Source organism: Quercus robur, chromosome 11, assembly GCF_932294415.1.
Source record: "Quercus robur chromosome 11, dhQueRobu3.1, whole genome shotgun sequence".
Lineage (NCBI taxonomy): Eukaryota > Viridiplantae > Streptophyta > Magnoliopsida > Fagales > Fagaceae > Quercus > Quercus robur.
This window is the reverse complement of record NC_065544.1, coordinates 31648473-31720561: the sequence shown is the minus strand read 5'-3', so window position 1 is coordinate 31720561 and position 72089 is coordinate 31648473. Positions and strand designations below refer to the sequence as shown.

General features: G+C 37.8%; 2 protein-coding genes across 2 annotated transcripts; both read left to right on the top strand.

Annotated features, from left to right (window-relative positions):
- The first annotated feature begins 19261 nt into the window (after window positions 1-19261).
- Window positions 19262-23691, top strand: LOC126706494 (adenylyl-sulfate kinase 3). The gene is made up of 7 exons (XM_050405992.1): window positions 19262-19547; window positions 20253-20393; window positions 21028-21177; window positions 21248-21366; window positions 21522-21606; window positions 22795-22841; window positions 23309-23691. Exons 1-7 carry the CDS (start codon window positions 19301-19303, stop codon window positions 23405-23407), a joined length of 888 nt encoding a protein of 295 aa, XP_050261949.1. The 5' UTR covers window positions 19262-19300; the 3' UTR covers window positions 23408-23691.
- Window positions 23692-45548: 21857 nt separating this feature from the next.
- LOC126706857 (endo-1,4-beta-xylanase 5-like) lies at window positions 45549-49147 on the top strand. The gene is made up of 7 exons (XM_050406428.1): window positions 45549-45807; window positions 46027-46073; window positions 46451-46673; window positions 47043-47206; window positions 47327-47425; window positions 47681-48475; window positions 48665-49147. The coding sequence occupies exons 1-7, from the start codon at window positions 45750-45752 to the stop codon at window positions 49013-49015; spliced, it is 1737 nt and encodes a 578-aa protein (XP_050262385.1). The 5' UTR covers window positions 45549-45749; the 3' UTR covers window positions 49016-49147.
- Window positions 49148-72089: the final 22942 nt, after the last annotated feature.

Below are 72089 nucleotides of genomic sequence, written 5' to 3'. Positions count from 1 at the left end.
TTAATACCATAGAGGACAACCGCGACCCTTTATCAACGCCGTCTAAGTACATAGCGAAGTTGAAACAGATTCAAAGCTTTCCCAGAAACAACAATCTGAAACAAGAAATTGGGCTTGAGTCTCATTTCCGCAATGCTCCAGATCTTGCTTACGTGAGATCTTCTATTGATACTCTTGCTTCCACAGGATTTCCCATATGGATTACAGAACTTGATATTGCAAGTACCCTTGGTCAACAGGTAATTAAGAAGTTCAAGAGGCAAAAGTATACATTAAAATTTTTTTTTTTTTTTTTTTTTTTCAAAATATCATTTGATGTATAATTAAGACCAAAGATATTTGTCTTTTTTTTTTAAAAGGAAATCAGAATTTCATTAATGAATATGAGCAAAATCAAAATACAAAGCTTCCAAAGCAAGGGTGGAGAATCCTCAATCCAAAAAACACCCTCCTAAATATGTCGCGCATAGCGAGCTAAAGAATGGACCACAGAATTAGTGTCTCGTTTTACACTACTAATAGAAAACCATGATAACTCCACCAACAAAGCTTGAATATCAGTAAAAATATGCCCCAGCCGAGCCCCACTGAGATCCTTCTTGGCAATGGACCCCATGATCATAGCATTGTCTATTACAACATCAGTAATACCCACCTCAAGAGCAAACTGTATAGCCCTCCGATATGCGAGTACCTCAGCTTCACTGCTATCAACAGCCTTTGAACCACGGACAGAAAAAGCGGCCATCACTTCAGCATTCTCATTACGAATAACAGCCCCATAACCAGTGAAACTTCACCCAAAATTTTTGAAGCCTTGCAATTTTTCAAGTTATCATACTTTTTAATTGAGTTTAAATTCTAGTAAAGATTTCTTATAAAATTTCATATATTTACATTCTCCATTAGAATTTTAATTACCATGTCATATTTTGGAAAGATAATGTCATATAAATATAATCATAATAAATATTCATTAATAACTAGCATAGTAATCAAATTGTATATTTAGAAGGGTAAAAAAAACATGGATAAAATGTCATATATATATATATATATATATTGTGATAAGAAACGATATATATCATATTTTGTTCAACTTTATGGTGCATTACATGGGATATATATTGACTAGTTACTATAGGAATTATAGAAGCCCATGTCCTTCTTTTCCAGGGTTTTTTTTTTTTTTTTTTGGTAATTCTTCCTCTATGGATGTCTTCATCCAAGGTTTGCTATGAACTATTCTACTATGTGTGCAGGCACAGGCACAGCACTTAAAGCAAGTCCTAAGGGAATTACATGCCCACCCTAGGATCAAAGGAATCATAATGTGATCTACATGGAAACCAGGGGGATGTTACCAAATGTGTTTGATCGATAATAGCTTCAATAACTTGCCAACTGGGAACGTCGTAGACAAGTTGTTGGGAGAGTGGGGTTCTAGCTTGAAAGGCACAGCAGATGGTGAAGGATTATTCTTTGAGGCTTCATTATCTCATAGAGATTACGAAGTGAAAATCAGTCACCCTAATGTTACAAGTTCCTCCTTGGCTCAGAGTTAAGAGGTTTGAGGTTTCATCAGCAGATACCTCCAAATATTGGAGTGAACAACATTGAATCTCCAAATTTCAGCATAAGTTGTTTTCTGTTTTAATAAATTGATAGTTATAATAAGAGTAGGTAATTTGAATCCTAAATATCTTCCTTGAAACAACAAAAGATTTCAATTGAGTTATAAGGCACTTTGTAGCATGAGTGGTTCTCTCTTGTTTCTTTATTGGAAGAATATCTGTTGTAGCACATTGGAAGAAAAAAAAAATCATTAAAAGAATAAAAAGTAATAGTCTCCCATAAAAGCTATCTGTCTTTCGATAAATTATATACAAATAATTAGGCAATATATAGGAATGTTTGTATTGAAACTGTGGCTTTCAAGGCTTTCAATGTGACAGCACAAATTATTACTCTATATTTCTATATTTCAAATGGACCCATACTTGTGAAGAAAATGATATTCTCGTATTCATAATTTTTTTGATAATGACGTGACAAATGTGAAAGGCTGAAAATGAATTGTATAAACATACTATGGGTTTGTTTGGGATTCATTTATTTTGTTAAAGCTAAAATTTTTTTGCTGAAAGTACTGTAGATAAAAATAAATATTAGTTGAAATAGTATAGTGGGATCCATGAATAGTATCAAAAAGTGCAGTAGGATCCATGAATAGTACAAAAAATAAGTTGAATAATAAAATAAGTTGGCAAAAAATAAGCTAGCTAAATAGACACTACATATACCGATTATATGCATCTCACATTAAACATTGAATAATAATGATAAATTCCATGCTAAACTTTTCTTGATTGATATTTTACTTTGTGGTTCCTGTGCGTTTTCCTATCAATTACCTTTAGGCTACTTGCAGTAGCCTAAAACTGGTGTGCTTTTACATGAAATAACTACTCTCAAAGGTATTAATATTTTTGGTTAGCCTTAAAAAGGGTATTTGCACGTTTGAGAAAGATTTTTGTTGTCTATAGAATGTCATATACATGTGTCGCTAAACTTGTGGACAACAACTAGTCTGGGTGAGCTCATGAGTAAAGGCCCAAATCTAATACTCCTACATAATGGGCCTTTGTTCATTTTCTGTTACTAATGGTCCACACACAAATCTGTAAGCCCAACGCCCAACGAGCCCCCTTATAAGGAAAGAAAAGATAGCCCATCGTTATAAAAGGAAGAAAACAAGGAGCTTTCATGTTTCCTGGTTGCTAGGTGCTTTGACCTCATATCAACTCCCGCAGACTTGGTAAATAATGAATGGTTAGACCGGTGTGTTTGGATATCGGTTATTTTGTTAAAATTGAAAAATTATTGTTGAAAGTACTGTAAATAAAGATAAAAGTTAGTTGAAATAGTACAGTGGAGCTCATAAATAGTGTCAAAAAGTACAGTGAATCTCATGAATAATAGCAAAAATAAGCTAAATAATGAAATAATTTTAATTTATAATTCCTTCCCAAATGCACGCCTAATGGTAGATATAGTTTTCTTCAAATTTGACGAGAGAGGGAACTTCGTACTATGATTGTCATGGAATTGTGAGACTCGTGATTTTGTGTGCTCTTAGAATTTTGGCCAAAGTAGTTCTTGTGCTCTTTTGATGGAGGATGTGTTGCTGATAAATTTGTGAGATTAGCATCGAGCTAAGCCTCTTGTCTCTTGGAACCGAGTTGGGTTTCCTTTTAAAACAGAGGTAGGGGCTCTTTTCTCTCTTGTCCAGGTTGAATTCAAAACCTTTAGGACAATGAGTCTTCGATTTGTCCTTATAGGTATAAGCTTTATTATCGAGATTGATAATCAATGAAGGAAAGTGGCTCGATTTATTAATTGTAAAGGGAAAAATGAGTTGTGGCATATTACAGAGGCCAATTGACTTTAGTAAAGACATGGGGGTAGTTAAAGGGTAATAAATGTTGATAAAGGCCAATTTATTTAGTTGACAAACTTGTGAATTTGTAAAAAGACTTGACAGTTGACATGCAATTGTAGTTTACTTGTCCATATCTCTTATGATATATGTGTTTTCCAACAAACACATCCCCTAAGGGGGTTGCTAGACAACCACTAATTCAAATTTCTCTCCCCTTCCAATTAAACCTCATCTCTTTGGACTTGACAATAACAAGTAAGGCTCTTTATAGACTTTGAGCAGCTAACTAGATCACGCAATTGGGCTCCTGGTGGTTGGGGATCCACAAAAATGCATTGCAGCAAACTCCCTCTTTTATGTCTTCATATCTATGGCCTAGATTAGGGCTTTGTAGCCCAAAATCTTAATGGACCCATGATTTTGGGTCTCCCTTTGGTTTTGGGCCTATTGTGGTCCATGGAAAAGAATGAGGCAGGAACACCGAGTATATTGCTCTTATATAAATCTTCTCTATCATAAGATTCTTATGGTGATATGAATAATCAAATAATATTGACGAAGACACTAAATTATCTGGTATATGATGAATCTATTGATATTTTTGAAAAGATAGCAGAAGACTAGAAGGATTTTCAATTAACTAAAACGAATCTATCAAACTTGTCTATCAATCATTTTCTTTTTGGTCTCTCTGTCGCTAGGAAAGTGAGCTTTTCTCTTCTCTTAGGCAGTAGAAGTGTTCTTGTCCCTTCCTACAAAGGAGAGTTTTGTCCTCTAAGGCAACAAAATTGCCATTAGAGCTTGTGAGGTTTTGTTTCTTTGGGGTTTAGGGAAACACAATTTAGGCTTTCTTCTTTTTACAGTAAGGATTATGGAGGACTTGGCAGCCAAATGGAGTACTTTTTCTTTGTCAAGACTACAAGTTTTGTTCTTCAACGAGACCAACAATCCGGGGAATTCCTTTTAGTGTCACAATTCTTAACTCCCCGTTTCCTGAATATGGAAGCCATGGCGAGAACCTTCAAACAACTATGGAGGTCCACCAATGGCTTCAAGATACGTAATCATAAGGATCAGCGAGTATTGTTTGTCTTTGACAACCTAGGTGATGTGGACCGGATCTTGCAAAACCAATTGTGGAGTTTCGATAAACATCTAGTCATGCTGCAAAGATACAACTCTGATATTCTGATGCGTGAACTGGTTTTTAAAACAACTTTGTTATGGGTTCAAGTTCATGATATTCCAGTACGATGATGGTTGTCTTTTCATACGAGCCCGAGTCCTTATTGATATCTCTCTCCCACTTTGCCGAGGAAGGTTGATTACAATGGAGAACGGAGATAAAGTTTGGGTTAGGTTCAAGTATGAGCGGTTGCCTAACATCTGTTTTTGGTGTGGACGTCTGAATCACAGTGATAAGAATTGCGAATTGTGGATTGAGAGCAAAGGCACACTCACACCAAAATAGCAACAGTTTGATTCAACCTTGAAGGCAGCCTCGTATACATCAGCAGGCAAGGATGTGATTTATGCCCTTGGTTATTACGAGCGAACGAAACCCAGATCTCAAGCTTTGGTTCAGGTTGCCAACTCACAACTAGGTTCATCGGAGGGGGAAGCTACGAATGGTGGTCCAGTGGAGGTGCCCCCAACAGCCATGGTAACTAAAACTAGCATTGATTGCATTATTGAATGTGAGACGCAAGACACTGAAAACATGGAAGATGCGTTACACGTTGACTTGGAGACATATAAATACAGATTCTATTTCAACCGTATCTATTCTTATTATTGCTCCTAATTTGGTGGAGGAAGTTATTTGCGTTGAGAATTTAACTCCAAAACTGGTTTCAACATCAGAATTATTCAAATTAAGGAGATTGATGAGGAATTAATGGGGTATGAGGATAATTCTAAGTTAAGGCAAAAATATTGGCAGTAATTAATGGGGAGATATGTTTCCAAACTGAGCAAGCCGCCGCAGCTGAGAACCAAGGGTCACGACAATCTAGGACTAGGGCAACATGACAAAAAATATTCTCATCCAATTCCAAAATAACAACAGCAACAAGCCGAGAAACAGAGGGAGACCAATGGTAAGGGATTGCTCAAAGTTAGTGGGCAAGTTGGAAACGGGGAAAAAAATTTATGGGAAGCGGAGTGGGGATGTTCATCTGGAGTTACCAAGCAAGCACAGGTGGGTTTCAAAAGATGAGAGTGACAACCTTTATTCAATGGTGGAGGTTGACGATCAGCCTTGCCAATCACAATGAGTTGCTTAGTTTGGAACTGTCGTGTGCTTGGGAACCCATGTACAGTGAACGAGCTTGCTAATATGATGCGGGCAAAAGATCCCTCTATTGTGTTTTTAGCCGAGACATGAGTAGACGAATCAAGGCTAAAAGATGTGAAAGGAAGATAAAATTTGAAACATGTTTGTTTCGCCAAGAACGACTAGGGGAGGCAGGTTAGTTCTTTTTTGGAGATCATTAATTGACATTTTAGTTGAGGGCTTTGACAAGAATCATATTGATACAATCATTAATAAGAACAAAGAAATGAATGAAACTAGATACCCAAAAGTGGATTGAGTCATGGAATCTACTTAGAAATTTACAACGAAAATTCCAAAGTCCATGGCTTTGTGTGGGGGATTTTATCAAGTTGGTTAGAGGTGAAGAAAAAATGGGGGTAATAAAAGAAGTCACAACCAGATGCAACTATTCTGTAATGCAATCGATGCTTGTGATTTTGTGGATCTTGGGTACTTGGGTTCAAGATTCACTTGGAGTAAACACTATACAACTAGCCAATCAATTTGGGAGAGACTAGATAGAGCTTTGTGCACGACAGATTAGCTCAACCATTTTCTAGTACCAAGGTCATACATCTTACATGTACCACTTTGGATCACTTCCCTTTATGGATTGTTCCAAGTGGTATAGATCCCCCACCAAGTTCAAGGCCTTTCCGATTTGAAGAAATGTGGATTTCAGACAAGGGGTGTGGATGGGTAGTTGAAGTAGTGTGGAGCAGCACAATCCCTTGTGAGGCCGAAAGCCAGGTGATCAAAAAAATTGAGAAGTGTGGAAATGAGCTAACACATTGGAGTCGAAAGAATTTTGGCCATGTTAAAAGACAACTTGCCGAAAAGAGGAAGTGGTTGGTTAAGGCTAAATAGGAAGCAATGCAAAGTGGGAGTAATTCTCGAGTGAGGGGTTTGAAAATGGAGATTAATGAACTATTGGTGAAAGAAAATAAAATGTGGAGGCAGCGAGCTAAGGCGTTTTGGTTGTGGGTGATAAAAACTCAAGGTATTTTTATAGTAGGGCTACTCAAAGGCATCAACAAAATAGAATATTGGGAATACAAGATTCTTCGAGTGAATGGGTTAATCAATCCGATGGCATTGCTGAAGTTTTCACAAAATTCTATCAGCATCTCTTTGAGTCATCCAATCCATGTATAGGTTTGAATTCAATGATGAAGGTGGTTACTGATGACATAAATGCACACTTGTCATAAGAATTCATAGAATGGGAGGTAGAAGTAGCATAAGAAAAAATGGCTTCGTTAAAAGCTCCTGGCCCTGACAGTATGCCCCTTATCTTCTATCAAAATTATTGGGGTCTTGTAGGTGATGATGTCACAAAAACCATCTTGTCATATTTAAATTCTATCACCCTACCTCATCCCCTAAACCATACATTCATAACTTTAGTCCCAAAAATTAAAAATCCCATTGCTGTCTTTGATTACCGTCCTATTAGCCTTTGTAATGTCCTTTATAAAATTTTTTCAAAGGTCCTTGCAAATAGGTTAAAAAAAAATCCTACCCTTAATCATAATTGAACACCAAAGTGCCTTCACAAAAAACCGCTTGATTTCAGATAATATCCTTGTTGCTTTTGAAACACTACATAGTATGAATATTCACAAATCTAAGAAATCAGGTTATATGGCGATAAAATTAGACATGACTAAGGCGTATTATAGAGTGGAGTGGTGTTTTTTGGAGGAAGTAGTGAGAAAATTGGGGTTTAATGAAAGATGGATTGCCCTCATAATGGTTTGTGTCAAAACAGTTTCATACTCAGTGTTGGTGAATGGTGAACCAAAGGGTTTGATTAATCCTACAAGGGGAATTTGCCAAGGCGATCCCCTATCTCCCTTTCTATTTCTGCTATGCATGAAAGGCCTTAACAATCTTATTTTGAAGGCAGCAAGTGAGGGCTCTATACACGGCTTTGCTTTAAGTAGAAGAAGCCCAAAACTAATCCATTTGCTCTTTGCAGATGATAGCTTATTGTTTTGCAGGTCCAACAGAAATGAATGCCAAAAGGTGCTGGATTTCCTATCCTCCTATGAAAGTATGTCGGGGCAGCAAATAAATCGAGGCAAAACATCCATCTTTTTTAGTAAATCCACCACTACTACCATGAGGATAGAAATCAAGGAAGCTTTAGGGGTTCCCAAAATCTTGCACTATGATAAATATTTGGGCTTGCCATCACTTGTAGGAATACACAAAAAGGCGAGTTTTGATTACATCAAAGAAAGGGTTTGGAGGAAGCTTCAGGGTTGGGAAGAAAGTCTACTATCACAAGCAGGGAGAGAAGTGTTGATTAAGACAGTGGTCCAAGCTATTCCAACATATACAATGTGTTGCTTCAAGCTCCCACTTGGCCTTTGTCATGAAATTGAAAAGCTTATTCGTGGTTTTTGGTGGGGACAAAGAGGAGATCATAGGAAAATTCATTGGATCAAGTGGGAGGATATGTGTGAACCGAAATCCGAAGGTGGCATGGGTTTCAAGGAGTTACCATTGTTCAATGATGCTCTCTTAGCCAAACAAACGTGGAGGTAGTTGCACAATAAGAACTCTTTGTTTTACAAAGTGTTTAAATCTAAATTCTTTCCCAATTGTTCTATTATGTAAGCTAAGTAAGGACATGGAGGTTCGTATGCTTGGAAGAGTATTTTGAAGGGTAGGGAGGTCATATGGCGAGGATCAAAATGGAGAGTGGGAAATGGAGAATCAATTCAACTTTAGGGCGATAATTGGTTGCCTTCGTTACATAATCCAGGACTCCAAAGCCCCCTCACGGCTGAGCTACAAAATGCCACTGTAAGTTCTCTCATTAATCCTACAACTCGACAATAGGACCTAACCTTGCTTCCAAATGTGTTTGGTCATGCGGAAGCAAAATTGATTAAACAAATCCCACTAAGCAGAACCAATACAGAGGATGCTCTCTTCTAGCCATATGTCCAATTCGGTCAGTAGACCACCAAGTCAGGTTATTTCTTCCTCAAAATTAGAGCTAGAATGACAAATCCACAAAACCATACCCAAGCCGAGTTGCTGAAACCACTATGGAAAAAAATTTGGAAGCTCTCAATGCCGTGCAAAATCAGGAATTTTCTTTGGAAAGCTTGCAAAAATGCCATCCCAACGATGACCAACTTGCTGCGCCATAATGTGGTGAATGACCCTAGTTGCTCTCTCTATGCACAGCATAATGAAGATGTTCTTCATTCACTTTGGTCATGTCCGAACCTTGCACAAGTATGGAATGAAGACCCTCAATGGAGTTTCAGAGAACAAACCACCTTCCAGGACTTCCTTCAACTGCTCCTCCATGGCTTTAAGTCAGGTTGCAGCGTTGAGCTGTTTGCTATGCGAATTTGGACAATCTGGTACCAAAGAAACAAAGCACAAACAGCCCCACCTGGTTTTCCCTTAAAATTTATAGCACAACGAGCTTTTGAAGCTCTGATGGAGTATCGGTCTTTACAGCCAAAGAAAATAGTAGCAACACCTTCAGTCAGACCATGTGTAAGGTGGTCACCACCATCGCTGGGTACAAAGCTAATTTCGACGCGACAGTTTTTCAGGATGATGGTAGAGCAGGCATAGGTGTGATAATCTGTGACAACCGAGGTTCAGTTATGGTCTCTTTATCATAGAATGTTCAGTTTTCTAGTTCAATTGTGGAGATGGAAGCTTTGGCAGCTACTCGAGTTATTGAACTTGCTCTAGAACTGGGTTTTGATAGGATTATCTTCAAAGGCGACTCCAACATTGTTATGAGAGCCCTATCGGACTAGTCACCTCCCTTTGCTCCCTTTGGCTTGTTGATTAGGGAGACCGAAGCTTTTGATGATTAGATTAATAGGGTCAAGTTTCAACATATGGGTAGAGATGGTAACAACGTAGCTCATAACCTTGCTAGGTATGCACGTCATGTCACAGGTTTTTCTGTTTGGATAGAGGATGTTCCATTCCATTGTTTTGATGTTTATTAGGCAGACTTGCCTGTTTCTTAATAATAATCAAAGTCTTGTTTCTCACACACACACACACACACACAAATCTAATCAAATTCAAATACAGTAAATTTTAGTACCACTTGGCTGGTTAGTTACTTAACTTCAATTTAATTTGATTGCATTTACTTGGGCCGTTGGAATAAATGTTTATGATATACTATAATCTATAAAGGAGATCTTCATAAAACTCTTACTTCAATCATGAAATTTTAAAAATTCTAATCATTTATGGTTAAAATGAATGGCTAAGATATTTTTCCTCTTATTATTCAATGATTTGCCGTTTTTATATAACCAAACAATATGTTTTTACACACTCAATAATGTACACTCCATATGCATTACATCCATAATTTCACAAGTGACATCCAAAACTTTTAATGATGTTCACATTTAAAACATGAAAATGGTGGTGTGTACATATGATATTGATATAGAATTTAAAATAATCATTACCCATAATCAACACATTGCTATGAAAAAATAACTTTCTATTTTTCTTTGATAGGTAAAAGTAAAACTTCCTATGATAATACAAAGCAAGATGCGAATAGAATTGCGCGCGCCGTGAAATATTGATGTTAGCATTTAATTCAATAAATCTTAAGAATCTTGCAACATGATATTTCTTTTTGAGGTTTTGATTCTCTTACATACACAATTCTACATCCATTTTTATGTGTTAAAATGTGAATATTCTTGTATCAATTGTGAATATGTTTGTGATATAATGAATGTAAATGAGTGTGAAAGAAATTTTTTTTTTTTTCATCTTTTCTTCTTTCTATAAGTCGTCTATTTGATAAGTCATGAAAGGTGAGGGAAACAAATATAGGGTTAGCACTTAGCAGTGAACTCATATGAAAAATATTTACCATTTGCTGCATCAACAAGTTATGAAAATAAACTAGTCAATTGTCCTTTTTATTTTTATTTTTTTTTATTTTATTTTTTTTTTTTTGCTGAATAAGCCAATTGTCCTTTATTCTTCCTATTTTGTTCTCATGATTTTATGTTTTCTTGGGGTCCTCCACGTTAGGAAGCAACATCCAAGTCCAATAGATGTCGGTATCATGCATGGATATTCGAGAAAACAAAAACTGCAATATAAAGCACGAGGAAATGACACCATTTGGTTGGCTTTTTTTTTTTTTTTTTTTAAATGGGTTTGGTTGGCTTTTTAAAAATGCAAACACGTCGTTTTTCATTTTTTTTCTCATTGTTAAATCCATCCTTTTTTTTTTTTTAATGAACGAAAAGGGGGGCGGGGCAACTATTGTGACTCACCTCTTGAGTGTGATAATAAGGGTACTCCCGCTAGAAAATGTTGAATTGAGTCATAACTACTGTGATCTGAGGTGACCATAAATCTCACTCTAGCATCTCGAGAGAGCTAGTAATCAGGGGTTCTTCACTAAGGATATCCAAATTCCTCCCAAGGTACTCTCCAGGCTCGAACTAGGGACCACAAATCTGATTCACAGATTGCAACCATCAGGCCACCCCTCTTGGGGCGTTAAATCCATCCAATACCACATCGTATTTGTGAGTGTTATACTTTTTCTGGCTAATTATTAATTACGTAACTGAATTTGCATTCCAAGCGCAGAAGAAGAATCCAGTTAAGGGTCATCAAATAGCCCATGACCCATGGGCTGGCCCAGTAGCCCGCTAGCCCACCAGGCTAATGGGCAGCCCAGCCCGGTAATATTGAAGCCCGTGGGCAGCCCAGTAACCCAATGGGACAAGCTATGGGTTGGTTTCTTTACCCATGAGCACTCAGTGGGCCGGCCCGTTAGCCCAGCCCAGTAGCCCAACCCGTTAGCCTGACTCATTGTCCAAAATTTATAACAAAATAATTTGGGGGTTGGGTGGGTGAGAGATTGAACTTTAGACATTATAAAAACTTTAAGACCACACACCTAACCACTAATTACTTGGAATGATTGTGATACAATATGCATAATAAATATATATTTTGGTATTAGTCTAGTAGCTTTGTTTTTTAAAACAAAGTTACTAAGATGACTGTTACCCTACCTTTGTGCCTCTGGAAAGAAAGTCATTCTTTCCTTTGATAAATTTCAATTCTTTCCTTACAAGTTACAATTATAGAAGAAATTCCTTAAAAAAAAAAAAAAAAAAAAAAAAAAAAAAAAAGCTTACCGTTGGTTGAAAGAAATTCTTTCCTTAATGTTACTAAGATGACTGTTACCCTACCTTTGTGCCTCTGGAAAGAAAGTCATTCTTTCCTTTGATAAATTCCAATTCTTTCCTTACAAGTTACAATTATAGAAGAAATTCCTTAAAAAAAAAAAAAAAAAAAAAAAAAAGCTTACCGTTGGTTGAAAGAAATTCTTTTCTTAATGAATTGATATTTGATTCTTCATATATTTCCTTTAAGAGTTGATATTTAATTCAATGTACTTATTTATTCTTATCAATAAAAGTTAATTAATCTTATTTTAATACCTTTTTTTTTTTTTTTTTTTTTTTTTTTTTTTTTTTATAGAATCTTTTTAGTAGATTTAATTGTTCAATTTGATAGTTTGTAATAATATATAATTATAATTTTTTTGGTTAAATTTTTATAACCCCATTGAAGACTTGTTAAAAATGCCCATGGGTAGTCCATTAAACCCACCTCACTAGCCCAGCCCGCTAAAGCCCAAATGGGCATTGCTCATGGGTAGGGCCATGGGCTAGGGTTTTTCCATCCAGCCCGGCCTGACCTAGCCCATTGACTAGCCAACAGCCCATTAGACCCATGGGCTAAGTAAAAACGGGTCGGCCCGGCCCGGCCCATTGACGAGGCCTAAATCCAGTGATGTAAACGACAAGATGTCCTTTTCTCGAGAAAAAGTTGTTCCAAGAAATTGCAATCCTTAAACACATATAAAAAAGGATTGTACAGGGACTAAGAGCCAGCACATCCAATATTTTATACATACCATAATTCATAAACCTGAATAAGTGCTGACCACATTGTTATATTCAAAAATATTTTTTTTGATTGCATATTTCAAAAAAAGGTTAATTAAGTTTGTTAATAAATATTGTGGGGCACAATAGTTTGTGGGCTCGGCCCGCTCGCTTATGGGGAGTCCACAGGTCCCAAACTGAAGGAGGCCAGGGCCCAAGCTCAAAAATAGTAAGCCCAAAGTGGCTCGAAGATACAGCCGAGGACAGCTTAGTCCTCGGCAGACCCAAAGTCTCATTGATGAAAGCGGTATACAAGCAAACTTAAAAGATCAGAAAATATCTCGGGGAAATTGTCCTTAATGCCCTTCATTGATATGACATTGCACCTAACAGAACCTGATTTTTAGGCTTTATAACAATCCCCAACAATTCTGGGATTAGATTGACGGGACAAATATCAGTCCTGGAAAAATTGACCCTACACGTGGACGAGGGACAACAAACGTAGGATAGTATAAAAGGAAAGGTAAACTAATTGGGAGTGGATCCCATCTCACTTCCTGGAAAAAAAACTCCAGGAATGAGAAGGCCCGGACAATATATGTACACCACCACGGAAAACCCATCGCCGGGTAACCGAAGAAAGGCATTAGTGCTCCTCGGACATAATTCGAGGAGTACAATCCCTCAAGTTACAAAGCTGTAGGGCTTGGATATCCTGATCGTAGTCCTTTCTTACCTGAGTTCCCTAAAATCCAGTTTGGACCAACGCCCTGTGACCAAACGCTAGCCTTTCAAGCCCACTCTCTACAAATTTTATTGTGAGGGATCCTTCACTTGCGAGCCCAACGTAATCGTTGGGCCGTTTGAAAATCGTGTCCCTACAATTGGCGCCGTCTGTAGGGAGGCTTGCGCGTTGGCACGGGTGACGCATGAGTCAACTCACTAGCAAGTAGAGATTCGCGAGTTTTTCCCATCTCCGGCGACGTGCAGTTGTTGCTCTGACATAAGTTTCTGCTAGGGGCTACGCCTTGCACCGCTAACGGCGCAGGCGGCTCTAGGGGCTTCCGGCCTCAAGCCAACTCTCCCCTCCCTGGCCTAGGGGTTAACCTTCGGAAAATAAATGAGTATAAAAAAATTACTTAAAAAGAAATCTTACAAGTTTTGGACAGAACCAAGGCCTTGCATGGTCCTCGGACCCAAGCCTATGGGGAAACCAAGTACAAACAAGAAATCTTACAAGTTTTGGACAGAACCAAGGCCTTGCATGGTCCACGGACCCAAGCCTATGGGGAAACCAAGTACAAACAAGAAATCTTACAAGTTTTGGACAGAACCAAGGCCTTGCATGGTCCTCGGACCCAAGCCTATGGGGAAACCAAGTACACAAAAGCACAATCGGAAGTTCCCTGCTTCCCAGTCGACTGCTCGGATGGATTATTTAGAGATCATCAGCCTTGGACGATATTCACGCGCTTATAACAGAATATTCAACTGTTATCCCGGTTAATTTCCTAAGTTTGATTTACTATGAATTATCGATATAATGCCTTGTAGTATTGGTAAATTGGAGTTAGTTAGATTATGTTTCAAGCTATTTTGCTCTAAATATTCTTGAAAAAACACACACATAGGGCACACCCATTCACGAAGTAGTGTTGTCAAAGAAACAGTATTCAAAACAAGTAAAGAAATTTCCATTCTTACTAAAACAAAGAAATAGTACAGCGTACAATGAAAAGCTGGAATCAGTTTGTGTCAAAGCTCACTACATAACCAAAAAGAAAAGAAGATACAAGAAAATAAAATAAAGCTGAGGAAGTAGATCAGAGGAGAGGTTGGCTACAGCTCCAATACCTTGTTCTTCCTTAATGCTTTCACATGCCCATAACTCAAACAGCAAAAGAGACCCAACTTGAACCTGACACCGCTGAAGGAAAGGTGCAGGGAGTTGGAAGTTGAGGGGCTTTCTCTAAATATTTGCCTGCCACAAGGCAAAGGCGCTGATGGCGGAGAATCTTTTTTCTGACACACCAAAATTCTGGCATGAACGGAACCTGCTTCAGATTTTGACTAAAAGAGGGAGAGACACCCTTTCCCCTCGGTTGAAATGGAGTATTCCCCTGAATTTATGCTTCCTGTGCCCATACCTTACTATTTTGAGTCTCATGAGGACACGGCGCTTCTGTGGCGGAGAGAGTTTTTCCTTCCCAACCCTCGCCTCAAACATGTTATGTTAAGGGAGGACAGCACTGAATATAGGAATTGTGATTTGGGAGGAAACTGAAGGAGCTGTGTGTATATAAAGCAACTCTTTCTCCCTCCTATTTATTTGAAAAGACAAGGTAGTGGCAGTCAACTCACGCAGCGTCCCAAGGAACGCTACAGACAAAATGGCTATGGCCCAACTTCCAACGTCAACTGCAACCACAAGATTAAAGGAGCCTCGTAAAGGCGCACCTCGAGCACTGGGACATCAGAAAGTGCCGCGTGGCCAGAGATTGCATAAATACCTCTTAATTCGTGGGACTAGCAAATTCGCGGCCCAGGCCCGTTCTGCATAAGGGCCCAGGGACTATGGCCCACGCCGAAGAATAGCCGCTGCCAAGGGCAACCTCCTGCTCAGCGCCTCGTGATATACCTGAAGAAAGGGAGAAATTGAACTCAAAAAGTTTTGGACAGAACCAAGGCATTGCATGGTCCTCGGACTCACGCCTATGGGGAAACCAAGTACTATAAGAAGTTTTGGACAGAACCAAGGCATTGCATGGTCCTCGGACTCAAGCCTATGGGGAAACCAAGTACTCTAAGAAGTTTTGGACAGAACCAAGGCATTGCATGGTCCTCGGACTCAAGCCTATGGGGAAACCAAGTACTCTAAAAAAAAAAAAAAAAAAAGAAGGGAGAAGTTTTGGACAGAACCAAGGCATTGCATGGTCCTCGGACTCAAGCCTATGGGGAAACCAAGTACTCTAAAAAGTTTTGGACAGAGCCAAGGCATTGCATGGTCCTCGGACTCAAGCCTATGGGGAAACCAAGTACTCGGACGGGAAAGCTCTCGGCTCAAATACCGTAAAATGTTAAGGCCAGTATGTTAAGATGGCAAAATGACCCCCTATTCAATAGCCTAAGGAAACTGTTCGTTTTGCGGATGACATGTCCTCGGATAATTATTCCTTACACCGTATCGAATACTCAGTCCTCATCTTGGCTAATTTTAAGGTAAGTCTCGTTCCTCACCGGTCGGATCGTTATGTCGAATAATAATTTTGTTAAAGTTATTGTGGCGTCTTTTTATTAGCGAGTATTTTGGCCTTAGTTGTCATTGATTCAAATGCTATACTGTTGTACTGAGCAGTGCTTGCAAATTTATTAAAACATATAAACAGAACATACGAAATAGAATAACAATAACTTTTATTAATACGAAAAATTATTACAATGTACAAGGGAGGGCTTAAACAAGCCTATACAAAAAATGAACTGCCGAAGCAGTAATAACATCCGTAATACAGATAAGTAAACAGTCAGGTGTCCTTTAAACTCGCCTTCAAAGTCTCTCTAAAATCTCTGCCTCAGTACTGCTCATATCAGGAGAAGAACCTTATATAGAAAAGATGAAGGAGAAGGAAGAAGAATTGGAACACATGGAAGCACTTCAGCAAGCTCTTGTCGCTGAGGAGTGCAAAGGAAAAAGAAGATGCAGGACATGAGCAGAAGATGGAGGAGATGAATGAAGAAGATGGAGGACATGAGTAAGAAGGAGGAGAAGAAGAGGGAAGAAATGAAAAGAAAAAGAAAGGAGCAAAAGAGGGAAAAGGGGAATCAAAGGATGGCGCCAGTGAACAAAGAGAGGAAGAAGCAAGGGCATTTAGTCCCTGCCTCAATCCTAACTCTTAGCACACTAGAGCCATATTAGGTATGCTCATGAGAGAGCGGGTGGAGATGATAATGGAGGTTTTCGACTCAGTCACACCGGAAGTGGGATGTGACGAGTCCCTGCTTCGGATTTTGGCTAAAAGAATGGGGAGGCAAATCTTGAGTCTCCGCCCCCCTTGCCCCGACCGAGCCATCTCAAGTTTTGTTAGGACATGGCGTTTCTGGGAGAGGAAGGGTTTATTCATGGCTGACTACTATGGTGGATGTATTATTGGATGGGGAATAACCAGATGGAAGAAGTGAACTTTGAGAAGGGCCTGAGGGATTCAGATATGAGAAAATCGCCTTTTGTTTTCTCTCTTTATATAGGGAACGAAGAAAAGGGTATATAACACGTTCAGATCCCCAGGGAAATCTATAAAGAAGAACGCGCCGTTTCGTTCTCCCACGCCATCAGTAACCGTTAGATCTGGGAGGTCTCGTAAATGGGAAGATATTAAAGGCATGCTTCAGATAACCAAACGGCATAATGGCAACGTGCGCAAATTGAGGGAAACGTCTTGTAGACCGGCGCATTCCTCGGGGAGGTGAAGAGTCGCCAACGTGGATCAAGGGCGGAATTGAATGAACCGCAATAAAGGCTTGATGTAACCAAAACCCACATTTCTAACCAAGACGTTGGACAGCAGCGTTTTGAGGGGCTAATGTGGGGCACAATAGTTTGTGGGCTCGGCCCGCTCGCTTATGGGGAGTCCACAGGTCCCAAACTGAAGGAGGCCAGGGCCCAAGCTCAAAAATAGTAAGCCCAAAGTGGCCCGAAGATACAGCCGAGGACAGCTTAGTCCTCGGCAGACCCAAAGTCTCATTGATGAAAACGGCATACAAGCAAACTTAAAAGATCAGAAAATATCTCGGGGAAATTGTCCTTAATACCCTTCATTGATATGACATTGCACCTAACAGAACCTGATTTTTAGGCTTTATTAACAATCCCCAACAATTCTGGGATTAGATTGACGGGACAAATATCAGTCCTGGAAAAATTGACCCTACACGTGGACGAGGGACAACAAACGTAGGCTAGTATAAAAGGAAAGGTAAACTAATTGGGAGTGGATCCCATCTCACTTCCTGGAAAAAAAACTCCAGGGATGAGAAGGCCCGGACAATATATGTACACCACCACGGAAAACCCATCGCCGGGTAACCGGAGAAAGGCATTAGTGCTCCTCGGACATAATCCGAGGAGTACAATCCCTCAAGTTACAAAGCTGTAGGGCTTGGATATCCTGATCGTAGTCCTTTCTTACCTGAGTTCCCTAAAATCCAGTTTGGACCAACGCCCTGTGACCAAACGCTAGCCTTTCAAGCCCACTCTCTACAAATTTTATTGTGAGGGATCCTTCACTTGCGAGCCCAACGTAATCGTTGGGCCGTTTGAGAATCGTGTCCCTACAAATATTTTGCTTCATGTGAAGAATAATAGTACTTAAAAAAAAAGATAAAAGTTTAAAAATTACTTATCAAGGGTCCAATAACCTTTTTCCTTTTTTTTTTTTTTTTTTTTTTTGTGTGGAAAAATGCTTGTTTATTATTATTTTTCCCACAAATCAGTGAAATAATTTTAAAATCTTGGTTTTATTTTAGTATCTTGAGAACCATGTATAATATTTTAAATCTAATAGAGTTTAGTCAACCAGTGGTCCATCCATTGCATTACCACGGATGATTCAAGTTACTATTCCAGTATTCTTGAACAGGGCGTCTATCGTCAGAATTTCCTTCTTTTCTCACAAATGAGAAGTCAAGAGATGGAGGAGGAAAAAAAAAAAAAAAAAATTAGTGGAGGCTTTATGGTTTTATTACCGTACAAGGACAGAAGGTTTTTTTTTTAAATTTATTTTGTGTAAAATATAAGACTATCAATTTAAATGCACATGAAAAAAAAAATTACAAAATGATAAACACAAAAGTATCGTTATCTTTTGGGTTTTTTGCTAAGTAAGCGCTGAATGCGATTCTATAAATAGGTCCAAGATAAAACGAAATCAAAGTGTGTAACTGTTCATGGGAAGTTTTTTGACCTTTTTTTCCCCCCTTTTCTTGGGTATCATAGTGGTTTTCTTCTAAAGGACTGCCTTTCATTTTGTTTTTCTTCCGTGTCAAGAGGGTCAAAGCATTTCTTACTTATTTTTCCTGCTAAATAGGGTTATTACAAAATGATATACACAAAAGTTAACGAATGTCTTATAAGCATTAGTTTATAAAATAATTTTAGAAATTCTTTTTTAGGAAAAATTATTTTTTGACTGCTGTTTATATTTCTTACAAAATTTGTATTAACTAAAATTGTCTATTAACAAATGTTGTATCTGCACATAATATAATTAGACAAAACACATCAAAGGGGGCGGTGAGAGCAACTTAGACTTTGGTATAAAATAGTAAATTAATTTCATGCACATTTCAAAAACCAACGGTCACATTTATTACCACCGTTTAGCTTTCTAGTACCGACCAACCTCGCCAAATTCCAAAAACTCAGTTCTCTCTCTTAACCCCAAAATTTCCCAAACTATTTTTAATTCTCACAGTTTTTTTTCACACATAAATAGTACTACTTGTTATTAAATGAACTTTTTACCGTAAAAACAAAAATTTTATATATATATATATATATATATATTTATTTTATTTTATTTTGTTATAACTGTATGAGACATGATTGCTGCTGCTATTGGAGGGAAACCAACAACGCCTACGCCAGGGCTTGTTGCGTCGACGGGGTCTGAATTCTTGTCGTCGCTGCCAAAGCTAGGGATCGTGTCTGTGCCCAATGGCGCTTCCGTAATTTACTTGAAATCGAGGGGCAATTTGCGAATTCAGGCCGTCGAGGGGTCGAGAAAAACCGTCAATGTGAACGAAAAAGTCGACGATTTCGACGGCAAGTTCGACAATGGCCACGCTGGTAATTCTGCAATTTTCCCATTTCTCTGTTGGCTTTTTTTGGGTGGCTTCCTGTTTGGTTGATGAGAAAGTTTGGGTTTTCATATTTTTTTTTTTAAATTGAAATTAACATAATTTTGAACCGTTACTTATTTTTTTTTTATCAAATTTTCATAGCGAAAAGCTTGAAAAATTGAAACTTGTTTTCTGGGTGTGTGATGATTTTGATTGATTTTAATTTGGCTGTGAGTTTGCTTTTGTGGAATGTTTGGTTGTTGAGAAAGTAAGGGAGATTTTTTTTTTTTTTTTTTTTTTTTTTTTTTTTTTCAATACTGTGAATTAAGCTCTAATGTGGCCTTGTGTGTGTAGCAAGTAGTTTTGGATTGAAATGGTCAATGTTTTCAATTTTTTTTTTCTCATTTTTATTTTTATTTTTGTTTTTGTAGTTGAAATTAACATAATTTTGAACCATTACTTATTTTTATTATCAAATCTTCATAGCGAAAATCATGAAAAATTGAAACTTGTTTTCTGGGTGTGATGATTTTGATTGATTTTAATTTGGCTATGAGTTTGCTTTTGTGGAATGTTTGGTTGTTGAGAAAGTAAGGGAGAAAGATTTTGTTTTATTTATTTTTGCTGTGAATTATGCTCTAATGTGGGCACATGTGTAGCAAGTAGTTTTGGATTGAAATGGTCAATGTTTTTGATGTGTTTTTCTTATTAGGGCAAAACCGAAGCCAGTTATCTACGGTTGGAAAATCGACCAACATTAAGTGGCAGGATTGTTCGGTTGGAAAAATTGATAGACAAAGATTACTCAAACAGAAAGGTTGCGTTATATGGATCACGGGTCTCAGCGGTTCAGGTTTGATGTTATCATTTTTGTGTTGACAAATGTTGTTTATTTTGGCTATGATAAAAGTGCTTTGTGTGCATCTTAGGTTTTTTTATGAATTCATATGATGTTGTGTTGGTTTACTTGCCAAATTATAATGAAGGATAATGTCCTTGTAAGTGATGATGTATGATAATTTTTAACAATGTAATTGAACTTAGAAGAATATCTCTATGGTTTATTTGATCCATCGCGGAATGACTCTCGCTTCTCTTATTATGCGAAGTGGCTTAGTGTATAGTCAGCCTGGTAGAATAGGTGATTAAATGTAATTTAAGTTGTTGTGTTCTAACCTTGTAAATGTTAACATCTTCATCATTTTTTACCCCCCTTAACTTTACATGTTCTGACGATAAGATTAGTTTGTTGGTGAGCATTATACTTGGTCTTGGGATTTTCTTTTCTTAAATTTTAAATCTTCAACTTTTCATTTTTGACTTTTTAGAGCTCTCACTGAGTTTAGTTCTGAGTCAGGCTATTATAAGACATTTGGATTCTTATTGCCACTTTACCATGTTGTGTTGAAGCTTGAAAGTATTTATTGTATGAGATTTATATATTTAGCTTTGTTCTTCCCTATTATCTTTTGGTATGTATCTTGTAGGGAAGAGCACTGTGTCGTGTGCTTTGAGTCAGTTCTTGCATCATAGGGGTAAGATGTGTTATATTCTTGATGGGGACAATGTGAGGCATGGCCTGAATCGTGACCTTGGTTTTAAAGCAGAAGATCGTGCAGAGAACATACGGAGGATTGGTAACTCTTGCTCTAGTGGCTATTTCTTTCTTCTAGTTGTTGGATAATGAATTTTATATATTAATTTCAGGGGAGGTAGCAAAGCTGTTTGCAGATGCTGGAGTTATTTGCATTGCCAGTTTGATTTCTCCCTACAGAAGGGATCGGGATGCATGCCGTGCGCTATTACCTGATGGGGATTTTATTGAGGTTGGTGCCTCTCAAGTTTATGACTGCTCTTGAACTTCGAGCCAGAAGTTTTATTCCAGTTATTTTCTGTAAATGAACTCTAGTAAAATTACAAAATCAAAATGAAAACTACATTCTTATTTTTTACTCAAACTTGAAAATGCTTAATATAACAGGTTTTCATGGATGTGCCCCTCCAAGTTTGTGAGGCAAGAGACTCAAAGGGCCTCTATAAGCTTGCACGTGCAGGAAAGATCAAAGGTAACTGTAAAAATCCTTTCTAATTTTGATTGATTAATGGCTTTTGAATTTTGACTGCCTGCATAATACTGCTTTTTCATTTTTAAATTTTAATTTTAATCCTCTTGAGATTGAGCAACTTGTGCCTAATTATATCCTAAAGAAATTATTCTGATGTAATTATGGACTAGCTAAACATCTGTGATAAGGTAGTTGAGCAAAGAGAGGAGAAAATTAGGAAGCAAAGAGAGAGAAAAGAGATAGACTCATGTGACAAAAGCCTGCAAAGACTGTAGGGCCTCACAATGACAAAATCCTCACAATTATGTTTATTTAAAAAAAAAAAATTTGAACTTAAATCCTGAGAAAACTAAGGAGGTTTAGTTTTGGTGTCTGGAAGAGATGAAGGGAGACCAATCGAAAAGTCAAGATGTTTCTATATATATTGGTATAGACATTGTGCATTGTATATTGATACGAGATATCTGCATAATTGTTTATGAATCCCGATATTATTCTTATTCTTGTTATTTTTAGCCGTCTTTGTCATTCACTTGACAATAATATACTTGAACCCTGGAAAGTTTATGTAGTGAAGAGTTTTGGAATTTTTTATGTTATCAGGCCCCAGCCATCTGGTGCTTTACAACCAATGAGGGAAAGTGAAATATCTTTGCCTCTCACTTGGACTTGTTGCTATGGATCTTCTCACTCGAATGGTATATGCATGTGGATGGATCTTCTCACTCGAATGGTATATGCATGTGGGTAACAGAAAAGCTGTTCGGTTAGTGGGATGAGTCCCCAAAGAATAAAACACATTGTCAGTCATTTAGATCTAAGAGGAACTATAGTTAAGTGCATTCGATTTTATGAAAACTGTACTAAATCACCCTTTGAAGTTTTACAGTAATTTAATAGCTAATGAGCAGCTTTGACCGGGCCAAGTGGATTAAATAATGATTGTCTTAACTTATATTTTAGAGGGGCTATAGTGTGAAAATAATTTACTTGGGTAACTATGCATTTGCTATTAGAACCCACAAGAAGTAGGGGACTGTTTCATTCTTCATTTTTACAAGCATCTGTGGTCACTTATCAAAAAACATATAAAGAAATGTGGTCAATAACCGTAGCATGCAGGCCATTTTTAGGCTTTTAGTCTGTTATTAATTGTTAAAATCTGATATTAGTTTAAAAAAATTGCAGGCTTTACTGGGATTGATGACCCATATGAGCAGCCATTAAACTGCGAGGTATGTATACTTTCTTGAGAAAGCAGAACACGTTTGATACGCTTCAACATGAAGAGATGTAAATACATACACATACGCTTGAATGTGTCTCTAACAAGAGTTCTTACGGTGTACTCTCTTCTGATTTTTAAGGAAACTTAGAGGAAGAATGATTCTTGATGCTGTTTTTAAACTCAAATAAAATTTGTGTGCTATCAGGTCCTAGGAATTACTTTAGACTTTCTAAATGTAAACAATGAAACTGTAAAAATATTCATGCTGTGTTAGTTTTATTCAGTTGTATGTGCAACTGCAGGCGATGCTTGTTTAACTATAATTATAAAAAGAAGATAATAACTTCAATAATAACAAGTATTTATAATACTTTGCGAAAGAAGTTTTGCTATTTCTTATGTTTTTTGAGTCTTTTATCTATCAATTTTTGTTGTTTTAAAGGAAATTTTAAATGGGAATGTTTTCTTCCACAGATAGTATTAGAACATAAAGGAGGAGATGGTGCTTCCCCATGTGTAATGGCTGAAAAAGTGGTTTCTTACCTGGAAGAGAAGGGGTACCTAGAGGCATAACAAGATGGTGGCTCTCCCCTCCTGGCTTTCTAAGTTTTTTTTTTTTACCATACAACTGCAACAGAGGTTTGTTTGTAATAGTGTCTGTTGCATTATTTTATTGATAAATTAATTAATGCTAAGTTGCCAACCTCATTCTTATTCTTCCTTTTCTTCTTTTTTCCTTTATTGAATCAATCTGGAAGTTTGTTTTCTTTTTTTGTACATGAGTTTAAGCAATATGATGTAATTGCTTGTCCGAAACTTGTTGTCGTCAATTATTTAAGTAATAGCTTTTCCACATACATCCATATTTGCGAAATTTACCATGCACCAATACCATACATCAGTCTAAAAGCATGGAAGTTAATGTTCTGGCTTCTGTCATGTTGACTCAGAAGGGAGATTTTAGTGTTAATCATACATGCAGAAGGATACTTTGATCTTTTTTACACAAGCTCGAGCAATATCACTATGCATGGAAGTGTTAACTCATAAACTGGCTTATGATTTTCGTTCTATGGTAATGGTGTTGTTATTATGTTGTGTTCAGGGTTTAACTTATGCCATTTTTAACTCTCTATCTTGTATACCAGAGAAGATTTGGTTTTTTTTTTTTTTTTTTTTTTTTTTTTTTTTTTTTTTTTTTTTTATTGTTAACATCATGTACTCTCATAAGAACCTCTAGACACTGTTGGCTCAAGGGCTATGATATATGTGTTAATTTATCGAGCCGAATTTGTCAAACCGTACCCTTGAAGTTGAAGAAAAGGGCAAATCTGACTCTCACAACCTTCAAGTTTGCAAAACTGATTTTTTTTTTTTTTTTGATAGGTAAGCAGAAAACTTTTATAAATGATAGAAAAAAGAGAAATACAAGAAGTTCATGATGATGAACAACAAGAAAAAAAAGGAGCAAATAGAACAATAAACAGAGGATAATCAAGAAACTAAGCTAAGGGAGGACAGAAACTCAAAGAGAGAAGAACAATCAGTAAAACCCCAACAACGAGACCACTCCAAAAGACTATGTTGGCATAAAAGCTTTAACTCATCCAACGTCTTCTCTTTGTCCTTAAAGGATTGACGATTTCGTTCCAACCACACAATCCACATTAAGCACCCTAGTACCAAGTTCCAAATGTCCGAGTTATGCTTCCCATGCCACTGATACTAGCAAGATAGCAAACCCACCACCAATCCTAGCATAACCCAAAGAATACCAAAGGCTTGAAGCATAAAAGACCATAGGGAATGGGTCATAGGACAATGAAGAAGAAGGTGGTTTACTGACTCCCCATCACAACAACACATACAAAACCTATTAGCCAAAGGGCGACCCTTCAACATTAGATTATCCAAAGTGAGGATCCGACCATGTGTAGTAGTCCACAAAAAGAATGCTATGCGCTTAGGAATCTTTGGTTTCGAAACCCCCTTCCAGGGAAGCAAAGAATTCAAAACACCTCGGATCGCAAGGAAGTAAGATCGAGTGTCAAACTTACCATCGCCTTTAAGTCACCAGTAAAGGGTATCTCTCCCAGTACCCTGAGGAATACGAGTTTGGATAAGCTGAAGAAGAGAATACGATGTAGCCAACTCCCAATCTTCAAAAGCTCTATAAAACGTTAAATTCCACACTCTAACTGTAGCCCCTTCTGGAATCCACAAAATCTCAGAGATACAAGCATCCTTGACCGCTGAACACCCATAGAGCTCAGGATAGAGATCTTTTAGAGTAGTGTCACCAATCCACCTATCATGCCAAAAGCGGATACGAGTGCCTTCACCCACTACAAATGCTTAGAAAAGCTCTCCCATCCATCGTTAATGCTTCTCAATAGGCCACACCCACGAGACCTCGTGCAAACATTAGTACTCCACCCCTCTTGACCCTCGCCATATTTTGAGGAGATAACATGCCGCCAAAGATGGGTAACTTCATGACCATATCTCCATAGCCATTTCCCTAATAGAGCTTGATTAAACGGCATCACATTTCTTATCCCCAAACCACCCATCTCAACGGGTAAACACACCTTATCCCAAGCCACCAAAGGATATTTGAAGCACCCCTCAAAAGACCCCAAAGGAAATTCCTCTGAATACCCAGGTCTGTATTTTCACGTCCATTTAGTGATTTGAGGTAGATATGGAGGGACCATCATTAGGGGCAAAGCTAGAATTTTTTATTTGGGGGGGCCAAATTTTGGTATTAATATATTAATTTCGAATCAAGATAAATCATCGTACACATGAGTAAACGTACATACACAAATATAAACATTAATATTTTGATACTAGAGTAGGTCATAATTTATAAATATATTTGTAGGGGCTAGGGCCCAAAATAATGTATTGGGCCTTGGGCCTTGTCCGAGGACACTAACAAGTCCGAGGAGGAAAACACAACTTAGATGATCCATATTGCAAGTCTCATTAGTGGGAGATAAAGGGAAGAAGGTCTGAGGAGGAACTCCTCCTTGAACACGGCAAACGCAGACCAGGTGTGCACTCTAGCAATTGAGATGCGCTCTCTAAACACGTGAGAGAGAAGAAAACTCAAAATATCTAAGGAAAAGTTGCCACCACCACATTAAATGCACTGCAGTTACTTTTCTGGCCGCATTAATGTGGAGAAGACCCCTGAACAGTGCTGCCTTGGCTATCACAACTCACAGAGGGCTGAAAGGGGTGTCTGATGGGATGGGTACTCAAGTGGAGATCCAAATGATCAACAAGTGTAAGGTCCAGATGATTAGAAAAGAGCTATATAATACGAAAGAACTCCCATGATGAAGGGGGCAGAGAGAGTGAGAGAGAATACTGTAGTATGTTAAACAATCTTTATATTGTGATTTATATACGTCAAATTCTGTTCTCTTCGGACCGAAGGTCCTTTGACAATAATAGCTTTTATTTGTGTTTGATTGATTTTTAACTCCATGATAGTAGTTGCTTAACTCATCTAGACCTAGTTCTTCGACCCATACTCTACAAAATTCATTGTATTGGACTTATTGGACCAAGATTCCATATATTTGGGCTTGGGCTCCAAATCTTGTCCCTACAATTGGTGCCGTCTATGGGAAAGAACTTGTGTATTAGTGAGTGCGACGGTTAAACATGGTAGGATCAGGTCCACACTAAGAAAATCCACGCCAAACAGATCCCCAACGGACAGAACCCATAGGGCCTCAACAGCAGAGTAATCTTCCTGACCCTGAGCAAAATCGGGGCAATGAAAGGAATCGAGAAGGGAGTGTGCATACCACCCAGACGAGCCAAAGCCATTCCCAAGTGGGCAGTCGCGTATCCCAGAGACAAAACAATAGTCAAGCCATGTAACGAGAGATAGACGACTTGAAAAGGAGACTGTGCCATGCACAGTGAAGGCGGTCCCCTTCCAGCTCCGACATATCCTCTAATGATGAAGAGGACGTCAGTTACAAGCAGAGATCAAGAACTCTCCCAAGCGAAACCTTCTCTTATGAAGACGAGCACCATCATAGACGGAGACACAAGAACCCATCTGGTAAGGGCCTGGGTAATGATGCCATAAATAAAGCTCTGGATCAAATCTCTAAGTCACCCTTCACGCATAGGATAGAAGGGCCTAGACTATCTCGGCGTTTCCACCAACCTACATTCGCCATTTATAATGGCCGAACAGACCCTGTGGAGTATGTGAGCCAGTTTAACCAAAGAATGACCATCCATTCTCAAAATGAGGCTTTGATGTGCAAGGTTTTCCCTTCCAGCCTAGGACCAGTGGCGATGATGTGGTTCAACAGCTTGAAAACGGACTCCATAGATTCCTTCAAGCAGCTCACTCAAGCCTTTGGCTCTTATTTCATTACGAACAACAGGGTTCCTTTGCCTCTGAGTTCATTGTTGTCATTGTCCATACGCGAAGGAGAAACTTTAAAAGCATACTCGGACAGATATTGAGAAATGTACAACGAGATGGATGGCAACTATGACGACATCGCCATCAGCACATTTAAAAGTGGTCTCCCCACCGAGCATGGTTTGAGGAAATCCTTGACTGGTAAGCCTGTTACCAGCATTCGTCAACTTATGGACCGGATTGACAAATACAAAAGGTTGGAAGAGGACCAACTGCAAGGGAAAGGAAAGGAGAAGACCATCCCTCATAAGAGGAATGATTTCAGGTCGGAACGATACAACAATAACCATCCAAGGAGAGATTTTGCAGGGCAATTTGGATCAGCCAACACGCAGACGGTTAACGCCGTATTCAGAGAATCGATACACTAGGTTTTAGAGAAAGTCAAGAATGAGCCATTCTTCAAGTGGCTGAATAAGATGGCTGGAGACTCCTCAAAGCGCAACTCGAGTCTGTATTGTTAGTACCACCAAGACCACGTACATACTACCGAAGACTACAGGAACCTATGGAACCACTTGGATCAGTTGGTCCGAAAAGGGAAATTGAGGCACCTTTTACATCCTTCCAGTGGTCATCCGGATCAGACAAACCAATAACCCCGGAGAGACATATCTTTAAGACCTCCTATGGGCACGATAAATGTCATCCTTACCGCTCCGGGAAGAACTAGCTCTTTTCCCTCCAGAGTGATGTTTGTGGCTCGACTCTTCACCGAGGACAACGATCGAGAGTCCAAAAGGTTTAAGAAGGGAGCCTCACCTGTGCTGGGATTCTCGGACGAGGATAAGATTGGAACCATTTAACCCCACGACAATGCTCTGGTAGTTACACTCAGGATTGGGGGATTTGATGTGAAGAGAGTATTGGTAGATTAGGGCAGTGTTGTGGAAGTAATGTACTCTGACATGTACAGGGAGCTGAACCTAAAGCCTGAAGACTTAACGGCGTATGATTCCCTTTGAGTGAGTTTCGAAGGGAAAACCGTTACATTAAGGGGACAGATTAGACTACCCATACAGACCGGTTCGGACATGGTGGAGGTGGATTTCATTGTGGTCAACGCCTATTCGCCCTACACAGTTATAATGGCCAGACCTTGGCTCTACGCCTGGGAGCCGTTTCTTCTACACTTCACCAGAAGGTGAAATACTCGTCGAAAGGCCGAGTCAAGGAGATTGTGGAAAATCAGGCCATGGCTAGATAGTGCATGGTGTCTGCCATCTCACGCCAGTCCAATGCAGAGTCCTCGGCCTCTATTAGAAAGGACTTATAGCAATCAACCACCTCGGCAATACCCGTTGACGAGCCAGCCGAGGAGGTGAAATGCAAAAGTCTAGAAAGGGTTATTATTGACGCTGATCCAGAGAAATTGGCTCAGAACTACCCCTCCGAGAAAAAAAGGAATTGATTGGGTTTCTTAGAAAAAATGTTGACGTGTTTGTATGGGACACCTACGAGGCCCTAGGGATTGATCCGAGCTTCATTTGCCACCACCTAGACGTTAACCCATTCACCGTTCCCAAAAAGCAACCACCCCAACACTTGTCAAAAGAGCATGCCAATGCTGTTAGGGACGAAGTAACAAAGCTAAAAAAGGCAGGGACTATCAAAGAAGTCTTCTACCCCGAGTGGTTGGCCAATACAGTAGTGGTAAAAAAGAAGAGTGGGAAGTGGCAAGTTTGCATAGATTTCACAGACTTGAACAGGGCGTGCCCAAAAGACCCGTTCCCAATGCCACGGATAGACCAATTGGTGGATGCAATTGTAGGCCATTCTCGAATGAGTTTCTTGGATGCCTTTCAGGGTTATCATCAAATACCACTAGCCTTGGGTGATCAAGAAAAACGGCATTTATGACTCTATTGGAAACTACCACTACAAAGTGATGCCCGGTTTGAAGAATGCAGGGTCTACCTACCAAAGGATGATGACTAGAATGTTTGAGCCACAACTGGGCAAGAGTATTAAAGTCTACATAGACGACATGGTAGTAAAGAGCAAAGTGGTGTCTGAGCATGTGGGAGATCTCGGAGTTATTTTTGGCATCTTAAGAAATCACAAACTACGTCTCAATACCTCTAAGTGCTCATTCGGTGTCAGGTCTGGAAAATTTTTGGGCTATATGGTAACTCACAGGGGAATTGAGGTGAGCCCAGATTAGATCAAAGCGATTCACAATTTACAAGCTCTTCGGAACCTAAAAGAAATCCATAAACTCACTAGAATGATCGCGGCTTTGAATCAGTTTATTTCCTAATCTGCGGACCGATGCCGACCCTTCTAGCTCCTGATGAACAAATGGAAAGGATTTGAGTGGTCCGAGGACTGTGCCTTAGCCTTCCAGCAACTTAAAGAATACCTGTCGCGGCCACCCATCATGTCTAGCCCTAAGGCCGACGAGGTTTTGTTCGCCTACATCGCGGTGGCCCCTTATGCTGTGAGCTTGGTGTTAATATGGATTGACGATGACATACAACGGCCAGTTTACTATGTGAATAAATCGTTACATGAGGCCAAAGTGAGTTACTTGTCATTGGAGAAAGCGATTTTGGCAGTAGTGCATGCTATGCGAAAACTCCCTCACTACTTTTAGGCACATACGGTTGTTGTTCTAACTCAGCTTCCCCTCAGGTCGGTACTCCGGAGTGCTGATTACACAGGAAGAATCGCCATGTAGAGCAGGCTTCTAGGGGCTTTCGATATTAAATACATGCCTCGGACCTCCGTCAAGGGCCAAGTTCTCACTGATTTAATAGCCGAATTTGTCGAACCCCTAATAGAAACAATAGTAAAGGAGGAAAACATTGATGGAAAATCGGTTGGCACAATCTCTGCATAAAGAGCCTCACGCTAGAAAGTGTATGTTGATGGCGTGGAAAACCAAAGGGGATCCGGGGTAGAGCTAATTCTAATATCCCCTGAGAAGATTACCATAGAAAAGTCATTGAGACTAGGATTCTCGTCTACAAACAATGAAACCGAGTATGAAGCTTTATTGCAAGGAATGGCCATGGTGCAGATTGGTTGTAGGGCAAGTGAAGGGTGAGCTGGAAGCTAGAGATGTGAGAATGCAGGAGTACCTTAGTAAGGTTAGACGCTTGCAATCGGACTTTGAATTTTTCAACTTGACGCATGTCTCTAGAAGTGGGAACATGCATGCGGATTCCTTGGCCACTCTTGCCACATCCTTGGAGTAGGGTTTACCTCGAATCATCCTCATCGAGGACTTGTACAAGGCAAACGTAGTAAAAAAGGACATGGTTCGAATCCATCAAGTTAGAGTGAGTTCGAGCTGGATGGATCCCATAGTGAGCTTTCTCAAAGATGATGCACTACTAGAAGAGAAATCAGAAGCCGAGAAAATACGAAGAAAAGCTCCTTGGTTCTGACTGTCCGAGGATCACAAGCTGTACAAACGCTCTTATTCTAGGTTGTACCTGCTATGCGTACACCCCGAAGCGTCAGAGCTATTACTCGAAGAGTTGCATGAGGGAATTTGCAAGAGTCACACAGGAGGAAGATCATTGGCACATAGAGCCCTCACTCAAGGATACTGGTGGTCGGGTATGCAGAAAGAGGCCCAAGAATACGCCAAGAAGTGTGATCAGTGCTAGAGGTTTGTTCCAAATATCCACCAACCAGGAGGGGTCCTTAATCCCCTCTCCAGTCCTTGGCCGTTCGCTCAATAGGGCTTGGATATTGTAGGCCCTTTCCCTAAAGCAGCAGGAAACAAAAGATACCTGATAGTCGACACAAACTACTTCACCAAATGGGTCGAGGCCAAGCCCCTGGCCAATATTAGGGACGTGGATGCAAAAAAATTCATCTGGAGGAACATCATTACTCGATTCAGAGTCCCTTATACCCTCATCTTGGACAATGGCCTTCAATTTGATAGTAAGACCTTCAAGAGATACTGTTGCGATTTGGGGATAACGAACTGATATTCCACTCCGGCCTACCCTCAAGGAAAGGGGCAAGCCGAGGCTATAAATAAGGTCATAGTCAATGGGTTGAAGAAGAGATTGGATGATGCGAAGGAAAGATGGGTGTAAGAGTTGTCACACGTCCTATGGACCTATCGGACTATGCCACGATGGTCAACGGGAGAGACTCCCTTCTCTATGACTTACAGGGCCGAAGTTGTACTCCTCCTGGAGACTAGCTTTCCAACATTGAAAACGGGCACCTTCACTCCAAGCAACAATGACGAACTGCTAGAAAGAGGTTTGGACTTAATTGAAGAAAAAAGAGAAAAGGCAATGATTCAATTGGCCTATTACCACCAGAAACTCAAGCAGGGGTATGATGCCAACGTAAAACTACGGCCGCTAGTGCCAAGAGACTTGGTGCTGAGGAAAATTTTGGGTAACGCCAAGAACCCATCCTGGGGAAAGCTAGGACCTAACCCATCCTAGGTGCATATTATTTGGAAGACTTAGATAAGAAAGCTGTACCCCGCCCATGGAATGTAAATAACCTAAGAAGGTATTATTATTAATAAAAGTAGTTTTGCCTACACTATGTTTTATTATAATTAATAACTTATGGCATCTATCCAAGTGTTAAACAAAACCTAAATCCTGCATGGCTCCTCGGACCATAGTCTTAGGGGAAATTAATAACTTATGACATCTATCCAAGTGTTAAACAGAACCCAAGTCCTGCATGGCTCCTCGGACCACAGGCTTAGGGGAAATTAATAACTTATGGCATCTATCCAAGTGTTAAACAAAACCTAAGTCCTACATGGCTCCTTGGACCACAGGCTTAGGAGAAATTAATAACTTATGGCATCTATTCAAGTGTTAAACAGAACCTAAGTCCTGCATGGCTCCTCGGACCACAGGCTTAGGAGAAATTAATAACTTATGGCATCTATCCAAGTATTAAATAGAACCTAAATCCTGCATGGCTCCTCGGATCACAGGCTTAAGGGAAATTAATAACTTATGACATCTATTCAGGCGTTAAACAACTCAAACGAGTTTTAAAGTGGGTGCGTTTCATAATCTTAAATTGCATATATGTTGATTTTTAAACAGTATTTGAAGCCTAAACAGGCCCGAAGCAAATTTAAACCTACACTTACATGCAATATACAGACTGTCTGCATGTCAACCTTCACTACCTAAGATTCATTGCATAGTTCTAATCCTAACACTTAGTTATATTGGCAAAATGTTATTGTAAACTTTAACTGAAAGCACAGTTACATTTACTCAGAACAATGCAATAAAATCCAAACAGCATCAAGCGAAAGAACAAAGGATTAAAGAAAGAGCATTCACGTTAGGAAATAAAGATAATACAATACTATTAGACAAGAAGTCTTTGAAAGCAAAAATAAAATACAACTCTTCTTCAAAATGATACTAAAAAAAAAAAGAGAGAAAAACCCTAGGGGCTAAACTTCAACAGGAGGATCTTCTTTTTGCTCTGACTGAGAAGGAAGAACGTCTTTGGCTTGGGGGTCAACCCCATGACCCTCAGCCTTTGCAACCTTCTCCTTGGAGGGATCCTTTGATTTGGAAAAGGATTTTTTCCCTTTGCCCTTGCCTCTGCCCTTCTCTCCCTCGACTTCCTCACCTTGGTCGGCAACTTGGCTAAGTCCCTTTGTAGTTTCGGCTATTGGGATGGCATCTGGGATAGCCGCAGGTTGCTCAGAAGTTTTAGGGGCATCAACAGGGACCTCCCGGATCTCTAAGGGGTAGAAGACATTTTCAGGCAGCCTCCAAGCAGAATCTGCTGGGACGCCCGCAACGTTGAGAGCCTTATCCCATGTAACGCTGCAGTAGTCCCTGCATACTTCTGACAGTTCCACGGCAAGCCTTACTTGCATCTCCTCCACGCCAAGTTGATAGGTAGCCTTCTTCTTAGCCTCAGCTGCTTCCTTGGCTAGTTGGGTTTCCTCCTTGGCCTTCTGCAATGCGGCTTTGAGATCTAAGACAGCTTGTTTCTCAGTGGCAAGGTTGATCTTAGTCACGTGCAACTTTTGGCCCTAGTCCTCAGATTGTTTCTCCGCATTTTTCAAGCTAGCTTCAGTGCTCAGATGACCTGATTGTGCCTTTTTCAACTTCTCAGTTAGCTCATACTGTTCCTGCTTGATGGCCCCTAGCGTTTTCTCTATCTCGATGCGAGAGAGGGCTTCAGCGTCGGCCAGCTTACGAGCATCGCGATACCACTCCTCGGCCACAAAAACCTGCTGAGTAATCTACCCAAAGATCACAAAACGACATGAGTTAGAACCAAATATGATTCAGTATTTATGCTTGTAAAGGGATAAGTTGCCTTACCATCACAAGGTCCCTTTTCAGGGACAGGAAGAGTTCGTTCTACGAGAAACGCCTGTAAGCGTCCATGTCCTTAGGGAGAAGCATAGGCTGCTTCAGGGCTTCAACGATGTACCCTGCTCGGCCCTTCTGGTATTCTCGAACTGAGGCATTCCAAGGAATTGATGCCCTATCAACCTCGAGCCAAGGGCTCCAAGTATGCTGTGCCACGCGCACTTCAACCCTTTCCAACTCATCGCGGCTCTCCACCGACGGGGCCTTCTTGTCCCGATGCTCTCGGGTCACTTTTTGGTGTTTCGTGCCATGCCGAGGACCCACCTTGCCTTCCTCAAACGACTCGACTGGCCTCTTCTTCTTCAGATCAGGATTAACCTTCAAGCCGAGGTCGGCGGGGACCTGTGGTGGGGTAGGAGGAAGGTTAGAGGGAGCTTGAGACTTAGTGGGCGCCTTCGAGGTTGACCCTTTGCCCCGAGCAACCATAAGCTCCCTTAAGCTCTTATTGCCCTTGTTCGAAGCCATGTTATCTACCTCTTCATTAGAGGAATCATCCGAGCAGGCAATCACAAGGGGAGAAGTGCAAATGGCGGAGTTTCTGTTTGGCTCACCCACAGCGTCCGAGAGGTCAATCAGAGGAGATTTTGGATTATCTTTCTCAAAATAAAACTCGTCAATCTCCTCCTCTAATGAAAGGCGAGATGACTCAATCTCCTCTGCAACAGATGCTGCGGCTTTGGGATGGTCTTGTGGAGGTGGCTATGTAGCTGATGGAAGATTCTGTAGAATGGGCAAGGTAACCGGCAGAAGGTCCCTTCGAGCCAAAAATCTTGGCTTAGAAACGTCAATCCGAGATAACCTTGAACTACCAACTCTTATTGATTAGCCGATGTCCACAAAAATGCGGGACAGGGGCTCGTAACCCAAGATCAGATGAGCGGCACAAAATTGTCCGTCCTCGCTAACAAAAATCTCCAACCTCAGAAGGTAGTTAAGGGCTTGATCGTTGGTATGGCTGAGTTGAGGAGCAACGTGGGCTTTATCTGTAAAACAACTGAGAAGGGAATTATGGTCAGATCGCTAAAAGGATATTTTCTACCAAAAAAAATGAAATTCCAAGCAAAAGGAATAAAGCTAAAAGGTTAAATCCCCTTCCTAGGGGACTAATCCTAAAGGTACCACACCTGGATCTCCTGCCCGAGTTGGACAATGAAGACCGTCGCTCAATTCCCCTGAGGCAATCAGGTAGTCATCTTTCATACCCTTATTGGACTTCGGAAGATAGGATATTAGCCTAACGACCTCAGACCGAGATTTAAGGTAGTACCCCGCGCTAGCAAGCTTGTGGCACTCGTACATGTAAACCATATTTTACCATGTGAGACCTAAGCCCATCTGCTCGTTCAGGGTATCTACGCAGCCCAAGACCCTAAATAGGTTGGGGGTGCACTAATAAGGTGTCAACCTATGGTTAAATAAGTAGTCTCGGGTAATCCTATGCATGGGATGCATCATTCCTCCCTCTATAAAAGTGATCATGGGAATGACGATTTGACCCACATCTTTATCGGTCAGTACTTGATCCGGAGGGCAATATTCTAAAACCACCCCCTGTGGAATACAGTACCTAGCTCTAAAAGCCTCCATAGCGGCTGGTGTATCTACTAAATACTTTAATTTACCCATCTAGATGAACTGAAGGGCCGAGGAGGAAGGCTGAGATGAAAATGGGGTAATATAAGGGAATGAGAACTTACGGGTATTCGTACAATAATCTCTGAAGCTTTCGGAGATCTTTTCAAAGAAAAGCTTCTTACAGGAAATGACTACGGAAACTCAAGAGTTTGGTGCGTTTTATGAAGACTGTGCGCTGAAGTTCTCTGAAGTTCTTGGATATTCATAAAAAAGAAAGGCGAAGGGGGTTCCTTCAAGGCTTTATATAGCAGGAGAAGATGGAAAAGATTGCTCCTGCTCAAAATACTAGGAGGAATGCCAGCTGTTGGATCTACACTTTGCTGTTGGACAGGGGCATAAAGCCGCCTAGAGCAATTAATAGCGCCTCGTAATCTACAACACGTCAGAAGTAACCACTCCCACACGTGTGAACCAAAAATTAGTTGGTCCTATCTCTTAGAAAATCAAAACCCCGCTTTTCTCCTCGAATGGAAGGGAAAAATCGGAGTTTTGAGGGGTTATTGTAGGGGCTAGGGCCCAAAATAATGTATTGGGCCTTGGGCCTTGTCTGAGAACACTAACAAGTCCAAGGAGGAAAACACGACTCAGATGATCCACATTGCAAGTCTCATCAGTGGGAGACAAAGGGAAGAAGGTTCGAGGAGGAACTCCTCCTCGGGCACGGCAAACGCAGGCCAGGTGTGCACTTTAGCAATTGAGATGCGCTCTCTGAACACGTGAGAGAGAAGAAAACTCAAAATATCTAAGGAAAAGTTGCCACCACCACATTAAATGCACTGCAGCTACTTTTCTAGCTGCATTAATGTGAAGAAAACCCCTAAACAGTGCTGTCTTGGCTACCATAACTCACAGAGGACTGAAAGGGGTGTCTGATGGGATGGGTACTTAAGTAGAGATCCAGATGATCAACAAGTGTAAGGTCCAGATGATCAGAAAAGAGCTATATAATACGGAAGAACTCCCATGAAGAAGGGGGCAGAGAAAGAGTGAGAGAGAATACTGTAGCATGCTAAACAATCTTTATATTGTGATCTATATACGTCAAATTCTGTTCTCCTCGGACCGAAAGTCCTTTGACAATAATAGCTTTTATTTGTGTTTGATTGATTTTTAACTCGATGCTAGCCGTTGCTCAACTCATCTAGACCTAGTTTTTTGACCCATACTCTATAAAATTCATTGTATTGGGCTTATTGGACCAGGATTCCATACATTTGGGCTTGGGCTCCAAATCTTGTCCCTACAATATTGTATATAAAATTAATAGTTTTCAAATATATATATTCGCAAGATAAATTTTTAGGAAAACTTATTATCTTTTAAACTCCAATGAGTATACAAAAGTTGTCTAGTTTGATATTAAACATGTATAAAAAAACGAATTAGAGAAAACAAAAACTATATTGTTTCTATAACTACTAGATCAATTGACAAATTCTATTGATTTTTAAGAGCATTAATAGACTAACTATTATTTATGTAGCTAAATATTTAAAGTTTTAATACTTACATATAATAAATTTTTTTTTTTTGGGGGAGGGGGGGATGCCATGCTATAGCTCCGCCCCTGGGACCATGTATAACATGTGAAACAGTATAATGATAACTGGGGATTGGTTTAATAGAATAGAATCTGAGAAATGGATTTTTGAACTTTATAACTTAAAAAGGAATTATTGCTAGTGAGGGATAAAAAATGGATTCCGGGAAAAGAGAGGTATTTTCACTTTGAGGAAAATCCATAGTTTCAGATTCATGTACCGGACCTCGAACCTGTGACTTTTTAGTTAGATTTCCACTCATGACACCAACAGGCCACAGGTATTTATTCTTTGCTTTTTTGGTTTTGAGAAGTGATGGAATGTGATTTGAACTTCCATTCGATTTCACATCCACGATAGCATTATTTACCTGTACCTATAGTAGGATTTTGAGAATCGGGGAAAAAAAATTCTGACATTAGCGAGGTCAGAACTTCTTATAGGTTCAATCAAAATATCTATTAACAAGACCTGGCTAATGGAATAGGTTCGAATTTGTCGGCTTAATAAGTCGCAGTACCTATCACCTATGACATATTGACATTTGTTTAGAATTTGACAAGTTATATCACTTTGGTATGACCCGCAGTATTTCACATGCAAAAAATTAAATAGAGAGAGAGAGAGAGAGAGAGAGAGAGAGAGAGAAACTTGGGTTTATTCTTTTTCCTATAAAAAAATTAGACAAATAGGACAACTAAAAGAATAAATATAAATACAATTAATAAAAGAAGAAAGAAAAAAAAAAAAAAATCGAACCAAGTTGTTAAACAACTTGAGTTCAACTTGGAAAAAGCTTGTTTATGGTTAGCTTATTTAGTAAATGAGCTAAGTTTAAGTTTAAGCTCACATTATAATGTGTTTGTGAGTATTCATGTGAGAAAAATGTTTAATTTAAATATATATATTTATTGTAGGGACACGGTTTACAACCCAAGCCCAATATGTATAGAATCTTGGCCCAATGAGTCAGAATAATAAATTTGTAGAGAGTGACTCAAAAAACTAGGTTCTAATGAGTTGGACAACGGCTAATACTGAATTAAATGACGATTAAACACAAATAAGAGGTTCTGATATCAATGGACTTTCAGTCTGAGGAGATTACACTTGTATAAATTGATCACAATTGGATACAAAGACAATTTAAATTGCTACAGTGTTTTCTCTCTATTTTTCCGATCCCTATCTCATGGAGGGTCTCTCACATTATATAGCCTCCTTTGGACCATCTTGATCCTACACTTGTTGATCATTTGAGCCCTTACCTAAGTACCTGTTCCATCAGATACCCTCTTTGACTTTCTATGAGTTGTGGTGGCCAAGACAGTACTGTTCAGAGGTCTTCTCCTCATAAATGCAGCCAAAAATGTAGCTGTAGTGAATTTAATGCGGTGGTAGTAGCTTTCTCCTAGATATTTTTAGGTTTCCTTCTTTCAATAATGTTCATGAGACACATCTTTATCACTGAAGTTTCTTGGAAGGTCATTGTGATTGTTGGAATACGTATTTGAGATGAATTTATCATATCCGAGGAGATATTCCTCCTCGGACTACTCTCCTATCTGTATTTTGCTCATTGAATCTTGGGTTTGAATTATTCATTACCATTCACTTGTCCTCGGATTGCTCACGTCCTCGGTCAAGGCCCAAGACCCAATACATGATTTGGGCCCTTAACCCTACATATATAATATTATATTTTTATATGTATACTTGTATTACAAGAATAAATTTATATAAACTTGATATTAAATTATACAAGTGTATAAATAAGTTTATAAAATATCAAATTAATATTTATAATTTAGTGATAATTAATGTTGGTGTCTTTTTGTAATCGTAATACACATTGCATTTTGATAAATTAGCCATTAGACTCTGGTCCTTTGGGGTAGTCAAATTTAATATTCACATCAATAGGTCGCTCACTATTGGTCACTATTGTCGTGTTTTTTTTAGGCAATAAAATAACATAACAAACAAGGAGATTAGATAAATAGTGAGAAAAATAAAATTTCTAACGTGTAGGTACGGGTATGAAGCATATATAGAAATAAAGTTTGGCAAGGCTAGATAATATAATAAATATATTAGTGAAATAAGTTTCCGCAAAAGAAAACATATTTATTTCGCTTTTGGTGCTATATATGCCGTGCCTCATGGAACTTTTGCAAAAACATGATCAACATGTTAACATCAGTACATGAAAGAAGAAGAGGACGATATTCCTCAAATAGAGATGGATACTTTTAGTGAAAACTGGTAAATGGGTATTTGTGAAAACTAGAAGATGCCAATGGCAGCAAGGTAGCATGAATGAAGAAGATGTGAAAAACCACTGAAATATAATATTCCTCAAATATATAGAGATGCCATGGTCACTTTAATTAGTGAAAACTATCAGTCAATGGAAAATGGGCGATAGTGAAAACTAGAAGTTGCCAATGGCAGCAAGCATGAATGAAAATGTTAAAAACCACTGAAATAATATTCCTCTTCAGTCTCTTTCAAGTGTTCAACTACTTTTTCTTTGATGCAGTAGAATTTTTTTGTATTTTTTCTTAATTTACGTGACTAAAATACTTTTTTTTATCTTTAATTAATATCTTATTTGAAACTAATGGAGAATTGGTGGAAGCCATGCCAACAAAATCAAGTAAAGTTTTTACTTTAGTTTGTTGTTGTTCATCTAAATTTAAATTTTCAATTTAATTATTACAATTAACTTAGGCGAAAAGCACATTTTAGTTCCTACATTTTCAGGCGATTCCCATTTTAGTCCCTAAATTTTATTTTTACCATTTTTAGTCCCTATTCTAAAAAACGCTTTTTATTTTGGTCACTACCGTTACATTTGAAACGGAAAAGGCTGATGTGGCAAACGGTATGAATAAATAATATTAAATTAATGTCCATGTGGCCTAAATTAATAATAAAAAATATTTTTTGGCATTAAAAAATGCCACATCAGCATTTAAATTAAAAAAATTAATTTATTAATTTTAACTAAATAAAAAAAATTAAAACTTAAAAATCATATGAATTGAAATCTAAGTGTGTATTGAACAAGAACAATAAGAACACAAACCCAAAAATTAAAAAAAAAAAAAAAAAAAAAAAAACATAGATCTGTTTTCATCTTTAACAAGAACACTAAAGGCCATAAACCTAGATTTTAAATATAAGAACACATGCCCAGATTTTCTAGTATTTTCTTACCCTTTCTTGTCAACCAAACACAAAAACACAAACCGATCTCCAGCAAGAACACAAACACAAACCCAGCAGTAGATCTCTCTTGTCAGCCAAACACAAAAACACCAAACCGGTCTCAAGCAAGAACACAAACACAAACCCAGCAGTAGATCTCTCTTGTCAACCAAACACAAAAAAGAAAACACATACCCAAAAATCAGCTAGAAAACAAACACAAATACAAACACAAACCCATCAATCCATCTTCAACAACAACCCAACAATCCAAACACAAAATCACAACGATCCGCGATTTGAAACCCAACGATCCAAAACTAAACTCAAACCAATGATCCAAAATCTTCAAACCCACCACATCCACATCCACAAGCTTTAATCCTTCACTGATCTTCAAACCAATCACAACCATCCGATCTTCTACTTTTGTTTCACCGTGAGGAACGTAGGCCGAAGCTCCTCAAGCTTTAATCCTTCACCGTTGACAACCATAGCCACGAATGGCAGTGGATCCTTTCTGGGTTTGGTTTATAGTTTTCAAATCCAAACACCATACAACAGTGGCCGAGGGTTTAGATCAATCGAGAGAGAGAGAGAGAGAGAGAGAGAGAGAGAGCCGAGGGTTTGTGTGAGAAGAGAGCTTGAGATAAGAAAAGACGAGATCTGAAAACCATGGCCATGAAGGTGATGATTGGGTCTTGATCTGAAGAGAGAGGGGCTTTGAGGAGGCCATGGGTCTTGATCTGAGAGAGAGAGGCTTTAAATTTGGTTTGTGTTTGAATCGAGTGAGATAGTATGGGGCTCTTCAACATAATATTTGCTTTGTTTATTTTTTCCATTTGGGGCTATCCAGAGCTTGAAGAACATGAATTCATGTTCTGTTCAGAGTTCTTTGTATTCTTCCCAAAAAAGAGAAAAAAAAAAATGATAATTTTTTGGGTTTCAAATTTTTTAGGTTCAAAATCCACTCAGATCTTAATTAATGTGATTTTTTGTTTTTAATTTTTTTTATTTAGTTGAAATTAATAAATTAATTTTTTTAATTTAAATGCTGACGTGGCATTTTTTAATGCCAAAAAACATTTTTTATTATTAATTTAGGCCACGTGGACATTAATTTAATATTATTTATTCATACCATTTGCCACATCAGCCTTTTCCGTTTCTGATGTAATGTCAATGACCAAAATAAAAAACGTTTTTCAGGATAAGGACTAAAAGCGGTAAAAATAAAATTTAAAGACTAAAATGGGAATCGCCTAAAAATGTATGGACTAAAATGTGCTTTTCGCCATTAACTTATTATAGTTTTTGCTTAGTCATTTTACAGGATGGGAAAGACCCTCCTTGACTGTATGTTCATGTAGTGATTATTGTACAAGAATATATGGTGTTAACTGTTAACGGATAATCGTGAACCTATGTGTAAATCAATGTTTCACTAACCATAAATAATATGAAAATATTGCCACGATTACAACTAAGACAAAACCAGTTTCAGTAAGTTGCTCTGTCACTGTGTAACCCATATTACTACGGTTTTTAATAATTAACCTATGTTAGGAATGAATTGTTTCAACTTTCAATATCCAATCACTTTGCTTAATGTTACCTAAAAAAATTAGTATAACTTACATGACAATTAAATGTGCAAGCTAATTAAACTAAAAAAAAAAAAGCCTAGCCCAGGATTTTTTTTATTTTTTTTTTATTTTACTTAAAACTAAAATCCCATTAGGCCATAACTTTCTCATTCTTGGGGAAGAAAAAAAAATGCCCACCAGAAGCAAAATAACTATAAAGCCACTCAACAGTTCCTTTTTTTTTTTTTTTTTTTTTTGAAAAAACTCAACAATTTCATCTTAATTAAATATTTCACGCATAATATATATATATATATATATATATCATATCTCTTACCTAATATTGTTACTAAAAGTCGCATCACATTTTGCATACTCAATATCAATTATTATTGAGTGTCAAGAGTCTTGTAATTCAATTAACACTTTTTAGTATTTTTAATAGACACATTCAAGGCAGGGGTGGACCTAAGATTTCAAGTTAGGGGGCCGAAGCAAAAGAAGAAAAAAAAAATCCAAATAGATATCCATATAGTACTAACAAACTATCAATCAAGATCAATACACAAAATCATTGTTTCTTAATACATTAAGATGCAATCATTTACCAATCAAAAAAAAAAAAAAAATACAAAATAATATTGTTTCTTAAGAGCATCAACTGTTGCAAATATATATATATATATATATATTTTTTTTTTTTTACAAACCAAAACTTACTTTTGCTACTTTAATATAGCATTTGAAATGTCTCGTACAGTAATGTTTTTGGTATTTGATGTTCTAAATACTAAATATTTATCATTTAGAACACCTAATGCTAGTACTCTAATACTGGGCTGATTGTGATTTTTTATTTTATTTTTTAAAATTTTGCTTTTGTTATGTTTTTGAGTTGGGTAGTTGTTAGTTGGGCTAGGCTAATTAAAAGAGAGGGACTCTAAGTTTTTGGAAGAGTGAGGCACAACTCTAGAAATTAAAAAAAAAAAAAAATATATATATATATATATATAATCATTAAAAAAATTCTTTTTTTCTTTGGGCTAGGGGGGCCCAAATTTTTTTTTTCCTTGGGCTAGGGAGGGCCTGGGCCCCCTTGGCCCCCCCTGTTTCAAGGTTCAAATTATCATCTCTCAACTAATAATTTATACACCCTAAAAAAAAAACTAATAATTTATATATAAATAAATGAAAATGTTAGAGAAAGTCTAAAATCATCGATTATTTAACCGATTTGACACCATCTCTCTCAGTTTGTAATAAGAGTGAGTATGAAATTTTTAGTGTATTTATTCGGTGCTTGTAGTCCTACTCATATGGTAATTTCGAATTTAGAGTAAATACTTGCAGTCTGATCATTGGAAAGATGTGTTTAACTTCGTGCATGGTTGGGCACAGTCTTGGCTTTCAAAGTTCAAAACACTCTGTCTTGTTCCATTAGGAATAACTAGTAAGTTTACCCATGCGATATACAGAAATGTTAGAGAAAGTCTAAAATCATCGATTATTTAACCGATTTGACACCATCTCTCTCAGTTTGTAATAAGAGTGAGTATGAAATTTTTAGTGTATTTATTCGGTGCTTGTAGTCCTACTCATATGGTAATTTCGAATTTAGAGTAAATACTTGTAGTCTGATCATTGGAAAGATGTGTTTAACTTCGTGCATGGTTGGGCACAGTCTTGGCTTTCAAAGTTCAAAACACTCTGTCTTGTTCCATTAGGAATAACTAGTAAGTTTACCCATGCGATACACAGAAATGTTAGAGAAAGTCTAAAATCATCGATTATTTAACCGATTTGACACCATCTCTCTCAGTTTGTAATAAGAGTGAGTATGAAATTTTTAGTGTATTTATTCGGTGCTTGTAGTCCTACTCATATGGTAATTTCGAATTTAGAGTAAATACTTGCAATCTGATCATTGGAAAGATGTGTTTAACTTCGTGCATGGTTGGGCACAGTCTTGGCTTTCAAAGTTCAAAACACTCTGTCTTGTTCCATTAGGAATAACCAGTAAGTTTACCCATGCGATACACAGATAAGATTGTAATATTTTATATAAGATGATTTTGGAAAATGTTATATATATGTATATATATATATATATATGTATTATAGTATAATTGTTATAGAATTTAATTAGAAATGAGCTTATCATAGGGTTTGGTTTACTTTCAGTACTTTTTAAAATGTAATCTCCTTTTGTTTTAATGAGAAATTGCCACATCACTCACTAACTAAATAAAATGTGGAGATTAATACCTATAACCACTTGTCATTGTTATTTAAAACAAAAAGGAGATGTTCAGTTAAAAAAAGTATTGAAGATAAACCAAACCTTTGATCATCAAAAGCAACAATTAAAAATTGAATACACATATTCATTACAATTATTCAATTGAAGTAATGAGAAATTAAATTAAAAAAAAAAAAAAAAACAAATTTGGAGGAATATTATAGAATAAGTTGACATAGAATGTGTCTTTTTCTTTCTCCTTAATTTTAAAACAAAATACATATTCCAAACATCCACAATCAATCACATCATTACAAAACCCATAAATCTACAACGTTCGAACTTAACATCAAAATCGTAATTGCCGCCGCTGTTATTCGATATAAAATGCAAGCCCTCTTTCCTTGGTTGTAGCCAACTCATATGGGTTGTTAGGATTAAATGAAACAACAATGTTAGAGCTAGTTATGTGTTGTCAAAAGATTAAAGGTAAATGACATCATTTTTTTGTTTGTGTGTATTTGACATGGGATGGCATGAAGGGTTATAGATAGGTATATATAAAGAGGTAGAAGTGCAAGAGGTGAAAATGATTAAAATGCAAAGAGTTTTGTGTGTATGTGTGAGGAATGAAAAGTCTTGAAACATTGAATTAAAGGATACAAAGAATATTTATTTGTTAATTAGAAAAGTCTTGAAATATTGAACCAAATAAATACAAAGAATATTTACTTGTTAATTAGAAAAGTCTTGAAATATTAAACCAAATGAAACAAAAATTCTATATTTAATTTGTTCTTATCTTTAATGTGGCACTTGAGAATATTTCAATTCTCTTTGCATAGAATACGCCACTTAGCAGAACTTTATGCTTTATTGTATAAGGTCTCTGCTTTTATATATATATATATATATATATTGATATTGATTTGTGTAGCATACAATCTTATTTCTGATCTCCCAGTCGAAAGAAACAAAAGAAGTGGGACAGTGCATTAAGGAAAGAAAAGGACTAAAATTCTTTGAATTACAACATTACAAAGTTCTAAACGGTATAATGGTTTAATTGTAATCAGTTATCTTAGTTTTCCACTTTATGATCTCATAAATGCAGTAATTATATGTCTAAATTTCTTTCATTTTAAGTTGTGTTTATATTTTATAAGGAGAAAAAGAATGAGCCATACAATTGATTGGGCATAAAGTAGAACACTCATGTAAAAAGAATTGATACATAATATTTATTTTTTTAAAATTCATATGATAGATAGTACAATTGATTTGGAATTTAACATTCTTTTTCAAGTTTAGTTGCCTTAACAATAATTGAATAAAAAAATAAAATAAAATATAAAAACAAATCTAATTACACAAATAATCAAGAATATAAACAAATTATTATTTACTTAAGTTATTTGAAATAATCAAATACTTGTGAATTTACTCAAACAATTATTCTTTATTCTATGTTTAATAATTTATTACATTTCTCTCTTCTTAAAAACATGTGATTTATGTAAGCCAGCCACACACACATATGAACCTTTATGTGGGAATGGGCTTATTTGCAAGCTAGTTGAACAACTCTATATAAAGTAGCAGTGAAGATGATTCACGGGTCAACATGGAAATTCGCAAAGTTACAGTGTGTAAATTAGTGTAAAGTAGGTTGTCAGTATGTGATAGTACAGAGTTTTTGGCTTTCTGGTTTGACATTGTTGTTTAGTGTTTACTACATCTACATCCTACCGACATTTCCTTGTTTCTTTGCTTTCAGTTTCTTTATTAGTTTTACATGTAACGCTCGTACTGCTTGCAATATCAGGATTTGGATTGTTATTTCTTACAGTGTTACAAATTGAGCAAAAGGTTGTTTCTGTCTTGAAGAGATGAAGCTTTTCACAGAAACTTGCACCTTATGGCTCTCAAGCATTTTACTGCTTTCAGGTCTCTCTCTCTCTCTCTCTCAGAGTGTTATCATTAAAACATACTATACGGTTTCTTTCTTCAAATTGTTTTTAGAGTAAAAATTGTTTTAGTGCAAAGATTATTATTATTTTATAATAAATATGTCCATTTTTTTTCCTTTATATTTCATTAGGATAATCTAAAAAATGGTTATCGATAAATGATGGCTAACATTTTCATTTCAACTAATTAATGCAGGGATGAATATCAGTGCTTTCTCCTACGATTACTCCTCAACAACAAAGGCAAGAAAAATGAAGCTTTCCATTTTGTAAATGGGGGGTGTCTATTTCACACTGCACACACTTTTTTTTTTTTTTTTTTTTAATTTATAAACTGAAAACATGATTTAAAATCATGTTTTTAAGTTATAAAAACTCAAGTGTGTGTAACACACTGTGTACAAGAGCTTTTTTTCATTTGTAAAAAAATGTATGAATTCCAGAAATTTGTGTATGGGGATAGAGTTTCTTTTATTTGTCATTTTATTTATGTGAGAATAGAGTTAGAGGCATGACTTTCATGCACTCTTTCGCTCGTATATATGCAAAAGAATTTGGTTAAATCCATATTTAATTAGAAAATGCATTTCACAATTAATGACCCTATTTTGATAAAGCAGTGCTTGGTAGAGCCCCAGAGAGCTCAATATGGAGGAGGGATGATAGTCAATCCAGAATTTAATCATAGCTTAGAGGGATGGACCGTCTTCGGACAAGGAGAAATTGAAGAACGAATTTCAAGGGCAGGCAACAGCTTCATTGTTGTACACAGTAGAACACGCCCACTAGACAGTTTATCTCAGAAGGTTCTACTTGAGAAAGGAAAGCTCTATAGTTTTTCAGGTAACAATATTTTCATTGTGTGAAGAACTTAAAGACAGAGTAACATAGATTCGATTGTGGAAATTTTATAGTGAGTGCAATGAATTATCCCAATAAATTTCATGTCCATATTTAGTCTTCATGAATCAAAGTGTGTGTACATGATAACATCTAGTCTTAAAATTCTAAATACAAATTGAATTAAATAAAAACTATAATTGATTTTAAATAATGTGACACCATTTATTAACTATTAAATCCTGACCATGAAATGGCAATGTCCCCTAAGCAAACTGAAGCACATCAATAGTCAATTGCATTACTGTGTATGTAATTTGATCTTTTGCTCTTTTCACGAGATTTTATCAACTGAAGTTGAACATTTTTCAGCTTGGATTCAAATCAGTGAAGGAAGAGAGACAGTTTCTGTCCTCTTTAAAACAACTGATGAACTGGTTCGAGGTGGTAAGGTGATTGCTGAGCATGGATGTTGGTCTCTGCTAAAAGGTGGCATAATTGCAAATTTCTCAACCCATGTAGAGATCCTTTTCGAGGTGAAATATTTCTCGTGTTTGGTTTTTCCAATAATTTTTTTTCTTTTAAACTTTATTTTACTAATTTAGTTTTCTTTGGAACTGAATATATATACTCATGCATCATTTTCCTCAATGTAGAGCAAGAACACAAAAGTGGATATATGGGTGGATAATGTATCATTACAGCCATTCACTAAGGAGCAATGGAAATCCCACCAAGACATAAGCATCAGCAAGGTAATTATAGGTTCACTGTCCATTCCTCACATCAAGTACAAATATGCTTCAACTTCCCTCTCTTGCCACACAATTGACCAAACGTATAGCAAGTCCATGAGGAAAATTAGGCTCACACTCCATTCCTCACATTTATAATTTTTTGTTAAGTGAATAAAAAACATAATCAGAAACACTGCAAATATGAGCAATCTAAATAGTACTTTAGAACTCCACCATCGTGTTTAGAATTCTAGTTAAATTTGAATCCTGCAGGTACGTAAGAGCAAGGTGAGGTTCAAGGTAACTCATGCAAATAAAACTGCAATGCAAGGTGCTATAGTCTCTATCAAGCAATTGAAATCAAACTTTCCTTTTGGGTGTGGTATGAACTACCGTATTCTTGAAAGCACTGATTATCAAAACTGGTTTGCATCGAGATTCAAATTTACCACTTTCACCAATGAGATGAAGTGGTATAGCACTGAGAAAATACAAGGCCAAGAGAACTATACTGTCCCAGATGCAATGGTAAAATTTTCTAAACAAAATGGCATTTCCATCAGAGGTCACAACATATTGTGGGACAATCCCAATCATCAGCCTAATTGGGTCAAATCCCTTTCTTCTGATGATTTATGGAAAGCTGTAGAAAAAAGAATCAATTCAGTGGTATCAAGATACAGAGGGCAGCTAATTGCTTGGGATGTAGTTAATGAGAATCTTCATTTTAGATTTTTTGAGGATAAGCTTGGTGAAAATGCTTCTGCAGTATTCTATTCCAAGGCTTACCAACTTGACCCTAACACAAATATGTTCATGAACGAGTATGGTACCATAAATGGTGGGGATGAGAAAGCAAGCCCAGCCAACTACAAGAAAAAACTAAAAGAGATTCTGCAATATCCAGGGAATGAGAAGATATTACTAGCTATTGGCCTGCAAGGAAATTTTGGTTCAGGCCAGCCAAACCTAGCTTACATGAGATCTACTTTGGACATTCTAGGTGCCACAGGACTGCCCATATGGCTTACCGAAGTGAGTGTTGGTGTTGCCAAAGACAATGATCAGGTATTCCAGTTTAGAAAGAAAAAATATTAGACTTATGCAAAACTGTCTTGGTTCACCCAAGTAAAAATGGATTAAAATTACAACTACAATAATGTGTTAACTAATAAATTTGGTTTCAAACCAACTAATTTTATTCTTACTACTATATAAGTAAGATTTGAGTTCGATGCTGACACTGGTTGTGGACAGGCCCAGCACTTGGAGGATATATTAAGAGAGGGTTATTCTCATCCTGCTGTCAAAGGGATTGTCATGTTTGCAGGCCCAATAGCAGCGAATTTCAAGGAAATGCCCCTTGCAGATATAAACTTCAACAACACTCCAGCTGGAGATGTTGTGGATAAGCTGCTTCATGAGTGGAAACATTCTCAAGCTCTGGAATTCACAGCAGATGACAAAGGATTTGTAGATGTTTTACTATTTCATGGAGACTACAATGTAACTGTACAACACACAGAGGCCAACTCTTCCACCACTCTAGGTTTTAGGGTGACTAAAGATACTCCACAAGCAACCATCAACGTTCGAATACATACCTGAATTATAACTATTTTTATCTTTTGCGAGGTTTAGAGGAGGTGATTGGTAGGTAGGTAGTCTACCCCTATTTGTCTCTCTAATAGAAGAAATAAACAATAAAATTTCTTTTAAGTATACAGAAAATGTTTCTAAGTATGTGTGTTAACATGGCAAGATCCTTAACAAATGTCCTTGAAATAACTTCGATACTATACCGATATCTATACCATATAAATCTCAATAATTTAGTATGTATTCAGATATCTATAGTATACAAATCTAAGCTGATATAAGGTGTTGTTCAACCCCACATGGAGAGCAGACCATCATATCAAAGCATACATGCACACGCACATGCCCGCGTGTAGGCACACAGCACACAAACAAAGAAATGACATTCATTCATGTGAATTTTAGATGCCCAGTCCATTTAAGTCTGACCACCCAAACGAACAAAGAATATTCATGAATTTTAGATACTTATAGGTAAAAGTAGTGGTTTCTATAGAATTATCAACAATAGTAGAGTTGTGGACTTGTGGGTCATTCGTAGACTGAGTTTTTCATTGGTGTTACTGCAACCAAATCAAGAACATCTTTTAAAAAAACAATATTATCTCTCAAATTGATTTGTAAGTACATTCTTTAGTCAAGTGAAATTCAGCTTACAATATTCTGTCACGCGCATTTTATCAAACACCCTATACACGCGGATATAAAGCCCTAGCATTTGATAAGTGATTTCAATTTCAGACTTAATCGAACTCCATGATGAAACAATATCGAAATTCAAGATAATTTTGCACACTAAAAGTTTTACCGCTGAAACCAGATTGAAGTTGCTATACTAGATTTCAAGATTCTAGCTATACTCCATTGTCACTCTACATATAAAATAAAAAAAATGTTGATAAGACAATAACATAGGGACAAAGTATATATCCTGCAAGTATATACATCGGCCTGTTTGGTTTCAAAAAGTGCTTTTGGACCCCATAGTAACAAGAAAGAGTGTGCTGCGGTTAAGAAGTTGCAGCCTTCCAAATAGGAACTCATTAATCCATGTGTATATCATGAAGTTACAAAGGTTGTACTTGTAAATCAACCTCCTAACGCCCTCCTAGAAACTTGAACCCTGGTTATTACTTCTCAAACCTCACAAGTACTTATACTTGTGAAGTGACCACCGCACTAAAGATACGCAATGGTGAGAGTCAAGTTGTTTTGAATACATAATTTGGGTATAGAATACATCATACTAGAGTTTGGTCATTGTTTTTTTTTTTTTTTTTTTTAAATTAATTTTTCTCACTCACACACATCACATCACTAAAATAAAAGTAACTTTTTGTTTTCACAATATTTACAAATATGTCACTGTATTCATATTCATAGAAAACAAAAATGCTAAAAAGTTGTGTTGATTTTTTGTATTCAAATCCAACTTTTAGGATACTGAAATTAAAACTAAATACAAATACTAAAACCAAACCAGTTTAAAAACTAAAAATGAAAACATAGGGGCAGTATTTTTTTCAACTAACCAAACAGGCCTCTACTTTCTCACAACAAGTGGGTTCCATTGGTAGGATATACTTTTTTTTGATAGATAGGGTGTTAGAAGTTCTTGGTGACAGAAAAAACTCGGAAGCATGTAAGTATTGTCCCTTGGTGACTTAAAGTTGAGTTGGTTTTTCATTTGACATGATATATTTTTATTGGTTCAACAAAGTTACATTGCAAGAATTACAAATTAATAATTGCCTAGGATCTCGGGTCGAGAAGCACTATAGATAACGAAGTAGTTAATCTCGTTAATAAGATGGATGCTTTTGTTTTCGGTGCAAAAGGGTGCTCACAAGTTAGGGGCATGAACTTACTTGTGAGCTCCCTTTTACATTAAAATAAAGAGAGGCAAAAATACAAAATTTATCCTCTAAGTTTTATTAGAATTAACTTTAGTCATTTCATTCATTTCAAGAGATTCAACTTGTGGGTCCTATGCACGGAAGAGTATACTCAGCATTCGTGATATGATTCGAAAGAGCATTATTTGGTGTATTGGAAATGGGTAATCGGTCAGGATTAAAAAGGATAAGTGGCTTCCAATCCAATCCAGCAGAACTCCCATTTTCGGCTCTCCAAGATGTGCTACAAGAAACCAAGGTTAGTGCATTTATTAATACTGAAAGTGGGGAATAGAAGGAGTTAGAGCCTAGTTTTCTACCCCATGAAGCTACTGCAATTTTGGGCATCCCCCTCAGTAGTAGAGCTCCCTCTGATGGAATCATCTCGGCATACACACTGTCAGGTTTGTTTTCTACAAGTAGTGTTTACAAACTGCTGGTTTCATGTCCATCGATTGCGAAAGCATGCCTTAACTCTTAAAACATATCAACATATCAACTAGAAGAACTAAAATTCTAAGTTTACAAAGAACTTGTGATTTATATCTTCTGTGAATTTTCGCATAAATTACATACTATGCATCTCATGGACTATATGATAATGTCCGATTATTCATGTTACCATTATTTTAGATAATAATAAAATAACTTTATTAATTACAATATTAAGTCATACATCATGTCATATATATATCATACGTAGCATCATATAATAGGATTTAAGGGCACTAATCCCAATAATCTCCCACTTGCCTTAAAGACTATTGTGTACCAATCTAACGCTCATTCCCTCCAAATGTGACTCGAAAGTCCTTTCAGGCAAGGCTTTGGTAAAGGGATCTACTAGATTATTTGCACTTTCAATCTTTGCAACCACTACATCTCCATGAGCAACAATGTCTCGAATGATGTGGTATTTCCTCTCAATGTGCTTTCCTTTCTTGTGATTCCTTGGATCTTTGGATTGTGCAACTGCTCCACTATTGTCACAAAACAATGTAATTGGAACTTGCTTCATTCTTATTACACCAAGGTTAGAAAGGAATTTCTTGAGCCATACAGCTTCCTTTGCTGCTTCACAAGCAGCAACATACTCAGCTTCCATGGTGGAGTCCGCAATACAAGATTGCTTGACACTCCTCCAACTTATGGCTCCACCTCCCAAGGTGAAAACACATCCTGATGTGGACTTTCTGAAATCTAGATCCGATTGAAAGTCTGAATCTGTATAGCCAATGAGAATTAAATCCTCACAACGGTAAACAAGCATATAATCTCTCGTTCTTCGTAGATACTTGAGAATATGCTTTACAGCTTGTCAATGTTTTGGTCCTGAATTTGATTGATATCGACTGACCATGCCAACTGAATAACAAATATCTGACCTAGTACATAGCATGCCATACATAAGACTTCCCACTACAGAAGCATAAGGAACTTGTCTCATCATATCTTCTTCCTCTTGAGTCTTAGGCCTTTGGTCATCAGACAGAAGAACTCCATGTCTAAAAGGAAGCAATCATTTCTTGGAGTTTTGCATGCTAAACCGTTCTAAAACCTTATTTATATATCCAGCTTGTGATAAGCCTAACATCTTATTCTTGTGATCTCGCTAAAGCTTGATCCCTAGAATAAAGTTAGCCTCACCCAAGTCCTTCATATCAAATTGGCTAGATAACCAAACCTTTACTGATGACATTACCCCTACATCATTTCCAATAAGTAGAATATCATCAACATAAAGCACTAGGAACATTACTACTTTATCTCGATGTTTTTTGTACACACATGGTTCATCAAGATTTTGTTCAAAACCAAATGACTTGATTACTTGATCAAATCTAATGTTCCATGACCTAGATGCATACTTAAGTCCATAAATAGACTTTTTCAACTTGCATACCATATGTTCTTGGTTCTTAGCTACGAAACCTTCTGGTTGCCTCATATAGATTTCCTCTTCAAGATTGCCATTAAGAAATGCAGGCTTGACATCCATTTGTCAAATCTCATAATCATAATGAGCAACAATGGATAAGAGAATTCTGATAGATTTAAGCATTGCTACTGGTGAAAAGGTTTCTTCATAATTAATACCTTCTTTTTTAGTATACCTTTTCGCCACTAGCCTTGCTTTAAAGGTTTCAACCTTTCCATTTATCCCTTTCTTCCTCTTGTACACCCATTTACAACCAACAGGTTTAATGCTGTTACACGCCTTTACAAGATCCCAAACTTGATTGAAATACATGGAATCTAATTTAAATTTCATAGCTTTAACCCAATGATGTGCATCTATATCATTCATTGCTTCTTCGTAAGTGTAAGGATCAGTTTCGGCCTCTTCTGAGATAGCTACATAAGTTTCTCCCAAACCTATAAACCTTATAGGTGACCTAACATTCCTCCCACTATGATGAGGCACCTGTGTACTAGACATCTCATGAGTAGTATCTTGTGGTGTATCCAATACAACCACATCATCCCTAGTTTCATCTATTGGTTGTTAAACTACAAGTTCATTCATTTCAGCCAACACAACTCTACTTCTAGAAGTATAATCATTCATATAGTCATTTTCCAAGAATTTGGCATTTGTGCTAACAAACACTTTATTATCCTTATGACTATAGAACAAACCTCCAACAGTTCCTTTTGGATACCCTACAAAGAAAACCATTTCTGTTTTAGACTGTAACTTGTCAGGCTTTCCTTTCAACACATGTGCTGGACAACCCCAAATATGGAGATGCCTCATACTAGGCTTACGCCCATTCCACAACTCTACAGGTGTTTTAGGAACAGACTTCGAAGGTACTAAATTCAAAAGATACATTGCAGTATTTAAGGCATATCCCCAAAAAGAAATTGGTAGAGTTGAATAACTCATCATGGATCTAACTATATCTAAAAAAGTCCTATTCCTTCTTTCCGCTACACCATTTTGTTGTGGAGTTCCAGGTGCAGTCACTTGGGATACAATCCCATTTTCAGTTAAGTAATCCTTGAAATCCCTAAGAAGGTATTCACCACCACGATCAGATCAAATGGCATTTATGCGTTTACCTAACTGATTCTCAACTTCAGCCCTAAACTCTTGAACTTTTCACAGGCTTCGGACTTCCGTTTCATTAGGTACACATAAACAAATCTAGAGTAATCATCAGTGAAAGTAATGAAATACTCATAGCCACCTCTTGCCTGGATTGACATAGGACCACATACATCTAAATGTACTAGTTCTAGCAAATCTTGGACTCTTCTACCTTTTGCATTAAAAGGTCTTTTGGTCATTTTGTCTTCCAAACAAGATTCACAAACTGGAAAATCATCAAAGTCCAATGGCTCTAAGTGACCATCTTTGATCAGTCTTTGAATTCTATTTGAATTAATATGACCCAAACGCAAACGCCAAAGGTATGCATTACTAGTAGAAGGAAACTTTCTCTTTAATGATTTTACATGAGAGTCATTATCTAATTCAGAATTATATAATTCATGCTTATTAAGAGTTAAAATATAAAGACCATCCACAATATTGCCAGGACAAATAAACATTTTACCCTTCTTTATTACAACATTGTCTTTAGGGATAACACAATATCAATGTTTACCTAAATAAGTTGTAGAAATTAAATTCCTACGAACATTAAGTACAAATAGACAGTCTTCCAATACTAAAACCCTTGACTCAAAACATAAATTAAATACACCAACATCTATAATCAGAATCCTGCTCCCATCACCAAAGTAAGAAACAACTCCCCTTCATTAAGCTTTCTGGTCTCCTAGAACCCTAACAAAGAATTGTAGATATGATTAGTACAACCTGAATCCACATACTAAGAATTCGTGGGATTTTGCACTAAACATATTTCAAGGAGGAATGAACTTTTCATACCTTTATTGGCAACCTTGAACTTTGGACAATTCCTCTTTCAATGTCCTTTCTCACCATAATGGAAACACTTTCCTTTGATCTTCTTTCCTTTGTCGGCATCCCCTAAGACAATTTGTTTACCCTCTTGCTTGGTGAAGTCCTTCTTCTTCTTACCCTTGCCTTTCGACTTAGGTTGAGAAGTAGAAGTTTCAGCCATATTAGCATCAACACTAAAAGTACCAAGAATGCCTTCTGCGGCTACCAATTCATTCATTAATTCAAACAATGTATAAATCTTTTTGTTCATATTATAGTTAAGTTTGAATTCCTTGAATGATTCTGGTAGTGACAGGAGTATCATATCCACTTGGGATTCTTCATCAATATCGGCACCTAAAACCTCCAATGTATTCAGATTAGAGATCATGGTTTCTTGCTTTGTAGAACGGCCTTGCTCACCAAACATCTCCTTTAGACTTAGCATAATGTCCGAAGCTAGTTCTACATCCTGCATTTGATGCTGTAGAACATTTGAGATAGATGCTAGCATGTAGCACTTGGCCATCTCATTAGATTTCTACCAACGATCATATCGTTGTTTTTCCTCAGGAGGAGCATCTAATGAAGGAAAGCTAGGACATGGTTGAGTAAGCACATATTTGTGCTCTTCAGTAGTAAGAACAATGTCCAAATTTCTTTTCCAGTCAACATAGTTGGATCCAGTCAGTTTGTTTTAATTAAGAATAGTAACAAGTGGGCTAAATGATGCCATGTTCAAATTTGAAAATAATAAGGAACCTTAATAAAACCATAATATAAAATATGCAACGACAACCCAATCCCATATTCAATATCCCTCAACATAGAGTGAACATTAAATACTATGATTGATTGAGAACTATTCTCATTATTAGTGATATCATGATAACTCTTATCAAACACTAATAATATGCCATTTCACATTTAGCCTTTAAGTAATAATAGTAAGAACTCAGCATAGAGAATACTATAATACTTAGTCTAGTGTATACCATTGTCTAGAATCATGTGTAGCCACATTTCATCCCTTTAACAGGCTTATTTTGTAGTACCATGATACAAAACACCCTCCGCATGGAATGCAAAGCTCAAGGCTAAGACAAGGTGTTTGATCAAAACACTATAAACCAAGAAATTCATTCTTGTAGGACTATGAAATAAATACTCTCTGCATGGAATGCTAAGTTTGAAGCAAAGACAAAGTATATATTCCACACTACTATGAACCAACAATGGAGGCCGTGAAATGCAACCCTTGTATCTCTCTCCCACTAGATGTTTTAAAAGAAAGGTTTTTAATTGTTTAATACATACATAAACTAATTACACATAGCCTTGCTCTTTATACATGTAATAAACAGGTGTCAGAATTTTTGGCTACTCATTCTGGCTACTCACACGAGTAGCGAGTTTTGACTACTTGTTTTGGCGACTGGCCCAGTCGCGAGACCCCAGTCGTGAGTCCATCCAGAAGCTCTCGCGACTCACCAGTCACGAAAACGCCTAGAAACAGCCGTTTTTCTTTTAACCGTTTTTTACGTTTCCAATGAACAAAACACATTCTTAATGATAAAAAACGATGAGATTAAGATTAAAACTTGAATTTCATTGATGTTAAAGTGTTAAAATTCAATTTTACATGGTTAAAATCAACCTTAAACAACATCATAACCTCAAAATCAGTTTTAATCAACACAATAGTTTCAAAAACTATAATATGCAAAAAAATGGCTGCAAAACTTTCACAACTATGAAAATAGTTTTGTTTAATTCTAAAACTCACTAAACATATTATACAGATTTGAAAATGAAGACCACTCTGATACCAGTTCTTGGAAAATCACATGTTTATATCGTATACAAAATATATGCAGCGGAAAATTAACGGATCTACTTCATTCGCAATTGATAACATGCACTATGTAAGTTTTAGAATATAGAACAAGAGAGTGTACCTTGGTGCAGTGAATTTCAAAACCAAAGATCAGAAGTTCTCGGGAACACTTTCAATCTTCACTCCAATTCCACTAACGCCCAAGATGTGTGGTCTCTCAATCAGTTATATGTGTATATTAAAAAAAATGAGAGAGTGTCCAACACTCACATACATACCTTTTCATGAACTTGTTGTGTATTACAAAATTCTGTATGTTTCTCTCCTAATAACTGATTATCTAATTGGGCTAGCCTTTTGGACCTTTTCGATTGGGCTCTAGTATGTGGCTTGGAGTGGGACCAAAAGGGAACAAATAAGACACTAGCTCCAATGGGCCTTGGGCTTTTCTGTCAACTCTTGACAAGTCCAAAGTTACCATTAATTATATTTAATACCACTATATAAATATAATTGCATTCTAGACCTTATTAATAAATTATATCCCAAGACTTTATTGTACATGCAACTCCTTCATAAAATATTCGTAGTAATACAAAGTTATGAAAATAGACTGCCATTTTGTAAATTACTACATCTTAATCCTTGAGTATTCGGTTTAATCCTTTAAGTTATTCATCATATATTTATGAAATCCAATTTCATAAATATATACTTTAGTAACTATTTACTAAAGTAGTTAGGCCTAACATTCTGAATAACAAACCCATTAAACTTATCTTAAGGGAATATTTTGTATCTCCGTTAAGAGACTATAAATTACATCTTGAGAATACATGTTCCATCAACACGAAATGTGGCTGCCCAACATACTGAGGTTTTGACCGTTACTTTAAATCTCACTCCTGATATATCAAATCAACCTACACTTCATGATTAGGTCCATTATTCTCTCAGGATTAAGAGTTCATGTAAATATAAGTCGTGAGATTTATTATTCAATTGACAATCATTAGGAGAATAATAAATCTCACAGCGATCCAGTTCAATATGTCTTAACTCTTAAAACATATCAACATATCAACTAGAAGTCACCAATTCCATGATCAAGACAAATCATCTTAGTTGACATGTTATAGTCTTCGCAGATGAAATGCTCAATTTCATCACCGACTACGAACTAAAATTTTGAGTTTACAAAGAACTTGTGATTTATATTTTCTTCGACTTTTCACATAAATCACATACTATGCATCTCATGGACTATATAATAATGTCTGAATATTCATATTACCATTATTTTAGATAATAATAAAACAACTTTATTAATTACAATATTAAGTCATACATCATGTCATACATAATATCATACATAGCATCATACAATAGGATTTAAGGACACTAATCCCAACAACTACACCGTCAGTTGGCCAATTACCTAGGTCTATCCATCAGCCAGATAGCCTCGAATGCGTGGAGGATATCCCTTAGGGCTAAAGTGATATGGGGTCAGTTAAGTGATGGCAACCGTCGTCTCACCCTCAACGAGTTCTTCTATTGTTACAAACCTCAGCAGATCTCCTCGTCGAAGGGTATCTATCACTTCTTGGCCAGAAAAATGTCGCTTAGGCTAGTGTCTGATATGCCTAACTCGAATAGGAATTGGAAGAACATATACTTTTTTGTTCAAGGAACAAATTGGGTGTGTAGATCTAGGGAGTGGGTCAGTATGCCCCACGGGTTTGATAATACATAGGGCATTATGAGAGAGTTAAATGGTCATTTGCTTTTATCTTTTCCTATTCCGTCTGCTCTTATCTTTTCCTATTTTGTCTACTTTTATTGTTGTCTACTTTTTGTTATGTATCTAATATCTTTTTCCTTTTCAGCCCAAGCTCGTCCGCAGATCAGGGACAAGCAAGAGGGCTTTTGTGTTGGAAATTCCCTTCAAGCAGAGGAAGTGGAAAGATTTATTCACCCTCGACACTCTCCACGCGTTTTGTGGTGGTCCTGAGCTAACGCCTATAGCCCGTTAGTTGCATGCATTTTCCCACTGTCGTAAGTATTCCTGCCCGTTCACTCTTCAGTCCGTCTATTGCCTTACTAAATCTTCTTATATATATGTGTGTATATATATATATATATATATATATTTAGAGATGGACACCAGTAAACAAAAGGCGTTGGTGAGGAAGTCTGCTGCCGCACACAAGCAACAGGGGGAGGCGCCAACCTTAGCCCCCAAGGTAAGCCCTATAGTGGCCCAAAAGAGGAAGAACAATGCCAGGGACGACTGTCCGTCCAAGAAGGGGATGGGCCCATCTGTTGGGGATCATCAGCAAAAGTCTCCTTCACCCCCTTCTTCCCCTCATCATGGAGTTGGGAAGAGCTTGATGACGAGAAAGGGGCCTATCATCTATAACCCCGTTCAGAGGCTGGTCACTCACAAGGATTATGCCGTTGAGATGACCAATTCGATCATCAAGGAGACGGACTTGGATCCCTGCGGTAAGCATTCTCAGAGGACTTGGGGGCTTCTAGTCTCTACGACTTGTCCAAGGTATGTCTCTGTTACTTATAGTACTTTGTAATTTTTGTATTCTCATTCTAACCGTCTTTTTTATTTCAAGCATTGCTATGGATGAAGGCCCTCTAGGATAGGTGTGTGGCTAATGAGGGGGTGATCCGACTGTTAGGATTAGTGCCCTAAAATCCAATTGTATGATGCTATGTATGTTATTATGTATAACTTAATAACATGATGAATGACTTAATATTGTGATTGATAAAGTTTTTTTTTTTTTTTTATTATTATTATCTAAAATAATAGTAACATGAATATTCAGACATTATCATATAGTCCATGAGATGCATAGTATGTGATTTATGTGAAAAGTCACAGAATATATAAATCACAAGTTCTTTTGTAAACTCAGAATTTTAGTTCGTAATCGGTGATGAAATTGGGCATTTCATCTACGAAGACTATAACATATCAACTAAGATGATTTGTCTTGATCATGGAAGTGGAGACTTCTAGTTGATATGTTGATATGTTTTAAGAGTTAAAACATATTGAACCGGACCACTGTGAGATTTATTATTATCCTAACAACTGTCAAATGAATAATAAATCTCACGACTTTTATTTACATGAACTCTTAATCTTGAGAGAATAATGAACCTGATCATGAAGTTTAGGTTGCTTTGATATATCAAGAGTGAGATCTAAAGTTACGGTCAAAACCTCAGTATGTTGGGCAGCCACATTTAGTGTTGATGAAACATATATTCTCAAGATGGAATTCATAGTCTCTTAACGGAGATACAAAATATTTCCTTGAGATAAGTTTAATGGGTTTGTTATTCAGAATTTTAGGCCTAACTACTTTAGTAAATAGTTACTAAAGTATATATTTATGAAATTGGATTTCATAAATATATGATGAATAACTTAAAGGATTAAACCAGGTAGATGTAGTAATTTACAAATAATAGTCTATATTCATGACTTTGTATTACTACAAATATTTTATGAAGGGGTTGCATGTGTAATAAAATCTTGGGATATAATTTATTAATAAGGCTTAGAGTGCAATTATATTTATATAGTGGTATTAAATATAATTAATGGTAACTTTGGACTTGTCAAGAGTTGGCAGAAAAGCCCAAGGCCCGTTAAAGCTAGTGTCTAATTTCTTCCCTTTTGGTCCCACTCCAAGCCACATACTAAAATCCAATTGGAAAGGCCCAAAAGGCTAGCCCAATTAGATAATCGGTTATAAGGAGAGAAACACATAGAATTTTTGTATGAACATGAAATGGTTTGTATGTGAGTGTTCGACACTTTCTAATTCTCCTTTGAACAAATTCATATAACTAATTGAGAGACCACACTTCTTGGGCATTAGTGGAATTGGAGTGAAGATTAAAAGTGTTCCCAAGTTCTTCTAATCTTTGTTTTGAAATTAACCACACCAAGGTACACTATCTTGTTCTTAACTTCTGAAATTTACATAGTACATGTTATCAATTACAAATGAAGTAGATTAGTTAATTTTTTCCGCTGCATATGTTTTGTATGCAATACAAACATGTATTTTTCCAACACCGACGATTCTGCAAGCGTCAAGAGATCGAGAACAAAGAGAGGGATCAGTACAAAGAGGCCGTTTGTACTCTCAATTAGGAACTGAAGGCCACACTAGCCAAGTTGAAGGAGACCCATCTTCAAGAGGAGGCAGAGAAAGCGAAGACAAACCTGACGACGGAGCTGACTGGTCTCCGTGGGTAGATGGACAAGGCCAAGGCTGACGCCGTGGCAGAGTTTTGTGTCTCTTAGCCTTTTTTCGACGCATGTGGCGTCTACTATGGTGACGGGTTTGATGATTTCTTAAAACAAGTTGGAGCTGTCTACCCTAATTTGGATTTGTCCCAGATTACCATAAATGACACCATTTTACCGACCCTTGGGGGAGATGACACCCTTTGTGACAAGATCGATGACTTTGTCCATATCGTTGGTCAAGAGGTGAAGGATACTGACACCGAGGTCGTCATCCAGCCAACCCTTGAGGGCTTAGAAGCTCTTGTGGTCCCGTCTGCTGTGGGCCCGACTACTGTGGATGGCTCGTCTATTGTGGACCTGACTGTCTCTAATGTTCCCCCGTCTTGACTTTCTTTCTTTTTAAGATGTATTTGAATCTCCTTTCTTTTTATGAGCTTATTTGTAAGACAATGATGGATGCCCTTTCTTTTAGGCTTTTATATAAAACATTTACCCCTTTGGGTTTATATCTACTACTTTTATCTGTTGCTTATACTTGTTTCATTTTTATTTTTACTACGTGTATAAGCCCCCGTCGTATTTGTGTTGTCGATACTCTACTTCATCCATCCACCACCTAGGTAGGACTTAACATAATTTGAGATCGGGTACCTGTCGATATCCTTGGTCGTCCGTCTACCTTATAGGTAGGACTTAACATAATTTGGGTCCAGATACCCGTTGGTATCCTTGGTCATCTGTCCACCCTGTAGGTAGGACTTAACATAATTTGGGACTAGGTACCCGTTAGTATCCTTGATCATTTGTCCATCCAATAAATAGGACTTAACATAATTTGGGACCAGGTACCCGTCGGTAGTCTTGGTCATCCTTTCACCCAGTAGGTAGGACTTAACATAATTTTAGGACCAAGTACCTGTCGGTATCCTCAGTTATCCATCCACCTTGTAGGTAGGACTTAACATAGTTTGGGACTAGGCACCTGTCAGTATTCTTGGTCGTTCATCCACCCCGTAGGTAGGACTTAACATAATTTGAGACCAAGTAATTCATTGAATTGTATATATTGTAGGGCAATGTTTCTGATAATCCGTCAAGTCTTATTAATAATAGAAGAGCTAAAAAGAAACTTAACATCCTCAAAACTTCAAAATCTCTTAGTATCTAACTTTGACATAAAAAAAAAAAAAAAAAAAAAAGCTGCATTTGTCTACTACTGGTAGTACTTCCTCAAGTGCTTGATGTTCCATGGGTGATGAAGCCTTTGTCCGGCAATGGTCTCTAGGTGGTAGGTTCCTTTTCTATGGAAATTGATGATCCTATAAAGTCCTTCCCAGTTGGGGCCTAACTTACCCTATGTGGGGTCTCTAGTGGATGTTGTTAATTTCCTTAGAACTAGGTCTCCGACTTCAAAATTACGAGGCTTGACTTTGACGTTGTAGTGTTTCGCCATTAGGTCCTGAAAATGGGCAATTCATTGTTCTACCATTAACCTGACTTCGTCAAGAAGGTCTAATTGCAGTGCATCCCCTCTTCATTCTTTTCTTCATTATGGTGGGATATGCGATAGCTGGTCAGTCCAACATCTGTTGGGATGACGGCTTTATTTCCAAATGCAAGGCAGAAAGGTGTCTTCCCTATAGGTGTTCGAGTCGTCGTCCTATATGCCCACAGAACGCCAAGTAGCTCGTTCGGCCATATACCTTTTGCCCCCTCAAGCCGAGTCTTGATCATCTTAAGTAGGGATCGGTTTGTAACCTCAACTTGTCCGTTGTCCTGAGGGTGAGCGAGGGAGGAGTAGTGGTTCTTGATTCCTAACTATTCACAAAAGTCCCTGAATGTGTCATTGTCGAATTGCTTTCCATTGTCGGAGACGAAGACCTTGGGGATTCCAAAGCGACAAATGATACTTTTCCAAACGAAGCTTTAGACATTTTTCTCCGTGATGGTGGCCAATGGTTCTACCTTGACCCATTTGGTGAAGTAGTCAATCCTTACGATAAGGAACTTGAGCTGTCATATTGCTATTGGGAAGGGTCTTACTATGTCTAATCCCTATTGGGCGAACGACTAGAGGCTGCTCATTGGTGTGAGTTCCTTTGATGGCTGTCGTATGATTTTGCTGAAGTGTTGGCACTTGTGTCACACCACGCCCCCATGTGCATGATATTGTCCTCTTTGGGCGGCCCAAAGGCTCTTTTAGTCCCTCAAGGTTTTGTTCTTCCCATGTGCATACACAACCTTGCATGGGAAAAGACCTCATACACATTAAGGGAGGGCACCCCTTATGAACCATGCTTTGGACGCTCACTTAAACGATGTGGGACTTTTGGCTTCTTGCCTCACCCACACCCTCAGAGGAGAGCCGTCCTCGGCTCTGATACCATCTTTCACACCCCACCCCTATGTGCATGAGATTGTCCTTTTTGGGTGGCCTGAAGGCTCTTAATCCTTCAAGGTTTTGTTCTTCCCACGTGTGCACATAGCCTCTCGTGGTTAAAGGCCTCATACACATCAAAGGAGGGCACCCCTTATGAACCAGGCTCTGGATGCTCACTTAAGCGATGTGGGACTTTCAGCCTCTTACCTCTACTTTGGCAGGCAGTGCCCCAGGCACTCCCCCTCACGATTTTGTTTCCACTCCCCTTCTGAAGTTAGATGAGGCCTTTTCCCGCGTGAGGTTGTGTGCGCACATGGGAAGAACAAAACCTTGAGGGACTAAGAGAGACTTCGGGCCGCCCAAAGAGGACTATATCATGCACATGGGAGCGAGGGCATGACAGATGGTATCAGAGTCAAGGACGGCTCTCTTCTGAGGGTGTGGGTGAGGCAAAAGGCCAAAAGTCCCACATCGCTTAAGTGAGCGTCCAGAGATTGGTTCATAAGGGGTGCCCTCCCTTGATGTGTATGAGGCCTTCCAGCTCCTATGTGAGTGGAAACAAAATCGTGAAGGGGAGTGCCTAGGGCACTGCCTGCCAAAGCGAACAATATCATGCTACGCGCTCTGATGTCAGATGAGGCTTTTTCCCACGCAAGGCTGTGTGCGCACATGGGAAGAACAAAACCTTAAGGGACTAAGAGAGCCTTCGGGCAGCCCAAAAAGGACAATATCATGCACATAGGGGCGAGGCGTGACATGGTGACCTTAAATTCACCCAGTGGGGTTTTGCCTCGGTGGTTTTCCCCATTCGTAAACAAATCACCTGTGTCAAATTTATTTTCCACTACATTTAACTTAGTTGGTGAATCGTTTGTGTTACCACACTTATTGCATGTAATTGAATCTAATTAATTCATTTAGATAATTAATTGATTAATTTACCAAAGGGGTCAATACATTCTTGACCTATCAAGTGGTATCAGAGCAGGCACACTTTGATTAGGTTTAATTTTTGCTGTGTGATCCATTGACCCCTGTTTGTCATGGATAGAGGACAGTCACTTATTATACCTCTTTTATTTGATGGCACTAACAATGCATACTGGAAAGTACGCATGAGAGCTTTCTTGTAATCTTTAGATGAAAATGTGTGGCAAGCTGTGGAGATTGGCTGGACTAAGCCAAAGGAAGCATTGGCTAAATAGGATGATGCCAAGATCAAAGCGACAAATTTCAATAGTAGAGCATTGAACGCACTATTCAATGCAGTGACCAATGAGGAGTTCAGGAAGATATCCTCAACTGAAACTACTTAGGAAGCATGGACTATCCTCTAGACAACCTATGAAAGGACTAAGGTTGTCAAGGATTTAAAGCTCCAAAGGCTCATTACTAGCTTTGAGGAGATAAAAATGGAGGAAAATGAGTCATTTGATAAGTTCTATGCTAAGCTAAAGGACATAGTCAACTCAGCCTTTAATCTTAGGCAAACTATTCCCGAACCCAAGGTTGTAAGAAAGGTGCTAAAGTCTCTACCTGAGAGATTTCATGTCAAGATCACTGCTATTGAAGAATCAAAGGATATTGACTCTATTCCTTTGACGAAGTTGGTTGGCAACTTGCAAACCTACGAATTGGGCTTAACTAGAATCGGGAAAGGAAGCAAAAGCAAGAGCATGGCATTAAAGGCCAAAAGTAATGAAACTGATGAGTCTTCTGATGATGAAGATTCCAAGATGAAATCCTACATTACTAGGCAGTTCAAGAAGTTCATGAAGAATGCCAATGCGAAAGGATTTGATAAGGACCATAAGCAATCCAGTTCTTCTCATTTCAAGAGCCAAGACAAAGGAAAGAAGGATGCTAAGGATGACGGTCAGTACACTATTCCCTCCGGACCAAAGTGCTTTGGATGTTAAGGTTTTGGACACATGAAACAAGAATGTCCAACATATCTCAAGTCAGTTGGGAAAAGTAAGGCTCTCGTTGCTACCTTGAGTGACACCAAACCTGAGATTGAGTCAGATGACAATGATGACGAGAGAATTTTAAATGCCTTCACTACTACAGTTGATCCTACTGAAGGGGTTATAAAAACAGTAGATAATGGAGAGGACTTGGTGGATTCTAAGTTTGAGAAAATGGACAATCAAGATGACATCCATACAGCCTATGCAAAATTGTACAAGGTTTCTGAGAAGCATGAGAAACTATATAGGCTAGCCACCAAGAAGCTGAGTGATGTTGAGCTAAAACGAGAGCAACTCTCTACCAAGGTTGATGAAGCCAATCAAACCATTAGAGCACTACAATTTGAAAACAACTTCCTTGCTGAAAGGACAAAGAAGTTTGAAGTAGAACTATTCCAGGTCAAAGCTCAATTGGAGAGGACTTCCAATGTAAAGCTCAATGAGATGCTAGGCTTTCAGAAAGCTGTTTCTGATAAAACTAGTTTGGGGTATGATTTCTCTTCTTCTAATATTGTCTTATCTAGTACAACTGTGTTTGTCTCATCTGCTGATAATGATAATTCTAAGAATGATGAAGCTAAACTCAAATAGCTAGTGAGATAAAGGCAAATCTATTTTAGGAGCACCCCCTAAGGTTGAAAAGAAAGAGGCTAGAAACCCTAGGACAAAAAGGGAAAACAACAAAAAGTCTCAACAAAAGAAGCCACATTTCTGTTATTACTATGGAGCTTCAGGACATACTTGTCCAAATTGTTACAGGTGGTTAGCCACTCAACAAAGCAATAGTATGCTCTCGTCTAGAAACCAGAATCAATTTCCATCCTCCTTTGCTCCCCTTGGAGATCTTCTCAATGACCTTATGGTCCTTTTGAACTTGAACGGTTTCAACTCTTCCTCCTCACCTTCAGATTAAAGGTTCGCTCAAAGGAAAGGTTCTTCCAAGGTGTGGAAGGAAAAAGGCTCAAATTGATTTAGTCACTTTTTTTTTTCTCTCTCTCTCCTCTTGGTTATGCATTACTTGTTTGTTTTGCTTTCTTGTTTTTGAGTCAGTCTAGTTTTATGCTTTACTTTGTTTAACATGTTTTGGTTTGTTTGTTTTCAGTTTTGTTTTATTTTGTTTCTCATAAAAATAAAAATAAAAAAATTTTGAAAAATGAAAAAAAAAATTATATATATATACACAAAAATAGTGTGTTTGTGTATATTGGTACTTGTGTACCTTGAATGGCCATTGAAACAAAGTTTCTTAACTTTGTATCTCTTGTAGCTTAGATGAGTATCTCAATGCACAACTAAGAATGTGAGTTTTGTGGCTCATGTTTGTGATGAGTACGATTAAGTGATCTTTTATACTTAACACTCATATCACTCTTTTTGATGGGAAGGACTAAAAAATCCTAAGAGAAATGCATAAATAATCATCTCACCACTAAAGCTTGCCAATCATGAATAACATCTGTGTCATTTGGCATAACAAAATTGTAATGTTTAAGCTTACATAATTGGGTATTTCTTCTCTCTCTTATATGCTCATGCATGATATGCTCAAAAAGAAAAAATATGCAAAAAAAATCAAAAGCAAAAAGAATTAGAATGCTTTTAAATATGGTTGCAGGCGTGTTTCTAGGAGATGTGGGAGTTATAGGATGTACCTCAAAGGTGATAGTCCCCATCAAACAGTTATGATTGTGTGAGAGTGTATTTGATTTTCTCATATCTCAAATTGTCATAATATGAGATAGTTATGCACTCTTGCTATATTTTCATACACAACACGCAAATTCTTTGCTACTTTTGATACATATGCAAGTACAATGTGATTTGGCCATCACAAGGAATACATGTATTAATATATGCTCACTAAACCGTCTTAACTTATTTTTGAAATATAAAATTGGTTAGAATTTTTGTGTGTGTGTATGTGTTTTGGATCTTGAATGCTTTGCATATATGTTGAGAGAAGTTTTGAGAGCTTAATATGTTGATTAGATCTATGTTAGAGTAGCTTGCTTGTTGCATTCATCTCTTTATGTTTTTCCTCCTTGAAAAACTCCTTTTCTTCAAGCTCGATAGCTTCTCGACAGATCCTCGACAGATTCTCTTCTATCAAGCTCCTCCTTCTTCTTGTCTCGACAGATCTTATTGCAATCTCAATCCATCAAGGTTTCTAGATTTCTTCTCAATAGATGCTCAACAGCTTCTTCGATCCATCGAGGTATTTTTGCCGTCGACAAATTTTTGACAACACCTCGACAAATTCATTTCTATTGAGATTTAGTGCTCGACGAATCTTAACAGATATCTCGATCCATCGAGCTGCAATTTCTATTTAAGGTCAGAGCGCGAATCAGATTTCATTTCTTCTTCTCTCTCTAGACAGAAAACCTTTTTTCTCTAGCCCCAAACACTTCTCTCTCACTCAAAACCTTCTACCCTTGTGCTTTTCGGCCTATATCAAGATCAAAACACTTGGTAAGTGTTTTAATATTCTCTATTTTCATGCATTCATGCATTTTAGACCTAGGTTTTAGGGTTTTTCAAAAATTTTGGGGTTTTTGAGTTTTTTTCCTGAAATTTTTGGGTCAGGCTTTGTGAAATTGTCACCATATGCTCATGCATTGCATTCTCATTGCATTTTAATAATGTTTCATGCATTTAGATATGTGCTTGATTATTGAAATGTGTGCTAGTAGGTTTGTATTGGGTTTTACCTATGATGCAATTTATATTTTTGCATGTCACATGTTCGTGCATATTTCATGCATATGTATCCTTTTTTTTTTCTCTTTTTCTGGTTGTGATGTTGTTTTCTCTCTCTCTCTCTCTCTCTCTCTCTCTCTCTTTCTCTCTCTCAGATAGACTGCGTATGGCATCTAAGTGCAAAACCACTCCGGCTTGGAACCCTCTTGGTTCTGGGTCTTCTTCTTCTGATCCTCCCGTTCCTCCTCTTCACATTTGGTTTTGTGATGGGAAGGCCCAACAAGACTTTCTTGAGAACTTTCAGAAACGCGGTGTTCATCTGAAGCGCCATTTTATTCTGTTGGACTTTTCCGACACTCCTCTCCCTGTAGTCATTCGAACTCGAGGCTGAGAATATCTTTGTAAGAGACCCTTGAGGTGTCCCATCGTGTTTATACAGGAGTTTTACTCCAATATACACGTTATCAATACCTCTGTACCTCGGTTTGCCACAACATTTCAAGGTACACATATCGTAGTTACCTCGAATCTTATATCTGAGGTACTACATGCTCCGAAGGTAGCACATCCTGACTAACCCGGCTGTGATTGTCTTCAAACTATGTCCAGAGACGAGCTTCTATCTCATTTTTGTAAGACACCTTCCACATGGGGTAGGAAGCAAAACAGCCCATGCTCAGGCTTTGCAAAAGATCCAAGATTCCTTAATATGGTGATGACTTTTGTTCTTACTCCATTGTCTCACTATAACTTTATCACAGAGCCTCATGCTCGTTTTCTTTTGTCCCTCTTAAAGGATCTTTCCATTGACTTCCCCTCTCATTTTATCACTTCTATCATTGATGTCTATCAGGATACGGCGACCGGTGATAAGCTCATCTTTCCTTCGGCTATCACGCGGATCCTTCACCATTTTTCCATCCCCATTCTTAATTCTCCTTACTTTACCACCATGGGTGCCATCGACACCGGTTCTATTCAACGGAGTAAGGCCCAATTTTGACTTAAGCGGCCATTTGTGGAGACTACCAATCCTTCAGCTTCTGTTGTTCCTTCCACCTCCGCTCCTTCTTCCTTAGTTGGTGATGTGACCCTCGATGCTATCATGGTGCAGCTTTAGTGCATGGATGCTTACCTTGACACTCTCTCTAATGAGTTATGTCAGGTGAACACCCGTGTTGGTCATATAGCACGATGATAGGCTTGCCTTGGTGGTTTCGCCGCTTCTCCCTCTCCTTCTCCAAAGGCTTTGGAAGATGAGGATGGTGAGGATAGTGATGGTGGTGATGATGAGGATGCTAGCTCTTCTAGTGATGATGAGATGACGACTTCTCGGTGACACACCCTTTGTCATTCGTGACAAAAAGGGGGAGTAGTTTTGGGATTAGAGTAGTCTTGTACTTAAGGGGAGAGTTAGTATAGGACATTTTTTTGTTAGGGGGAGTGTTTATATTCTTGAAGGATGTAGTGAGGATTTTACGTACTTTTCTTTTTTTTTTCTTTTTTTAGTTACATTATCCTTTTGTACACTGGTCTTGTGACTATTTATTTATGACAAACATTGTATTTATATATATATATATATATATATATGATGATATATGTTGTTCTTCACCTATCTCTCCATGTGTTGTTTCTTTTCTCCCTTTATACACATGCTTTTTTATGTATGCAATCTTTATTTCTGCTTCACACTAAAATGCCTTAATGAATTTTGTTTAAAGTGTTTCAGAAAGACAGGTTGTGAAAATCTATCATGCCATGAACTCTTTTCTTGCAAAGTTTTTCAAGAGTTTGTGTTAGGATTATATTTTTTTTGTATTCCAACAAGTGGTTATGAGTTTAGTGATTTAAGTCTTCTCTCATGATTCATTTGTTTGTTGTGATTTTGTCATGAATTACCAAAGGGGGATATTGTTAGGGACATATTTGATGTAATTGGTTAATTCTTTGACAAAACGCATGAGTTTAGTGATTTAAGTCTTCTCTCATGATTCATTTGTTTGTTATGGTTTTATCACGAATTGCCAAAAGGGGATATTGTTAGGGACATATTTGATGTAATTGGCTAATCATTTGACAAAACGCACTTTACTTGTAATTGGGTAGATCTATAATGAGTTTAGTACTTCAAGAAACAAGTGTCCAAGTTTAGTATTGAAGTCATGCAAGTCTGACCAAGAAACAAGTGAAGAAGTGTTGTTCATTAAAACCCGACAAATGTCTTGACAAAATCATTTCTATCGAGGATTAATGTTGAAACTCAACAGAAGCTCAACAGAAGCTGTATCTATCGAGAATTACAAAATTAGAATTTTCAGATCTGATTTCAAGCATATCCACGAGTATTTGTGTAGGATTTCTTTTCTCACAACCCTAAACATATATAAGGATTATTTTAAGGGCTGTCACATGTGACGCAACTTAATGCAAAGTGATGATACATGCATATTGTGACTAGAGACAATTTGCCCTAGTTCATCATATTATCTCTAGAAGCTACTGCGTCTTTGCGCCAAGGGTTTTGCAACCAAGGAGTTTCTTGATCTTCATTGTTGGATGAACTAAAGAACTTTGCAGCTAACATCTTCCTCAAGTTGATGTGTTAGTCATATATTGGGATTCGTGCATCATTGGTTAGTCACGTATTGGAGTCGTGCATTAAACAGAGAGATTGCTGATACATCACAAGTCCAATTAGGTATTAGGATAAGAGTTCAAATGTAGGTTGGTATTAGGTACTAGGATTCCTTTTACTTGTAACCACTTATTTTGATAATAGTGGATTCTCGGGAATTGTGACCTTAAATTCATCCGGTGGGGTTTTGCCTTGGTGGTTTTCCCTATTCGTAAACAAATCACCTATACCAAATTTATTTTTCGCTACATTTAACTTAGTTGGTGATTTGTTTGTGCTACCACGCTTATTACATGTAATTGAATCTAATTAATTCACTTAGATAATTAATTGATTAATTTACCAAAGGGGTCAATACATTCTTAGCCTATTTGTTCGATGGACCAACTCGTCCAAGTTTGTGGATATCCATCCCCTTATGGCATTCATCATCATGTCCATCTTCTCCTTCGTCATTTGCATATCTTGGGCCATGCGCATCGCACTGACTTCCATTACAGAGGGGTGGCTAGTATCCTCCGGACCATCCCTTCTGCTAGGGATGTTGCTTTCTTCCTGGTCTGCACTCACTTATCTGTCCCCTGTTCGTAGGTGACTGCCATTCTGCTCGTCAATGTCCCGCTCATCGCATTGGCTTTCCTGGCATCACTCATTTCGTTGGTTCAGCTGTTGTTCCAACTCCTGGTTGCACTAGGTGAGTCGCTCCACCGTTGCAGCCAGGGTTTGCACATGTCTTTCCAAGGCATTTGAGGGATTCACTGCTTCTTGGTTGATGGTAGCCATCGAACGTGTTTGGACCATGCAACTCTTTTGCCTCAAAAGTGGTGATATGGCCAATCAGAGTCGTTCTTTCCCACAAACGGTGCCAACTGATGATGAACTGAAATCATCAATGAGTTGTGGGCTCCAAATCACACCGATGGGTACTTGTGAAATAAGAATGAAAGAACCAAATAAAAGGCACCAGTGTGGCACCGACCGAGAGCCCTTCGAAGGTCAAGTTAGAGAATGAGAAATCTCTAAGAACTTTGTAGTGAGAGAGCTAGGGATTTTCTGCGTACCTCAAGAAAGTGGAGGTCTGGTGCTTATATAGGAGTCCAAGACCCCTTGGAAGTAGGGATCTTTCCTTGTAGAGGAGATTTGGTATTAGGGTTTCCGAGATTTTAGGGTGTCTTTCTATATGGGGAAGATACAATAGCGCGATAAGGTCTTTGTGCATGATGTGCAAGGTATTTCTATATATGGATATTCATGGGGACCAAGCAAGCTCACATAGGTCCTGTCAGCTTCTCTACCCTATCGACTTTATGGCTACCCATTGGTTTGAGTGTATCCATCAGCTCTTGTGGTGGCGTCACCCATTGAGAATCCCATCAGTTTATTAAGGGTATGTTACTCCCGTCCGTCTTTATGGAGCTCTCGTCGTCTTTGTGGAGCCAACGATCTCATAAAGGTTGTC

Bases quoted from the DNA above. Each gene is read 5' to 3' on its own strand.
- LOC126706494 (XM_050405992.1), top strand. From the start codon at position 19,301: ATGATTGCTGCTGCTATTGGAGGGAAACCAACAACGCCTACGCCAGGG. The intron at 21,367-21,521 runs GTTGGTGCCTCT...TTAATATAACAG, and splicing joins CTGATGGGGATTTTATTGAG to GTTTTCATGGATGTGCCCCT. The intron at 22,842-23,308 runs GTATGTATACTT...TTTCTTCCACAG, and splicing joins AGCAGCCATTAAACTGCGAG to ATAGTATTAGAACATAAAGG.
- LOC126706857 (XM_050406428.1), top strand. From the start codon at position 45,750: ATGAAGCTTTTCACAGAAACTTGCACCTTATGGCTCTCAAGCATTTTA. The intron at 45,808-46,026 runs GTCTCTCTCTCT...TAATTAATGCAG, and splicing joins AAGCATTTTACTGCTTTCAG to GGATGAATATCAGTGCTTTC. The intron at 48,476-48,664 runs GTATTCCAGTTT...GGTTGTGGACAG, and splicing joins TTGCCAAAGACAATGATCAG to GCCCAGCACTTGGAGGATAT.